Raw genomic sequence first — 71,395 nt, forward strand, 5'->3', positions numbered from 1 at the left:
AAGGCAGAGCTACAGAGTTAGAAAGGTCTTCCATCAGCTTGTTTGCTCTTCAAATGGTTGCAGCAACTAGGGCTGGGCCAGGCCAAAACCAGGAGCCTAGAACTCCTTCTTGTCTCCTACTTGGGTGGCAGGGGCCCAAGGGATTGAGCCATCTTCCACTGCTTTCCCAGGTGCAATAGCACGGAGCTGTATCATAAGTGGGACAGCCAGGACTCCGACCTGCTTTCATATGGGATGCCAGTGTTGCAAGTGACAGCTTAATGCCAATTTGCAGGTGTTTTTATTCTTCTTAATTTCTACCAATCTGAAAGGTATAAAGTGGTATTATATTATTATTTTAATTTTTCTTTGCTTGATCAATTGTAGTATTGAGCATTTTTTAAATATGTTTATTGGACATCTGGATTTTTCTCTTATATGAAGTTATGAATTTCATATTCATTCATATCATCTATGCATTTCCACTAGGTTTGTGTTTTCTAACCTATTTCTGAGAGTTGTTTGTATATTATGGACATTAATCATCAACTAATATAACACAATTAATGTGCTAGCATTCTATTTAAAAACTTTATTGGCTCTGCTCTGCCAACATAATAAAGTCTAAGTTCTTTCATAAAGAAGGTAGGTGGTCTGGGCGGGAGGTGGTGTTCAGATGCCATGGTAAGAACAGTTAGGAACTCCCTTCTCCCTGCGTGTCTGTTTACACCCACTGATTTACACAGAGCTTGAACAGCACGCTCTATGAGAAGTAAAGTCTCAGCCTTGTTGCTGGTTAGGTTTCAACCCCTGATGGGCTGGAATGGCCCTGAGAGAGGCATGATTATACGTAGGGGGTGTCCTGAGAAGTAAGTCGTCTTTTTTTTTTAAAGGGTGTAGACCTAGTATTTTTTTAAAAAATATTTATTTTATTTATTTGAAAGAGAAGAGTTACAGAAAGGGAGAGAGAGAGGGAGTAGGAGACAGAGAGAGAGGTCTTCCATTCCACTGGTTCACTCCCCAAATGACTGCAATGGCCGGAGCTGCGTGGATACAAAGCCAGGAGCCAGAAACTTCTTGCAGGTCTCCCATGCAAGTTCAGGGGCCCAGGCCATAGCAGAGAGCTGGATCAGAAGTGGAGCAGCCAGGGCTTCAACCTGTGCCCATATGGGATGCCGGCACTGCAGGCTGGGGCTTTAACCCACTGTACCACAGCGCTGGCCCCAAGAACTAAGTCTTCTTAGACAAGAAGGACTCTGTTCCCACAGATCAAAGCTGAGGGAGTGGTGTCCTGGTTCACAGTAGACGCCAACATCAGAACCCAACTGTAGCTCCTGCAAGACAAGAGGTGTCAGTCTAGTCAGGCTGCGGCTCCAGCAAAATACGCAGACTGCCTAATTTATAAACAATAGGAGCTGATCTCTTTTATCTTTTGTAAAGATGTATTTATTAATTTGAAAGGCAGAACTACAGAAAGGCAGAGGCAGAGAGAGAGAGCGCTTCCATTTGCTGGCTTACTTCCCAAATGGCTGCAGTGGCCAGGGCTGGGCTGATCTGAAGTTGGAAGCCAGGAGTTTCTTCTGGGTCTCCCACATGGGTCCAAGGGCCCCAAGAACTTAGGCCATTCTCTGCTGCTTTCCCAAGCACATTAGCAGGGAGCTGGATCAGAAGTAGAGCAACCGGGACTTGAACTGGCACCCATATGGGATGCTGGCACTGCAGGTACCTGCTGTGCCACAGTGCCGGCCCCTTAGAAATTTATTTCTTACAGTCCTAGAGCCTAGGAAATCCAAGATCAAGGTGCTAGCAGATATGGTGCCTTTTTTAAAATTAATTTATTTTCAAAGAGTTAGGGAAAGGAAGAAACAGATCTTCTATCTACTGATTCACTCCAAGATGGCTGTGTTAGCCAGCCCTAGGCCAGGCCAAAGCCAGGAGCTTCATCCAGGTCTCCCATGTGGGTGGCAGGGCCCAAACACTTGGCTGTCCTCTGTTGCTTTTCCCATGCCATTAGCAGGGAGCTGGATCAGAAGTGGAGCAACCGGGATTCGAACCGGCACCCATATGGGATGCTGGCATCGCAGGCAGCAGCTTTACCTGCTATGCCACAGCAGCGGCCTCATTGATGTCTTGCTCTCTGCTTCTAAGAGGGCACATTCGTGCTGCACCCTTGAGGTGGGAGGCACCAGGCTGTGTCACGTGATAGAAGGGCCAGGCAGCTCTCGCGGCTTCTTTCATAAGGGCGTATTCCCGTTCACAACGGTGAACCTCACGACTCAATAGCTTCCAATAGGCTGTACCTCCTAATCCTATCACACTAGGGATTAAGTTTCAACATGAATTTTGGCGAGACACAAACATTCAGACCGTAGCAGGGGGCCTGTGTGGCGGGTCAAGGAGCTATTACTTTGGAGCCAAACAGCCTCCCTAGGGAGCCCCTCACCGACCCGTGTCGGACAGATCACAGCTGGCTGGGCCTGTGGCAGTGACGTTGTGCTGCTTTGCGGCAAGGCTGCGCCCGTCTCAGCGTTAGGATCCTGGATGTCTCCGTGTTGGCGCCAATGACAGGAAAAGTGTTGCCGCCCGGTGTTTGTTCCCTGTTGATGCGTGGATACCTGTGATCACATACTTGCGGCCCGGCCAGACACGGTAACAAGTAAACATATTTCCCCGAGTCCCCTAAGGAATTGGTGGAAAAGATCTTGAAAATAACTTGCATTTGCTCCAAGAATCTTGGCTTCCTTTGATCAAGCCAGCGGACTCAGAGCATTTGAGAGCTGGGTGTTGATGCTCGTGGGATTACCTCCACACACCTGTGAAGAAGCCCTAAACCAGTGGCTCCCATTCTCACTGGACACCAGAAAGACTGGTGGTGCCTACCTTTCCGTCTCATCTCCTACAATTTTCCTCTGCCCTTCTCTACTTGTGGGATGTGTGAAGCCAATAATAATTCCCTCCATACTTTAGAACAATTTTGCAGGTGCTAATTCTGTTTTCCTGAAACACTCAATCCTGCAGCTGCGTTCTTTATTGACTAACTCCTGTCAGTCACTGCTTCATTTTTTTAATTAAAAAAAGATTATTAAGATTTATTTTAAAAGATTTATTTATTTATTTGAAAGTCAGAGTTACACAGAGAAGGAGAGGCAGAGACAGAGAGAAAGAGAAGTCTCACATCTGCTGGTTCACTCCTCAATTGGCCACAATGACTGGATCTGTCTGCACCAAAGCCAGGAGCTTTTTCTGGGTCTCCCATGCAGGTGCAGGGGCCCAAGGACTTGAGCCATCTTCTTTTGCTTTCCCAGGCCATAGCAGAGAGCTGGATCGGAAGTGGAGCAGCTGGGACTTGAACCGGTGCCCATATGGGATGCTGGCACTGCAGGGGGCGGCTTTACCTGCTATGCCACAGTGCCAGCCCACAGTCATTGCTTCTTTTAGGAAGCCCTCCTTGATTATGCTAGCTGGGGCTTGAGGTCCCCCCTAATTCTCTCATGACTTCCTGTGTGGCCCCACACACTCCACTCCTTCTACCAGACTGCGCGCTAGTCCCCTCAGCATGGAGTACAGGGTCAGACACAGAGCAGACAATAATGCTTGTTAAATGAATGGATGGATGGAGGGAAAAGTAAGTTTCTACATGTGCCCCATGCGTGCTCATTTTTGCTGAAAGAAATGAGATAGTCCCTGTCCTCAAGTAATTGATAACCCAGCTGTTGCTGGTTTTTGTTTGTTTTTCCCATCCAAAAAAAAAACCTGCTAAATGATTATACACACATAAAATTAATGTTACACTGCATAATATATATCCTGTAAGAGGAGAGAGGGCTGGGAGAAGTGGGTATAATAGAATTGTACATTAACAAGAGAGAGAATATCCTATTTTGTTAGTGGACATCTCTACAAGGATGCGTCAAAGAGTCCATGGACAAGAATGGAATTGAAGGATAAGTTGTGGAAGACACTTGCCTGGTGGCTAACATACCGGTTAGGGTGCCCACATCCCCTGACGGGGCCCCTGGCTTTGGTGCCCACCTGTGACTCCTGATCCCAGCTTCCTGCTAATGCAGACGATGGGACACAGTGGGTGATGGCTCAAGTGACTGGGTCCCTGCCACCCACTTGGGAGACCTGGACTGAGTTCCTGGCTCCTGGCTTTGGCCTACTTCAGTCCTGGTTGTAGGTATTTGAGAGTGAATCAGTGGATAGGAGCGGGCTCCCTCTCTCCCTCTCTCTGTCTTTCAAATAAATAAACAAAAATTTTCCAAAAAAGATAAATTTATTTTAGTGCAAAAAAATTTGAAATTCATGTATGTGAAGAATTTTCAAAAAGTTTGTGGGAATGTGTAATTGTGAAAAAACTATGCATAGATTTCTATTTTTATATTAAACTTCTTTCCATTTTCCATGAACTTTGTGAAGTATCCTCATATAATGTACCCTCAAAAATAACCTGCAGATATGTACTGATTATCGACTGTGAGAAACTCACTGTGCCAGTCCCAGAAGTGGAAAAGCAAGAAGACTGGCTTAAGCCCTTAATGGGCTTCTGATCCAGGTAGAACCACTTCAGACTCTGGAAGTAGATTCAATTAACAGAAAGGTGGGGCTGGCGCTGTGGCATAGCACATAGCCACTTCCTGCTAATGCACCTGGGAGAGCAGTAGAAGATGGCCCAAGCGTCTGGGCCCCTGTTCCCACGTGGGAGACCCAGAAGAGGCTCCTGGCTTTGGCCTGGCCCAGCCCTGACCATTGCAGCCATCTGGGAAGTGAACCAGCAGATGGAGAATTCTCTCTCTCTCTCCCTCTCCCTCCCTCCTTCCCTCCCTCCCTCCCTTCCCCCACCTTTCAAATAAATAAAATCTTTAAGAACAAGCAAACAAATAGGTAATGAACAAGTACCATAGCTTGTTCAATAGGACAGGACACATAAAAATATAGCAAACAGAGTTCACGTATTAAAACAGCAGGGGTTGATAGACTGATATAGAGATGGCGTGCAGCCCCGGGGGAGCTGTGTGAAGTGAGTTCTAGTACGCACTGTTAGTGGGAAGCTGAATCGTACCTATTTCCTTGAAGGCAGTCTGGCAACCTTGTCAAGACTTTCAGAAATGTTCCAACTCTTGGACTCAGTAACTCTGTTAGTAATCTATGTTAAGGTAATAAACAGATGCTTATATACAAGGATATTAATAACAGTGTTATTGTTAATAGAAAAATAGCCAACTAAAATATGAAACAAGGGAGAATCAGTTAAATAATTTATGGTTCATTTGTATGATGAACAATATGCCACCATTAAAATCCATGGTTTTGGGGCCAGTGCTGTAGCGTACTAGGTTAGGCCTCCGCTTGTGGTGGTGGCATCCCGTATTGGCACAGGTTCGTGTGCTGGCTGCCCCTCTCCTGATCCAGCTCTCTGCTATGGCCTGGGAAAGCAGCAGAAGATGGCCCAAGTCTTTGGCCCTTCACCCACATGGAAGACCTGGAGGAAGCTCCTGGCTCCTGACTGTGGATCAGCTCAGCTCTGGCTGTTACAGCCATCTGGAGAGTGAACCAGTAGTTGGAAGACCTCTCTGTCTCTCCCACTCTCTGTCTGTAACTCTGCCTCTCAAATAAATTAAAAAATCTTTTAAAAATAAAATCCATCTTGTCTGAACAATGTAGCATTGTGGAAAATTGTTCATGTCATAACATTAAGTGAAAAAATATACAAAGCTACAGACACAGAATCTACATTTTGTGACTGCAAAAAAATCTTAGATGATAGCAGTGGTGGGATGTCTGGTGGTTTTTTTGGTCGTTTTCTTAATTTTCTAAATTACCCACAAGCACGATGAACAGATAAGCGGTGCCAATCATTTCACAGCCGGGTATGGCTTTGTTCTCTGCAGTGTTTGAGAGGGGCATGCATGGGAGGAAAGCAGAGAGCGTACCTGACACACTGCCATTTCTCTTTGCTGCATTTAGGTGTTTTACACCAAGTTTGTGGGTGGGACAACTTGAAGGTGACAATAGGCAGTCTTCCAATCCCTGTCCCAGGGGTCTTTTTTTCTTTTTTTTTTCTTTTCTTTTTTTGCTACTCTAAAATAATACTTGATGAGGAAAGAGTGGAGGAGTGCTTGACAGGGTTTGCAAGATAAGCAAAGATTCCTCTGGTTGCAATCATTCTCCCCTCCTAAGAGTCCTTAATGAGCGTTCAGGACCCTCTGACCTGCCCCAGGCACAAGGAGGTCACCAGTGTCTCAGTCCTTTGACTGGCCGAGGGGTGAGGTGGGGGTTGAAGGATTAGAGAAGATGCAGGCTCGGATATCAGTCAAGAAGATATCAATTAGACAGCCTAGGAGTCAACCCACCTAATACGCAGGCTTCAGGCAGACTTGGACATTTCACAGGCAAAAATCAGCTTCCATTTCTATCATTTCCCCTTCCCTGCCCCTACAGCCGGCCAGTTCATCAAGGATTTTACATTCATGATTTCATTTGCTCCTAACCACAACCCTTTGAGAGAGGTCCTGGTCTCCCCACTTAACAGATGAGATCATCGAGGTTCAGTAGATCAAAGGATTTGCCCAAGGTCTCTCACTTAATAACAGCCAGAGTGGGAACTCGGAATTCTGATTCCTCTCAAGAACATTCACAGACAACGCTGAAAAGGGAGAAGAAAATTGAAACTGCTTATCTACTGGAAGTTTTCTTCACGTGTTTTTTTTTTAAAAAAAAAAGGTTATTTGAGAGGTAGAGTTACCTCTCTACAGTGAGAGGGAAAGACAGAGAGAGAGGTCTTCCATCTGCTGGTTCACTCCCCAAATGGCCACACAATGCCTGGAGCTGTGCTGATCCAAAGCCAGGAGCCAGGAGCTTCTTCCAGCTTCCACACAGGTACAGGGGCCCAAGCACTTGGGCCATCTTCTACTGCTATCCCAGGCCATGGCAGAGAGCTGGATCGGAAATGGAGCAGCCGGGACCAGAACTGGCACCCATATGTAATGCCAGAGCTGCAGGCAGAAAATTAACCTACTGTGCCACAGCACCAGCGATTCATGTGATTTTTTTTTGAAGATTTATTTGTTTATTTGAAAGGCAGAGTTACACAAAGAGAGAAGGAGAGGTAGAGACAGAGAGAGAAAGAGATCTTCCTTCCATTGGTTCACTCCCCAGATGGCCGCAACAGTCAGAGTTGTACCAATCCAAAGCCAGGAAACAGGAGTCTCTTCCAGGTCTCCCACGCAGGTGCAGGGGCCCAAGGACTTGGGCCATCTTCTACTGCTTTCCCAGGCCATAGCAGAGAGCTGGATGGGAAATGAAGCAGCCAAGACTTGAAACAGCGCCCATATGGGATGCCGGCACTGCAGGCAGCAGCTTTACCCACTACGCCACAGTGCCAGCGATTCACGTGTTTTTTAACTACTGTTTCTCTCTATGAAATCATTTTTCACTTCTCAGCCCATATCATGGATGCCAAGGTGCCACCTCTGAGCCTTAGCAAGGTTTAATTCTCAATTCAACCCTGTGAAGGGAGTGACTGTTTCCAGTTTATAACTAAGGACCCTGTGGGATCAGAGAGCCTGAACGAGTGACTCAGAAGTGGCCCAGGCAGGACCTGTACCCAACTCTTCTTGGCAACAGAACTTAAGATACTTTCCAAGGCACTCCCCAGCCTCCCCAGGCAGCGGGCACTCAGTGTAAACCCCCGGGGGCCCACTCTGATTGGTCAAGGTACGTCTGAGGAACTTGAATGCTTAAGAGTTGATGGTCACAGCCAGTCAAGTTAGGGCACGGGGCCATGCATTAGTGGTTCATGCGTCAGAGGACAGCTCCCTTCCTCGGCTGAGCACATTTGACATCCCCTCTTCTAGAACATCTCCCCAGCCTTGCCCGAACCTGCTTAGCTTGAGAGCACCCTACCTACCTCTCCCCTTTCCTAGCTTACTTTCCAAATGATTTTCCCTTGAGATGGTCACTGAACCATCACAGAAATCTCTGCAACCCATCCTCAAGGCAACTGCCTGCCTGCACGTCAGCAGGGGAGGAGACAGGTTCTGGGGGCAGAAGGCAGGGTCCTGGGTCTGCTACTAACTCTTTCCAGGCGGGAGACCAAACTGTCTTCTCAACTTTCAGGAGGTTCTCATTTGGAGCATACATCGTGGCACTAGATTAAGCTGCCTGGGGTTAAGTCCCACCTCCGCTTCTGATCTGGCTTCCTGCTAATGCAGGAATGAGCAGCTAATGAGCAGCTGATGGGTTCTGGTCATCCACAAGGGAGACCTGGATAAAATCCTTGGCCTCTGGCTTCAGCGTGGCCCAGCCTTTGTTGTTGTGGCCATTTCGGAAGTGAACTAGCCAATGAGAGATCTTTTTCTCCCCTTCTCTGTCTCTCTTTCTGTCCCTCTGCCCTTCAAATAAATTAATAAAATTTAAAAAAAAAAAAAAAAAAGAAAGTTCAATGGCCAGCGCCGTGGCTCAATAGGCTAATCCTCCGCCTGCAGCACTGGCACACCGGGTTCTAGTCCCAGTCGGGGCACTGGATTCTGTCCCAGTTGCCCTTCTTCCAGGCCAGCTCTCTGCTGTGGCCCGGGAGTGCAGTAGAGGATGGCCCAGGTCCTTGGGCCCTGCACCCACATGGGAGACCAGGAAGAAGCACCTGGCTCCTGGCTTCGGATCAGCGTGGTGCGCCGGCCGCAGCACGCCAGCCACAGCGGCCATTGGAGGGTGAACCAACGGTAAAAGGAAGACCTTTCTCTCTGTCTCTCTCTCTCTCTCACTGTCTACTCTGCCTGTCAAAAAAAAAAAAAAAAAAAAAAAAGTTCAAATCATTTCCCTTACCCAAGAAAAGAGATTTTCATCCTCTGCTTAAAAAAAACTCATTGGAGGCTTTAACCTATTGCACCACAGCGCCAGCATCCCATATGGGCATCAGTTCTAGTCTTGGCTGCTCCACTTGCAATCCAGCTCCTTGCTAATGTGCCTGGGAAAGCAGAGGAAGGTGGCCCAAGTTCCTGGGCCCTACATCCACATGGGATCTTTGGAAGAAGCTCCTGGCTCCTGGCTTTGGCCTGGCCCAGCCCTAGTCATTGCAGTCATCTGGGGAATTAACCAGCCAATGAAAGATCTCTCTCTCTCTCTCTCTCTCTCTCTCTCTCTCTCTCTCTCCTTCTCTCTCTCTCTAACTCTGCCTTTCAAATAAATGAATCTTTTATAAAAATCATTCTAGCGTTTCCCCATTCCAATGTCTTTTATCACCAGCTCACTGAGCTTGCAGCTGGGCGCCCTGTCTCTCCTTACACCACGCCCTTGGTCCCCCACACCCAGTCCTTGCCACCTTCCGATCTTCAGCCCTGCTCCCACAGTCTGGGGTCTGGGGGCCAATCACAACCAATAGAGGTCGTGCTCCAGGCCTGACCCCATCACTGCATTTCTTGTCACTTAGCACGTGTAATGCTCATGACGTGTTTGTCCAGGCTCCTCGATTAAACACGAATTGCAGACTGTTAGGAACGGGAGGAACCCGGAGCACCTCCACAGCCTGTTCCCCGACACCCCAACGTCCTTGGCATTTGGCCTGGAATTCCCCCTACATTCCAGCCACAGTTCCCAAGGGGACTGCTGCTTCTGTTTCCTTGTGTGCTTGCCTCTAAAGTAGAGACAGGGCCCTCCAAGTCAGTGTTCAGTGTTGCTGGGGGTGGGGACAGGGTCTTCTAGCTCCAGTCACCTGCAGAGGACCTCATGGTTTTGCCAGGAGACCTGCAGGTGCCGGCATGGCTGCTCCATCCCGCTTCCATGGTGCCAGGGCTGGGATCAAGCCACCTACACTGCCTCTAGTCCCAGCCCCCTTGCCACAGCCCAGCCTGGTGCCCTTCCCTCTCTGGTCTAAGCTGCCTCCATTCCTGGGAGGGGAGGGATGAGTGCCGCCTCCAGACTCTTCTGCACCCAGTTCTGCACAAGTCTTGCCCCAACCCGTCCCGGCCCGGGAGTCTCAGCCGGGCATTTGTGCTCCCAGTGGCTTGGGTTGGCCACGGTAACCACGCCCCATGAGGATTAATGAGCTTCTCAGGCCTGTTGGGTGAATCTACCCTGGGAAACTGCCTAACCCGGAGCTGGCTCTATCCCCACAGCACAGCAGCATGCCTTGGATGAATCAGAGCTTGCAAATGTTGAAACGACTGCCCCTGTGTCCCTAGGGCTCACACATTCTTCCAAATGCTATCGCCATGGGTTTTCTTTCATGCTAGGCTTTCTACCTGGTCTACAACTTGGCTTAGGTTTGAGTGAGTGAGTTCCTTTTTGTGTCAGTTCTCAATTGTTCCTGCTAGGAGAAGCAGCAGTGGCTTGGATAATCCAAAGGGACAGATTACCTAAAAATAATGTAAGCTTATCTCTGGAATGTGTTAGGTGATTTATTTGTTTTAGGCAGAGCATTTACCTGCCTCATGATACTTAATGCAGGGTAATGAGAGATGAGTTAGATGGGTAGCCCTAGCGGGGAGGCAGGAGACAGGAATCAGCGGGCAGGGCTAGCAAACAACAGGACCAGCTTTCACCGTGCAGATTCCCACCCTCCATCTCCATGTGCCTGGGGTGGACACGGGCTCGGTGCTTTCGTCCTAGGAAGGAAAGGTCCACACATCTTGCCGTCTTCCTGTTGGTGTGGGTATGGGGAGACTTGCCATATTGGATAATGGAGGAGCAAGTCAGGCAGATGAGAGTGCTTATTGAGTCCAGGAAATTGAGACCAGAATGAAAAGGGTGAGATGCAATGTTTGTCTTCCAGCAAGTATGGGAAGGAAGGTCCCCTTGGGAGCTGATGGATAGCTCACCTCCTACTGCATTTTCTAGGATCTTAGAACACCTAATCCTTAGTATCAGAATACAAGAAGGCTCCAGTGAGCAGTGGACAGAGTATGAGCTGTATAGGATTTAGGCTCAGAAGACAAGGATTGCCTCGCGTTGGCTGTGGAATCTTGGGAAAGTGATTTGATTGTTCAGCCTCTCAGTGTACTCATCGGGGAAAGCCAAAGCAAGAGCAACAATAAGAGTAGTACCTTACAGATGAGCACCTGCTATAGTCTGAATGTTTGTGCGCCAATTCCAATGTTGAAATCTTAATCCCCAAAGTGATGGTATTAGAAGGCAGGGGCTTCAGGGTGGTGGTTAGGTTGTAAGGGTGGAGCACTCATGAAGGGCATCAGCGCCCTCATAACAGAGGCCCGGGGAGACTGTTCACACCTTCCACCACGTGAGGACCCAGCCGAAAGGCACCACCTGCGAACCAGGAAGCCCTCACTAGGCACCAAATCTGTAAGTGGCTTTATCTTGCACTTCTCCATCTCGAGACTGAGAAATCAATTTCAATTATTTATAAGCTACTTAGACTCCAGTGTGTAGTGATAGCAGACCAAACAGAGCCAATGTCAGCTAGAAAAATTATTATTATTATTATTATTATTATTTTGGAAGCTGTACTATCTTGTGCCATTGTTACTTACTACCATAACCATAACTCACTAAGACCCAACCACAATCCTGGAAAAGGGACAAAAAGGACATGCCCTCCCTGTATTGAGCCACCCTGGAGTTTGAAGGACTCGGTTCTCAGCACCTAGGGGTCTATTCCGGTGTGGAGCACCGGAACTCAGGCAGACCAACTGTCTTCTGGCACGAGGTCTTTTCCCATGGCCCTGACATTTGGTTGAATTTGTTACTGATCCTGGGTCTCAGCATCCCAAATGGACACTGGTTCGAGTCTTGGCTGTTACACTTCTGATCCAGCTCTCTGCTATGGCTAGGGAAAGCAGCAGAAGATGGTCAAGTCCTTGGGCCCCTGCACTGTATGAGAGACACAGAAGAAGCTCCAGGCTCCTGGCTCCAGATCGGCCCAGTTCCAGCCATTGCAGCCGTTTGGGGAGTGAACCACCAGATGGAAGACTTCTCTCTCTCTCTCTCTCTCTCTCTCTCTCTCTCTCTCTGCCTCTCTGTAACTCTGCCTTGCAAATAAATAATCTTTAAAAAAAAGTTAGCCCTAGCCTGTTGCTGTGGACCCACACTGATGAAGTTTAAAAGTAAGCCTCAAAGAGGCTGGTGCAAGGGCACAGCTGGTGAAACCTCTGTGTTGCTGGCATCCTTTATCAGTGCCAATTCGAGTCCTGGCAGCTCCACTTTCAATCCAGCTCCCTGCTAATGTGCTTGGGAAAGGAAAGCAGCTCAAGATGGCCCAAGTACTTGGGCTCTTGCCACCCATGTAAGCGATCTGGCTCCTGGCTTTGGCCTATCTCAGACCCAGCTGTTGTGGCCATTTGGGGAGTGGACAAGTAGATGGAAGATCTTTCTCTTTCTCTCTGTTTCTCCTTCTCTGTAACTCTGCTTTTCAAAAAATAAATAAATCGTGGCCGGTGCTATGGCTTAGCGAGTAAAGCTGCCGCCTGCAGTGCCAGCATTCTGTACGGGCACCGTTTCGAATCCCGGCTGCTCCACTTCCTACTCAGCTCTCTGATATGGCCTGCAAAAGCAGTAGAAAATGGGCCAAGTCCTTGGGCCCTGGCACCAGCATGGGAGATCCAGAGGAAGCTCCTGGCTCCTGGCTTCATATTGGCTCAGCTCCTGCCATTGTGGCCATCTGGGGAGTGAACCAGTGGATGGAAGACTCTTTCTCTCTCTCTCTCTTTTTCTGCCTCTCTGCCTCTCTGTAACTCTGCCTTTCAAATAAATAAATAAATCTTTAAAATAAATAAATAAATAAATCTGAGGCTGGCATTGTGACATAGTAGGTTAAGCCTCCACCTGTGGAACTGGCATCCCATATGGGCACCAGTTTGAGTCTTGGTTGCTCCACTTCTGATCCAGCTCCCTGCTAATGGCCTGGAAAAGCAATGCTTGGGTCCCTGCACCCACACAGGAGACCTGGAAGAAGTTCTTGGTTTCTGGCTTCAGATCAACCCAGCTCCAGCCATTGCAGCTATTTGGGAATGAAGCAGCAGATGGAAGACCTCTCTCTCTGTCTCTCCATCTCTCTGTCTGTAACTCTACCTCTCAAATAAATAAATAAATCTTTAAAAAACTAAATCTTAAAAGCCTTGAAGCCTCAGCTAACTCAAAGGAAGTGAACTGCAGGCTGGAACAAAGTAGAGCACTATGTAAAGGATTACAACAAGATCCAACACCTGCCAAACTACAATCCACAACATTCAGCCATCAGTCAAAGCAAGCCAGGCATGCATCAAAATAGGAAAATATCCATAACCAGGAGAAAAATCAGTCAATAGAAACAGACCCAGAAGTGATGGAATTAGAAAAGAACATTAAGATAGCTAACATAAGCGTGCTCCACATGCTGAGGAAGATAGAGGAAAACACAAGCACAATGAAGGGAGAAATGCAAGACGCAAAAAAAATCCAAATGAAACTTGCAGAGATGGAAAACTTAGTATTTGAAATAAAAACATACTGAATGAGATTAAGAGCAAATTCAATGCACAGGATCACTGAACTCAAGACATAGCAATAGAAAGTGTTCAAAGCTAAAATGCTGAGAGAGAGAGTGGGGCCCTTCCATTACCTGTGAGACAGTACCAAGCAATGGAACACTTGGCAGTTTGGGTCCTAGAAGAGAAAGGGGAAGACACAAAAAATTTTTAAAAGTAATGTGTAAACTTTCCCCAAAATTTGTGAGAACTAAACTCACAAGTATAAGAAGATCAGAGAGCTCTAAACAGAATAAATATAAACACATCATGGCACACAGAAATAAAGCTTCTGAAAACCAAGGATAAAAATAAAAATCTTAAGAGTGATACCGCTGTGATATAACAGGTAAAGCCGCCCCCTGCAGTGCTGGCATTCCACATGGGCGCCGGTTCAAGTCCCGGCTACTCCACTTCTGATCCGGCTCTCTGCTATGGCCTGGGAGAACAGCAGAAGATGGCCCAAGTCCTTGATCCCCTGCACTGGCATGGGAGATCCAGAGGAAGCTCCTGGCTCCTGGTTTCAGATCGACGCAGCTCCAGCAGTTGCTGCCAATTGGGGAGTGAACCAGCAGATGGAAGATCTCTCTTTCTCTCTCTCTCTCTGCCTCTCCTTCTCTCTTTGTGTAACTCTGACTTTCAAAATAAATAAATAAATCTTTTTTAAAAAAGTGATCAGAGGAAAGCCATTATTCACAGAGTAAAAAAGGCAAGGATAAACAGACTCTTCATTCTGGAAACCTGGCAAGCCAGAAGAGGGTGGAGCAATGTTTTCACTTCATTGAAAAACAAAACTGTCCACCTTGGAATACTGTGCCCTGAAAAAAATCTTTCGGAAAGAAAGGCAAAATACTTTTTTTCCTGATGAAGAAAAATGGAGAGAATATGATGCCAGTGGTTCTGCACTAGAGAAGATGTGGAAGCTGAAGTGCTTTGGGCAGAAGGAAAACAACATCAGAAGAAATGTAAAGCCACACGGAGGAATACAGAGCGCCAGGAAGTGCTAAGTAAAAGGCAAACGGCAAAGAAATTTTTCATGCTCTTAAATTGCTTCAAAAGAGCATTGATTAATGTAATCATAATTGCAATGTCTCCTACATGTAATATATGTGGAAATAAAAGACATGACAACAGTAGAGCAAAGGAAGGAGGGGGGGAATGGAAGTGTGTTGCAGCCAGGTTCTTTCACTCTAAGTGAAGTAATATGAAGCTGTTGGAAGGTGGACTGGGATAAGTTGAAGCCATATATTGTAACGTATAGAGAACAACCACCATAGACGGATTTTTAAAGAGGGCCAGCTACTAAGCCAATTCTGGTGATATAATGGAATCCCATGCCCAAAAATGGCTTACCCAGTCGAAATGAATGCAGGAAAAGGAAAGAAATGAAAAGCACTTGGGGCACGCAGAAAACAAAGGACTTACATCTTCAGCCAGCGCAGATGAATAAACAGCCCCCCCACACACCCCCGCGCCCCGATCGGGGTGGGGGGGGAATCGGGGCCATGCTTTATGTTCCCTTCTTCACCTGGCCCTCCCCTGGACATTACCTGAGAGGACGCTAGGGAAACGGCCCTTGGGCCTTCATTTATCACCCAGATGGCAACAAGGGGCTCCACTTGGTTTAAGGGAAGAGCCAGTGTTCCAGGAGGTACCTGGGTGGAAAACTCCCCCGAGCTGAGCTCGCCTCCAGGGCCAGCATCTTCTACCCTCACAGGCAGAGAGGGCTGGGGCCTTCCCTGCCCACTTGAGAACGCTCTTTAAACAGAGGACGGCCAATCCCATTAGCATGCTAGCACGCATTTGTGCATTCGATTAGCAGGACTCAGATCCACCAGCCCTAGAGGACGAGCGAGCACCTGGACAGTGAGTTCGTGCCGAGATGAAAAGCTGGCAATGGTGGGCAAGGAGTCAGCAGGAAGCAGCTGTGGATCAGCTGTCCTGTCGCAGCTCTGCCCTTGGGCTGCTCCCGCTAAATCCTGTAGGGCAGTAGTGCGGTGGATCTTAATTTTTAAAATATATTTATTTTTTTGAAATGCAGAGAGAGAAATCTCCCATCTTTTGTGCCCTCCGGCTCTTTCTCGTACTATTTCTTCTAGAAGCAGCAGCATGCTGACATACTCTGAATCTTTGATTGTAGGGGGAAAAAAAGATTTTTATGTACTCATGAATACTTGGCAGCACCCTGTGAAAGAATCCACAGGGGCAGAGACTGGTTCCTGCTCCAGGAATTCCACTCCACTCTGGCCACGTCCGAGGCCTCGAGCCTGAGTGGGTCACACTGCGTGGACTTCTGTCCCCAGCAGAGGCCCTTCAGCTTTGAGTCCTGCCACTGGGCTGGGGCAGGACCAGCTAAACCTGAGGGCACCAAATGTATGTCAGAGGTATGTTTTCTCTCTTTCCCATTTGAGAAGATGTTCTTGGCCAGGAGGGTGGCCACTTCCTGCCCAAATTATGAGGTTTCCAAAAGGCATAAATAGTTTTGCTTGCCACACGGGCTTGGCTGAAGACGCCCTCCCATGGTATAAGGCAGGCCTCAGGAGGGCATCCAGGACCAGCACAGGGGAGACCGGGGCCAACACCAGCTGGGGCCAGCAGGCTTGAGGGCTGAGGGCCAAGGGCGAAAGGACCTGAAGAGGTATGCTGGAGAAACTTCCAGAAGAAATGTGCTGAGATGTGGTGAAGCATATCAAAGGACAGTTTAGTAAGTGATGAGTCAGAAAATCCATGTGGGGCTGGTGTCATAGCACAGCAGGTTAAGCCACTGCCTGCGACTCTGACATCCTATATCAGAGTGCTAGTTCATGTCCTGGCTGCTGTATTTCTGATTCAGCTCCTAGCTAATGCACCCGGGAAGGCAGTAGATGATGGCCTGAGTACTTGAGCACCTGCTCACATGGGAGACCAGGACAGAGTTCCTGACTCTTGGCTTTGGCCTAGCCCAGATCTGGCAGTTGTAGCCATTTGGGGAGCAATGGGAGTGACCCAGCAAATGGAAGATATTCTCCCCCTCCCTGCCCCCCCCTTTCTCCATCACTCTAACTTCCAAATAAATAAATCTTTAAAAAACATTCATGTGTCAGCTGAAGCACACTTAGATTGTTTCTAGATCTTGGCCATTGTGAATAGCACTGCAATAAACTCTTTGAGGTCCTGGTTTCATTTTCTTTGGATTGCATTCCAGACCCGGAATGGCTGCATCATATGATAGTTGTGTGTTTCACTATTTGAGAGCACTCCATGCTGTTTCCCGCAGTGGCTGTACCAACTTCCATTCCCAACGATGTTCAGGGTTTTCTTTCCTTGCCTGCACTCGCTCTTTTCTGCCTTTTGTATAATACCTCTATATTATATTATAAGGGACTAGGTGATATTTCATTGTGATTTTGACTTACATTGGTAAGCCATTAGTATGTCTTATTTTTTTTTGAAAAATGTCTCTTCAGGCCCTTTGCCCATCTTAATGGAATTATTTGTTCGGGTTTTTGTTGGTGGTGGTGGGTTTTTTTGTTTGTTTGCTTGTTTTGTTCTGTTGCTAGCTCTCTGTACCTTTTGCTCAATGTTGCTGTGAACCTAAAACTGCTCCAAAGAGTAACATCGGGGCAGGCATTTGGCACAGTGACAACCACTTCATATATCAGAGGGCCTGGGTTCAATTCCAGCTCAATTTCCAAATCCATCTTCCTACAAATGTGCACTCTGGGAGGCAGCAGGCGAAGATGGCTCAAGTACTTGGGTCCCTGGCATCCATGGAGGAGACCCAAACTGAGCTCTCGGCTCCCAGCTTCAGTCTGGTCCAGCCCTGGCTATGGTGGGCATTTGGGGAGTGAACCAGTACAAAGAAGAGATCTCTCTGTCTGATTCTGTTTATCTTCCTTTCAAAGAAATAAAAAATGGGAAACAGAAGGTCACTGAAAATCTATTAAAGAAGACCTTCCTCAAATATTTTCTGAATAAAATATCCACAAGTCTCCCATGTAGATGAATTCTAAATAATTCATGTAGATGCTCTACTCTCAATGAAGCGAAGCACAAATCCCCCCTCCTTAAGATTAGGCTGTGCATGGTGATGTCTGTCTAAAGAATCTAGCATGGAAAGGGGCAAAGGGAGGACTTTTATGGTGGAGACAACGGACAGATACTGCCACAGTCAAATGATCAAAGCATCAACAGTGATGGATCCTGTCCATAGTATATACTCTTTTTTTTTTTTTTTTGACAGGCAGAGTTAGACAGTGAGAGAGAGAGAGAGAGAGAGAGAGAGAGAGAGAGAGAGAGAGAAAGGTCTTCCTTTTTCCGTTGGTTCACCCCCTAAGTGGCCGCTATGGCTGGCACGTTGCAGCCGGTGCGCTGCGCCGATTCGAAGCCAGGAACCAGGTGCTTCCTCCTGGTCTCCCATGTGGGTGCAGGGCCCAAGGACCTGGGCCATTCTCCATTGCACTCCCAGGCAACAGCAGAGAGCTGGACTGGAAGAGGAGCAACCAGGACAGAATCCGGTGCCCCAACCAGGACTAGAACCCAGGATGCCGGCACAGCAGGTGGAGGATTAGCCTAGTGAGCCCCAGCACCGGCGATAGTATATACTCTTTTTTTTTTTTTATATGATGTGATGAAAATGTGACCTTTCTCCTAGATAATCCTGAGAAAAAGATTAGATTAATAATGAGTAAAATAGCAGGTAAATCCCAATGGAGAGACTTTCTACAAAATACCAGTCCAGTACTCCTCAAAATTGTCAAGATCATCAAAAGCAAGGAAAGTCTGGAAAACTCCAGTCAAGAGGAGCCTAAGCAGATGCAAAGCTAAATGTATTGTGGGGTTTGGATGAGGTCCTAGGACAGTTAAAAGGACACTAGGAAAAGCTAAGGATATCTGGATTGAATGTGGATGCTAGTTAAGAACAATGTTGGTCTGTTAATTATAGCAAATGCCCCACACTAATGTGACATGCTAATGCTAGGGATAGTGTGGTTTGGATATTAGTTTAAGTTTCCCCAAAGGCTAGGGTGATAAAGGCTTGGTCCCCAGAGTGGCGTGACTGGGAGTTGCTGGAACCCTTAAGAGGCAAGGCCAGTGGGAGGTCCTTGGGTCGTTGGGACCCTTCCCCTGGAGGTGGTTCTCATCTGACCTCTTGTGTTTTCAGCAGTGGGTTATTATAAAAGCCTGAGTTGGTTGGCCGGCGCCGTGGCTCAATAGGCTAATCCTCCACCTTGCGGCGCCGGCACACCAGGTTCTAGTCCCGGTCGGGGCACCGATCCTGTCCCGGTTGCCCCTCTTCCAGGCCAGCTCTCTGCTGTGGCCAGGGAGTGCAGTGGAGGATGGCCCAAGTGTTTGGGCTCTGCACCCCATGGGAGACCAGGAGAAGCACCTGGCTCCTGCTATCAGAACAGCGCGGTGCGCCGGCCACAGTGCGCTACCGCAGCGGCCATTGGAGGGTGAACCAACGGCAAAGGAAGACCTTTCTCTCTGTCTCTCTCTCTCTCTCACTGTCCACGCTGCCTGTTAAAAAAAAAAAAAAAAAAAAAAAAAAAGCCTGAGTTGGGCCCAACACCACCCACCCTTTCTCTCTGCATCCTGACTTGCCATGTGAATCTTCCTCCACCACAACCATCTGGCACCCTCTTCAGAGTCCAAAACAATGGGGCTGCCCAACCTTGGACTTGAACTTCCAAAACTGTGAGCCAAAAAGATAGTTTTTCCTTATAAAGTTAGTTGCCTCAGATATTTCACTGTAATAGCCCAAATCTAACTAATATGAGGGAAGACTGAGTGTGGGGATGTGGGAACTCTCTGTCCTATCTTTTGCCATTTTTCTGTAAATTTAAAACTATTCTAAAAAATAAAGAGGTTGACCACATTTATGTGTGTTCCAGGGTATAAGGCCTTTAGAAGTGGTGTGTACCTCATGCTTGTTTTCGGGGAGGGGGGTGCCTTAAGCCAGGGGGTGCACTTACCAGTCAATGGCCATCTCTCATCAGGCACCATGGTGTGTGATTTTAACACATGCTGTTATGCTAGTCAGTACCAAGTATAGCCTAAACACTCATACACCCATCCCCTGAAATCCTATGGTGGGCAGAAAGAACGTGCAGCGTAATGGTGGTTTCAGCCCACTTGGGTTGCCACAGCTGAATACCACAGGCTGAATGGGCTTAACAAACAAATTAATTCCTTGCAGTTCCAGAGACTGGGACCTGTCACATCAAGGTGTGGACAAGGTCAGCGGCACTGTGAGTCCTCTCCTCTTGGCTTGTGGGAAGCCTGCCCTCCTGCTGTGTGCTCACACAACCTCTTCTTTGAGCATGCGCGCAGGGGTTGGGGAGCTGTCTGAGGTGTGTCTTCTCAGAGGGGCACAAAGCTCATCATGAGGCCCTCACCCCCATGACCTCATCTGACCCCAGTACCTTCCAAAGTACCCATCTCTACAGACTGTCTCACTGGGGCTTAGCCCTTCCTTGTGTGGATGTTGGAAGGACACAAACATTCAGCGGTAACCTTGGTGAGAGTTCCTGGGCTTGATCAAATCCCGACTGTGTTCCTTGCTAGCTCGGTGACCTTGAACAATTTCCTCTGTGCCTGGCTATGCTTCTGTTTCCTCATCTGTAAAGTGGGGAATACTAACCATGCCTGCCTTGCAGGTTGCTCTGAGGAGTCAATGTGGCAATGTAGCTAACATTCTTAGAACAGTGTGGGTGTGTGTCAGAGTGCACCTGCTTCTGTCATCATTGACGTCATTCGTGAGCTTCTACTGATATCAGTGTGTGCACATACACGGTTGGCCCTCTGTATCATGGGTTCTGCATCCATAAATTCAACCAACCAAGGATGGAAAATTTTTTAAAAAATAAAGTGTGTCTGTATCGAACAGGTACAGACTTTTTTCTTGTCGTTCCTGAAGCAATACAGTGCAACAACTGTTACATAATCTAGAGTTGATTTGAAGTATATGGGAGGCAGGCATGTGGCACATCAGTTAGGATGCACCTGGGATACCTGTATCCCATAATAGAGTGCCTGGGTTTGAGCCCCTTTTCCACTCCCAGTTCCAGCTTCCTGCTAATGTGCATCTGGGGAGGTAGCTCAAGTGGTTGGGTCCCTGGCGTCCATGTGGAAGACCTGGATAGATTTCCTGGCTTCCTGGCGTTTTGGAAGTGAGTTAGCAGATGGAAGGTCTCTTTCTGTCTCTCAAATGATAAATAAGTATACAAGACAATGTGTATAGATTATGTGCAAAAACCATACCACTTTTCTATGATATATGAGCATCTGCAGATTTGGGTATCTGCAGGCTGTCAAGATATCAAGCCCATGGATCCCAAGGTCCAGTTATATGTAAAAAGTGTTCTAAATTCCAAAATGTTTGCGTAACACTGCAACCAACAGTGGTGACATTTTTGAAAAAGGGCTTGAACAGGGCGGATCTGCCGCCAGTGTTTTATTTTCTCTGCAGATGTGCCCATGGGCGACACCCAGCCAACGCTGGCCATTTCCTTCCTTTGTTCCCTGCCTCATTTGTCTGGCTGGAATTTTATGTGCTGGCATGTATTGACTTTTCTCTTAGGGAAAAAGGATGAGATTACATATTCAACTATATGATATTATTATAGTTCTTCATCCTACCTCATATTCTTTTTAGAGGCAAAGAATATATAAATAAAAGCAGACATCTAATAAGCACAACATTAGTTGCACATTCAATTCCATTTGAATTCCAAGTACAATGTTAATTTCTTAACAAATGCCTGCCTTCATTCCATGATTAGTTTTAGTGGTGAATTTACTCCCTCTGTGACTTGTAGCATATCACAGTCTTTGGCCCCCCTCTTTCAATTCGGCTAAAACAGCTTAGCCCATTCCCTTGTTCAACTTGCTACCCTATTTCAATGCTTGCTCCCACACACAAATTTCTTTCTCTCTTTCTTTTTAAAGATTTGTTTATTTGAAAGTCAGAGTTACAGAGAGAGAGAGAGAGGTCTTCCATCTGATGGTTCACTCCCCAATTGGCTGTAACAGCCAGAGCTGTGCCGATCCGAAGCCAGGAGCCAGGAGCTTCTTCCTGATCTCCCATGTGAGTCCAGGGGCCCAAGGACTTGGGCCATCCTCTACTGCTTTCCCAGGCCATAGCAGAGAGCTGGATTGGAAGTGAAAGCAGCCAGGACTCAAACCGTTGCCCATATGGGATGCTGGCACTTCAGGCCAGGGTGTTAACCTGCTGTACCACAGCACCGGCCCCACGAATTTATTTCTTAAAATTTTCACTTGTGATGAAATACATACCCTGTCCCAGTTACCCTCCTAATCATCTGTAAGCATCCCATTCAGTAGGCACTGTGTTTTTATTGTGAATGCTTGTTTTGTAGACTTACCTGCACTTAACTTGTGGGTGATGGGAGCATAATATATGCAGACTTATTTTTAAAAAGAAAAAGTCCTTAGATGCCTGGTAAGTACACCCAGAGGGCGCCTATGGAAAGTTTTTCTTTGCTATTTTTTAAATTTTCCTTTTAAGTAGCTTGGCTCTGTTCAACAGGAGAAGGTTCCATTTTCTAAGAAAATCCCGATAATCTAGGTAAGGGTAATTGCTGTCATGAACTTCCCCAGACAACTGATAACACATTCTGCTTATCTTTGGGATAAAAAACATCTCTCAGCCCTTGGCAAAGGCAGGAGCCACACAAATACTATTGTTGCCAGAGGGAGCCAGGCAGGAGGTGGGGGTGGGGGGTGGGGGCCGGGGGCTGGGAGGCCCAGGGCATGCTGGGAGGAGGAAGAAGCTGAGAGGTGCAGGGCCCTGGATGCTGCAGAGCCTGCTTCTCTAGGCTCTGGTTGGAAGCAGTGTTGTCTTAGCTGTCGCTACGGAACACCTGGATAAGTATGTTAGACAGCAGTTCCGGGGCAGATTTAAGGGCATCACAAACAAATGATACAAATCAAAGAGGAAATCTGGTGAACCAGAAGCTTAGAGAAGACTTCCTGGGAGAAGCAGCGTTCCGGGTGCACCTGCAGAAGCAGCTAGATCACCGGAGACACAGAGGGCGACACCAGACCCTGTTGCTAGAACCTTCGTGAGCCAAGAAGGAATGAACCCTTCCTGCAGGGAAAATCTGTATCGCTCAAACTGTGTCACTCTTCATTCTTATCATCTTCTAAACTCTCAATGGGGAGATGGGTTTCTGTCACGTTGCTGCCTCCAGCAAGCTCGAACATTTACCTTTCTGGTGCTTCTGTGCGTGAGGGCAGAGCAGTCTTTTCTTCTCTGGGGCATTGGCTTTCCGAGGGTGGAGGTCCCGGCTGTGATGGGTAGTGCGGCTGGGAGCCACACAAGGAGTTACTCCTTGTAGCCAAGGTTAGCATGGGAACAGTGTTTGGCTGTGATCAGATCTTTGGATAGTTCTGGGGTGCCTGTGACCAGCTAACTTTGCGGGAGGGAGACCTCCCCTATCCCTGACCTTGAGTTTCCCCAGAAAGAGAGCACTAGTGCAGCTTCTTGGCTAGGTGGATTCAGCATTGACATTGGCCTCTGCCTGGACCCTGGAGGCACAGCTCAACTCGGCTCCCTCTCAGCCTCTGGGGTCTCTGGTTCCTCTGGTTCCTCACCTTATCTTGGCTGTGTGGTTTCCCCAAGAAGAAAGGGCTCCTGGGCAGACAGCCATTAGGAAGATTGTCCCCCAGGAAACAACACACCCCTTATTTATGGTCTTTTCCTTTGCCCCATCAAATCAGATTTTGCTCTCTCCCATTACTGAGGTGAAGGAGACAAAGCCGTGTGCTTAATATGCAGAAGCCGTAGCTCACACCCCAGTTGCTATTATCCCTGCAAAAAAGACTCCTTTCAGTGCTACAAAATCCTTGAGCTATTTACTTTCACTGAGTGGGCTACATTTACCTATTTTTTGTTGCAAGTTTTATGTAGCATAATCACAAGGAAACTACTGTTTCTTTCGCTAACTAGTCACCCCATTGAAATTTTGTTAAAAAAAAATACTGCCTGGATGGGGGGAAAAAAGTCATGTAAAGGAATTTCAAGTAAGCACTGGATATGAATAAAGAATAATTATATTTTAGCTTATTTTTAATCTAAGATGAATAAAATCACTGACATATACAGGTATAAAAGCAATGTATGCTCTCAATTTGTTTTGGGTTTCCTCATCTGTAAAATGAAATAGATTATTTTTAAGGCACCTTCTAGTTTAATATTCTGTGGTTCTACAGGAGGCCATGTGCTCTTTTTGTTGGAAATTCAAGATGTAACATGATATAAAAAGAGGATTAGAAGGAGAAACAAAAATTTGGGGCTGGAGATTAGAGACTACCCACCCCCTTTTTTTTTCTCGGTCCTTGCCAGCTCTAAGGATGGTCAGTATTAGCGTGAATAGAAGTAACCAGTCAGTGCTCTCTGTATGCCCGAAGTTTAAAATCTGCAGCTAGGGGTGGGTGCTTAGTCCAGCTGTTAGGACTTCCCAGACCTGAGTGCCTAAGTTGGATTCCCAGCTCCGGCTCCTGACTCCGCTTCCTGCTAACACAGACCGTGGGAAGCAGCGATGATGGTTCAAGTAGTTGGATCTGTGCCATGCCACCCACATGGGAGACCTGGATTGAGTTTCCAGCCCCCATCTTCTACCCAGCTCAGTGCTGGCCATCGTGGGCATTTGGGGAGTGAATTGGTAGATGGGGTGTCTCTCTCTCTCTCTCTCTCTCTCTCTCTCTCTCTCCCCTCCCTCCTTCTCTCCCCCCTTCTTCCTCTCAAATTAAAAGAAAACTGTTTTAAATAAAAAAATTTAAATGCTTAATTTGGACACATACTCTTCAGTCTTAAGAAAATAATAAAATTTACGGCTGAAGTTTGCAAACTCAAATACCTCCAAGATTTTGGTCATGTAAGTGTGTGAAGTGCTGGGAGCGACAGTCAATAGGAGGGTGCCTGTCTCCTTCCCAGAAGTACGGAATTAAATACATAGTAAAACACAAATCTATGGCTATGTTTGGCCCACAGGCTACTAATTTCCCACTCTTGGATTCTAGCCCAACAAATCTCTGTTTTCTAAGTGAAGACTCAGATGTCCAGAGAGGGGCAGTGATTTGCCCACAGTCATACAGCTACTTCATGGTGTAGCAAGGCTGGCAAGTCCAGTTTCTTGCTTCCTGAGTGAGTGTTCTTCCACCTGATCATCTTCCAGTTCAGATCTGCTGCAGCCAAGCAAACCTACCGAATGCCCAGACGCTGGTCTTAATTGCAACTTGTTTATAACCATCCCTACTTCAAAGAGGTAAAAGTAGATTACTGTGGTTTGAATGCAGCCCCCAGAAAGTTAGGGGTTGGGAGCTTAAGCCCCAAATCCAACAGTGTTGGGAGATGGGGTCTAACGGGAGGCATTTAATGCCTTTATTGTAGAGCACTCTCAGAAGTGGGCTCAGTCCCCTCACCCCTCCTCCATCTCTTGCCCTCCCCCTCCCTGCCTTGTGAGAACCCAGCAGCAGAGCCTTTGACCTTGCGAGTGCCTTGCTCCTGAACATCCAGTCTCCAGGACCAGAATATAAATTTTCATTCTTTGTAAGTTACTCAGTCTCAGATATTATTTTTTTAAGATTTATTTTATTTATTTGAAAGAGTTACAGATAGAGGTAGAGACAGAGAGGTCTTCCATCTGCTGGTTCACTCCCCAATGGCTGGAGCTGAGCCAACCCAAAGCCAGGAGCCAGAAGCTTCTTCCAGGTCTCCCAGGTGGGCGCAGGAGCCCAAGGACTTGGGCTATCTTCTACTGCTTTCCCAGGCCACAGCAGAGAGCTGGATCAGAAGAGGAGCAGCGGGGACTCAAACCAGCACCCATATGGGATGCTGGCACTGCAGGCGGTGGCTTTACCTGCTATACCGCAGCACCAGCCCCTAAGTATTTTTTTATAGCAGCACAAAATGGACTGAGATAGACCTACATTAAAGTCACTTCCAAGAAGTGTTGGTGAGTTATTAAGTTATTAAATTATGAAAGTTCTAGAACACTACCATCCACAATCACAGAGGTAATTTTAAATGGCCTAGTAGCCACATTTTAAAAAGTGAAACCAATAAATCAAAAATATTATTTCAACTTATAATAAATAAAAAATTATTGAGGCAGCATTGTGGCTCAGCCAGTTAAGCTGCTGTCTGCAGTGCTGCCATCCCATGTGGGCAATGGTTCGAGTCCCGGCTGCTCCACTGCTGATCCAGCTCCCTAGCAATGTGCCTGAGAAAGCAGCCGAGGGTGGCCCAAGTGCTTGGGTCCTCTGCACCTACATGGTACATAAAGCACCTCTTTCTTCAGGTTGCACAGTTCAAGTTCTCAGTGGCCACGTGTGCCCAGTGGCTCCCACCCTGGACAGTGTAGTTCTAGAGGATTTCTCATTCCATTCTCACCCTGCTCCCAACCAACCAAGGAAGGGAGAAGTCCCCAGAGGCTTGTCTCTTTCAAGCCTCAGACTGCCAGTTAATTAAATCCCTAAGCAACGGCTGAGTCACTTGCAACTCCGGAAAACAATTTAAGAAACCTGTCTCAAAGCCAAGAACACAGCCAAGAACGAGGCAGGAGGGGAGGCAAGTCCTCTGGGATGGATGCCTGGCAGGGGGAAGAGTCTGCAGGGAATCAGGTGTCCTTGTGTGGGAGGGAAGGAGATAAGTCATTGCCAGGGGGATGGCAGAACGGAGACAGACATGGGTCTCTCTAGGGGGTTACCGCTTCCCTCCAGAGCTGCTGTGAAGGGTTCAGCCTTCCCCTTCTTGGTCCTTAGAGCCCTTCATGAGGCAAGGACTACACTATTCTCATTTCTAGAGGAGACAGTGGAGGTACCGGGAGGTCACGTACTGGTCTCGGGTCATGTCACTGGGAATCAGTAGATCAGGTGCAGCCCACCCAGGTCTGCTGGACTTCGGTACCTGATTCCTAACCACTGGGCTGGGGAGGGCGTCTTGGCGCCTTCTCCAAATAGCGCAGAGGGCACCTAGACTTTTGCATACAATGTGCATGAGGGCTTGGTGTCACTTTCTTCGTGACTCCATGGTCTGCTTTCTTGGTGACTCCATGGTCTGTTTTCAGGCAAATGGCGACCTCAAGGAGTATCACTGCTTCCCAAGGCAGTGGTTGCCTCTTAATCTTTTTCGTTGCCGTTCCTTCTTACCCACTCACGATTTCTGGTGCATTCGTGGGAACAAGTCTGGGATGGGGCGATGGGAGACGCGAATGCCAGGGTGAGCGGGGCTGGCTGGCTGCAGGGGAACTGGTGTCTGTGCAGCCGGATTCGGAGTGGAACAGCAGGGAAGTGTCAGCGATTGTGTCGCTCGCAAAATTCGCTGCCCCCCGCCCCCTGTCCTGTGGTTGGTGATTTATTCCCACCAGGTAATTCATTTCAGCAGAGGGAAGGTGCTTTCTCCAGAAAACCTTGGAAACATGAAGCAAGGCTAATCTGGGGGCCAGGTGGAGTAGCGGCCATGGCTGCCATCTTTGGCACTGAATCACCTGTGTTTGATGGCCTGGCCAGCTGCTTGTCAGCTAGGGCACCTGTGCAGTTTACAGAACCTTCTCTGCCTCAGAGTCTTCATTAAAAACTGAACACAGGGGTAGGCATTTGACTCAGGGTTTAAGATGCCAGCATCTCCTATCAGAGAGCCTGGTTTGAGTCCTGGCTCTGCTGCAAACCCCAGCTCCCTGCAGATGCGCACCCTGGGAGGCAGCAGGTGATGGCTCAGGTGCTGGGGTCCCTGCCACTCACGGGGGAGACTCAGACTGAGTTCGGGCCTCCTGACTTTGGCCTGGCCCCTGGCTGTTGTGGGTATTTGGGAAGTGAGCTAACGGATAAGAGATCTGTCTCTCTCTGCCCTTCAAATAAAAATAAATGAACACATATATTTTTAAACCTAGACATAAAAATAGTTTTACCCAATAGGGGTTTTTTTTTTGTTGTTTTGTTTTTTTTTGGAGGATTGAATAAGATGAGGGCTATGAGGGCCTGGAGAGTTAGCACCCGGGAATCCACACACATTCTGATACAAAACTAATGATTCCGAGCTGAGCTGGGCGAGGTTTTGTGGCCAGCCTACAGAGATGACAAGCACAGAGATTCTGCCCATCCTGCTCCCCATCCTCAATCCCCAAACACCCAGCCTTGCACCAGGATCTCATGGCAGAATCACTGGAAGAGTTCGTTAAAATACAAGGACCCAGGCATTGCATGGAATGGGCAGCCCTGGGGACCAAGCAGATTTGTTTTCCCAAGAGGGTACGGGGTCACAAACAAGTCACCATTGTCCTCTGCCTTGGCTGGCATTGGTGCACTGGAATATTAAGCCCTCATCCTTGTGGTGCCAAAAATACCACCTGGGCAAGCGGGGTAGTGAGGAAGTCACACACAGGTCTGTGATGAAGCTTAGGCCCAGTCACCTGCTGGCTCTGCACCTTGGAGCAGGTGCTTCCTCCCTGCAAGCCTCTGTGTGACAGGGATCATGATCTGTTTCTTTTCTTTCTTTTTTAAATATTTTCCTTTTGGCCAGCGCTGTGGCTCAATAGGCTAATCCCCCGCCTGCGGCGCCGGCACACCGGGTTCTAGTCCTGGTCGGGGCACCGGATTCTGTCCCGGTTGCCCCTCTTCCAGGCCAGCTCTCTGCTGTGGCCCTGGAGTGCAGTAGAGGATGGCCCAAGTGCTTGGGCCCTGCACCCGCATGGGAGACCAGGAGGAAGCACCTGGCTCCTGGCTTCGGATCAGCGCGGTGTGCCGGCCGCAGTGGCCATTGGGGGGTGAACCAATGGCAAAGGAAGACCTTTCTCTCTGTCTCTCTCTCTCACTGTCCACTCTGCCTGTCCAAAAAAAAATTTTTTTTTCCTTTTACATGTGCTCATTCAATTTATATATATGTATATATGATTTATTTTATTTATTTGAAAGGCAGAGATAGAGAAAGGAAGAAACAGAGATAGATCTTTGATCCATTGGTTCACTCCCCAAATGGCCACAATGGCCAGGGCTGGACCAGACGAAAGCCAGGAGCCAGGAGCTTCTTCTGAGTCTCCCACGTGGGTGCAGGGGCCCAAGCAGTTGGGCTGTCTTCTGTTTTCCCAGGCATGTTAGCAGAGAGCTGGACCGGAAGTGGAGCAGCCAGGACTCAAACTGGTACCCATATGGCACACCAGCATGGCAGGAGGCGGCTTAACCCACCGCACCACAGCGCCGGCTGCCCTTCTTTAAGCTTTCGGAAAGGATTAGTGTAGGCCCAGCAGTACCTGGAGGTCAGCCAGCGTGGTCAGGAGGGAGCCCTCAGAGGACCTGGGACGTGGAGATTCTGGGAGCACCCGTGGCAGCGTTGAGCTGTCCAGCCACGCAGCTGGCAGTCAGCGGAACTGAATTCTGTGCAGGAAGAACAGCTGCCAGGTCGCTGGTGGGTCCCCGGGGATTGACCCTGGCTCAGAGATGTCAGTCATGTGGAGCTGATGAGCGGCAGAGAGGCAGTGGGGATAGCTCCGTTTGTTTCTTCCTTACTAGAAAACCAACCCCTGTCCGTGTCTGGGAGTTAGGAGCCTTTGTGTTAGCCTCAGGGGTGTTCCCTCCCTGCCAGGGGAACACGAGCATCCCACCTAGGCTGAGCTCATTGGACAGGAGAGCTCCAGGACTGGTGCCAAGGGGCTGATGGGGAAGTCTCCCTGGGATTCTTTCTGTTCATTCCCTGATTTATGCTCTTGGGATGGAGTGAGCCGATTCTTGCACTAAGTGCACAACAGACTCCCACACATTCTGAGACATAACTAATGATCCCAAGCCGAGCTGGGAGAGGTTTTGCGGCCCAGCCTACAGAGATGACAAGCACAGAGATTCTGCCCATCCTGCTCCCCTTACTCAACCCCCAAACACCCAGCTGTAGCCTCCAGACTGTCCAGGAATCCCTCGAAGGGAGAATCTTCCTGCTGCTCTGGAGGTCATTTAGCTTAAGGTGTGGCCAGATTGCACCAAGAACTTCCCAGAACAGGGGCGGAGGTGAGAGGCTTGGAAGTCAAATCCAGCTGTCTTCACAGCTATGTTTTTTTTATTCTTACTGTAACCCTCCTCATTTTTGAGATCTTCCTGCCTTCTTGCCTCTATGCTGGCCATGGCCACCCTTGCCCAGTTTCCAAGAGCACACAGGCCACCCCCTCTCTGCTGTACCCTGATGTAGGTCCTCAGCTGTCTTCATTCTCTTTCCACCCCTAGCACTCAGCACAGAACCTGGCACCCAGCTGCTTAGAAGTGGGCATTTGATACAGCAGTTAAGACAACCCCGTTCTACCCAGTTCCAGCTTCCTCCTGGCGAAGTGCACCTGGGAGGCAGCAGGTGGTGGCTTAAGTAGTTGGGTCCCTACCACCCCTGAGGGAGACCTGGGTCCCACTCTCCCTCCCTCTCCTTCTCCTCCTCTCCCTCTCCCCCTCTCCCTCTCCCACTCTCCCCTCCCTCTCCCTCTCCCCCTCCCCCTCTCATTATGAATTAATTTAACTAATTAAATAATTAACATTATGAATTAATGTTTACAAGAACTCACCAAGTAGGTTACGTTGCTCACTTCACAGACGAGGAACTGAGACACAGGTTTAGGTAATTTGCCACAAGCTTCTCAGATCCGAGTGATGAAGCCACGTTTTCAACTCCCGTGGTCTTGTGCCAGAGAAAACTGGGTGTTGCTGCCACCCTCTAGAGCAGTTTCTTGAACTGCCCTTGAACTCTGCCCAGTGGGAGGGCAGTAGTGCCCAGCAATAGCATGACCTCTGAATGACCTCTCATTGATCACCACCTGTTCCCCAGCTGGCCTGCAAGTATACGAGGTCACCAGCAGTTACCCAAGAGTTCAAAAGAAAAACCTCCTTCCTCTTGATTCTATTTCTCTTCTTTTCTTTTTTTTTTTTAGTGGGAGGTAAAATAGCAAGGTTTATTAGGGAAGGGACATCCATAAGGCGGATGGGCACCTCTCCAGACAGAGCCTGAGACTGGGGGCGGGGGCAGGGCAAGGAGGGAGATTACATGTTTGAGTGGAGAGATTACACCTGACCAGGCCAGGCGGGCGACTCAGCAGCGAGGCAGAGGGCTGAGCGCACAGTCCAGTTGAGGCTGGGGGTTTTTAAGGAGATGGGTCTGGCTTCCCCACCTCTGCTCCTCTTGGAACAAAGGGCTTTTTGGATGTAAATAGAAAAACTTCTCTCTTGAAGGTCTGACACAAAGGACTTTATGGATGCAAATGTTATCAGACAGGAGGAAGGGAGCAGGGTGTTTGAGATGCAGATACTGGGCTGTACCTGGGAGATTGTGGAAGATTGTCAGGCAGAAGGGGTGGGGACCGCCACCTGGCAGGTTATCAGGTAGAAGGGGGCAGGGCAGGATGCGAGGGCCAGCCTGCCCCTGAAACATTATCGGGATGACTTTGAGATACAGATGCATATGCTGGACATAGATGTCTTCTCTTTAGGCCTGTTACACACACTTAAGCTCATAACTGACTTCCTACCTAACATTCCCCCCTCAAGAGGTAATACCCAAAATTCTTCTTTGGGATTATGGATGGAATTCCGTTTTCTGTAACTTCTTCGAAGCTGGCATGTGGGCGTCGAGGAGGATTTGGGTATTTCCTCTTGCTATCTGTCTTATGGTGTGTGACAGTGGCCTTGGAAAGACTGTCCTGCTCGGTCCAGAGGGCTGCTCAGGTCATCTAATGGAATGGGCTGGAAGCCTTGTCTGACGACCATTTGGAGTTTGACAACTTTTAGTCTGTTAGAGACAAAACAAACAAGAGCATTAAAAACACACAGTCCAAAGAGAAGCAGCAAGATTACAGATGTTATTGGGCCAAGGAGAGGAAATAGTCAGGATTTCCATGACCAGATGTCAGGCCAGAAATCCCAGCCTTGCTTGGCCTGGTCCTGGAGCTGTTTGTAATTGTCCAGGAAAAGTACAAATTTGGGTTTGTACCTGTCCAGTCTGACCCAGAGACAACATTCTTCCTGGAGCATGGTACAGATACTGAAATCAGACAAGACCCCCTAAAATTCACACTGAAATATGGCCCCTTAAAGTTCCATAGAAATGCTAGCCGGGGTGTCACATGTACTACCAGAATTTGGGGTGCCTTACGAATTCACCACAGGCTTATTACTAAATCCCCAATATTAATAAGCCCAAGAAGGTTCTTGCCTAATATTTAGAGAAGAATTCTAAATACTGGCACAGATAAACGAGGCAGCATGGTACATTTTAAGCTTTTATTTAGTGCAAGACGTATCTAGGAAAGTGAAAGCTTTAGTTCAGGTAGGAGGGAAGGGAAAGTCTAGGAGCTGGGGTAGTGTCCATACCACTCAGAGAGCAGGCCAAAGCCATGTGCAGCAAGCACCTCAAGCTGCTGTCCATCACTTGTCACCGGCAGCACCGCAGAGGTCGAGAGAGCTTTTGCAACACTCCCTGCCTTTTTATATATTTTCCACAGGGGAGTGGCTTGTGGCCAGGTGGGCACTCAGGTATGGTCAGATAGAGCCTGATGTCACATGGGGGCGTGGTGGGGTATCAGGTAGAGTGTAAGGTCACACAGAGGCATGGCGAAGGTATTAGGTAGGGCGTGAAATCACATAGGGACGTGGCGAAGGTGTGGTCTTCCAGCTCACAAATCTGATCAATTTTAACCTGTATGCCTGCCTACTTCATTCCCCCCTCAGAGACTCCGGACCTTAATCTTAAGGGGATATTGATGGGTGTCGAGTCACCATCTTCTGTAGCTACTTCCTGCTGATTAGGGGCACAGACCCTGCCTGTTCTCGGTCCGGAAGTCTCTGCCTATCTCATCTAATGAGTTTGCTTCACGAGTTGGGGCTCTTTCGGTCACCGCTATCCTCCGTGTCCCCTGCATGGTCATCATTATTTTCAGAAGCTGTTGGGTTCTTTTTGCCTTTTGAAGAGGTATTTTAGATCTTCAATTGGCTCACAGGAATAAGCCAAAGTATCTGTTGGATCCACCTGTGAAGACTCAAGAGGTAGAGGTTTAATCCTTGACAAATGTACCCAGCTTGGGACTCCCTGTAACTTTACTGATGTAGGAGTGCTCAGTAATACCCGGTAGGGCCCCTTCCACTGGGGTTGTAACTGGTCTGAGGGAGACCCTTCCTTCCAGGTCTTTAATAAGACCAAGTCCCCTGGGGAGACAGGCTGCTCATGAGCCTCAGGGTCTGGTGCCGGAATGACCTTGTTGCCATACTGTACTAGAGCCTTTTGTATATGGCCTAAGATGATAATGTACTTTATTTGACCTTGCACCTCTGAGTCAAAGAGAATATCAGAGGTGAGAAAAGGCCTTCCATAGAGCATCTCATAGGGACTAAGCTTTATGGCAGTTTTGGGCGCTATTCTCATCCTGAGAAGAGCAATTGGCAATAGTTTAAGCCACGTTTCTGAGGTCTCCTGGCAAAGTTTGGCCAGAATCCTTTTAAGGCTATGATTAGCTTTTTCAACTTTACCTGATGACTGAGGCCTCCAAGAAGTATGGAGATGGTAAGAAATCCCTAGAGCAGTGACTACCTGCTGGGTTATTTTAGATATAAATGAAGGTCCATTTTCACTATGGAGTGACCGTGGAAGTCCAAAGTGTGGCACAATGTCTTTCAACAAGGCTTTAGACACCTCGTGTGCCTTTTCTGTTCGGGTCGGAAAGGCCTCTATCCATCCTGTAAAGGTATCAATAAAGACTAGAAGGTACCTATAGTTGCTTGTTGGGGGCATATTGGTAAAATCAACCTGCCAATCTTCACCTGGGTATGGTCCCCTCCTCTGCACAGGAGTCAACAGGGGAGGTGGCCTTACGTGGCCAGGGTTATTTTGTAAACATAGTGGGCAAGAGCGAGTCACTTCCTTTATGACCGTATTTAGTCCTTTTCCCCCAAAAGCTCAGGAGACCAATTGTGTTAAGGCATCTCTTCCCAAGTGGGTAGAGTTGTGTATTTCCTTAATAATTTTCCATTGAGTGGCCATTGGTAGCATAATTTTATGATTTAGCATCCACCATCCATTTGTACTTTTAGTATAGCCTATCTGTTGGGCCCATTCATTCTCAGGCTCTGTATAGTGAGGTTCCTTAGCCACTTCCACAGACTGAGGTATAAGGGCCATTTCCAACTTCTCCTGTGTAGCTGCTCTTTTCACAGCTCTATCTGCTAACGCATTTCTCTGGTTAAGATAGTTATCTCCCTTCTGATGTCCCTTGCAGTGGATGACAGCCACTTCTAAAGGCTCCAGTACTGCCTGAAGTAGAGCCAGTATCTCTTTTCTATATTTAACAGGGGTCAGTAAGCCCCTCTCTTTCCAGATTGCTGCGTGTGCATGTAACACAAGGAAAGCATATCTGGAATCCATCTATCTATCTATCTATCGATCGATTGATCTATCTATCTATATTAACTCGCTGACCTTTTCCCAGTTGTAAAGCCCTAGTCAATGCAATAAGCTCCGCCTTTTGGGCTAAAGTATTGTGTGGTAGTGCTTGGGCTTCTATTGTCTGCCTTCCTAGCTTCTTCCTCCATATAGCTGCTGCCATCAGTAAACCACTCGGCATCTGGATTTTCCAGGGTCCCATCTTGTAGGTCCGGCCTACTAGAGTGCACCTGCCTACTTCAATACCTCTCGGAGCAGCAGTTAGCATGTCCAATATTTCTTTCTTTTATAACCTTTTGTGACTTCCACACACCCTCTTCAACTTACTTTAAACATGTCACCATTTCCATTCCAGTCTAGAGTAAACTAGCCATCAGGATAAAGTCATTCTTACAAACCATGTCCTTTCCTTATTTAAAAAGCTCTTTCCTTTTTAACCCTTCTTACCCACAACACTCTTTCCTTCTAAACCTTTCTTACCAAGCACACATTTCTATACTTGATGTTTTCCATAGAGCCTGGTTGGCTCTTCTTACCTTACCAGAAGACTGAGGTCTCCATGCAGAGTGAAGATGCCTTACAAATCCCTTGTGTGATCTAGAGCTCTGGTTAAGGCAATCAGTTCTGCTAGCTGAGCAAAAGTTCCTGGGGGCAGAGCACGCTTCAGTAACGTGCCATGCTGTAACTGTTGCATACCCTGAGAAGCGGGCCCTGTCTGACAAAGCTGCTTCCATCTATGAACCAAACTTTATTTGCATTAGTCAGGGGGCTGTCTTTTAGTCCCTTCTGCTGGTATAGATCAAGTCTATTGATTCTATTTCATTATGCTGCTTATTAAAGGACAACTTTTTAAACAAAAAGTAAACTCACTTTCCTACAGATACAAGGGGTCTTCAAAAAGTTCATAGGAAATGCATATTATGAAAAACTATGCTTGGATTTCAATTTTTTTTTTTTGCACCACGATGAACTGGTATTTACTAGTTATAATATGTCTGAACAGCAACTAGTTTGAGGCACTAGGAAGAATAAAATATCAGTTTGAAAAGAGCTCCCCTGGGACCAGCATTGTGGTATAGCTGGTAAAGGCGCCTCCTGCAACACCATACTAAATGGGTGGAGATTTAAGTCCCGGCTGCACCACTTCCAACCCAGCTCCCTGCTAATGCACCTGGGAAAGCAGTGGAAGATGGCGCAAGTTCTTGGGCCCCTGTACCCACGTAGGGGACCTGGAAGAAGCTACTGGCTTGGACTTGGCCCAGGCCTGGCTGTTGTCATTTAGGGAGTGAACCAGTGGATGAAAGACTCACTGTCTCTCCTTTTTTCTCTCTATAACTCTGCCTTTCAAATAAACAAAATAATTTTTTTTAAAAAAAAGATGTGTGGAATGATAGTCTATAGGTTCGGGAAGCCATTGAAGGCTTTAAAAACAGGAAAGTAATCTGATTAGATTTATTTAAAAAGAAAGAAAAAGAGCTGCCTTATTAGAGCAACATGAATTCTGTGAAAATTGAAGCAAGAACAAACATCAGGTTTATGGCAATGCTCTTGATGGAAGGATGGTAAAATCCTTGATGCTTTACAGAAATCAGCAGTTTGCAAATGGATAACTTGTTTTATAAAGGGGTGAGGCCGGCGCCACGGCTCTCTAGGCTAATCCTCCGCCTGCGGCGCCGGCACCCCGGGTTCTAGTGCCAGTTGGGGCACTGGATTCTGTCCCGGTTGCTCCTCTTCCTGTCCAGCTCTCTGCGGTGGCCCGGGAGTGCAGTGGAGGATGGCCCAAGTCCTTGGGCCCTGCACCCCATGGGAGACCAGGAGAAGCACCTGGCTCCTGGCTTTGGATCAGCATGGTGCGCCGGCGCAGCGGCCATTGGAGGGTGAACCAACGGTAAAGGATGACCTTTCTCTCTGTCTCTCTCACTGTCCACTCTGCCTGTCAAAAAAATAAATAAATAAAATAAATAAATAAAAAATAAAAAAGGGGTGAGACAATGTTATGAATGAAGCCCACCCCAGTGGATCATCCGTCTCAATTTTCCTGGAAACAGTTGATCTAGCTCATGGCCCGATTGAAAAGGACCAATGATTAACTGCAAAAGCAACAGCCAACACTGAAGATGTCTCCATTGGTTCAGCTTGCATAATTGTGATTGAAAATTAAATTTGAGCGAACTTTTGTCTTGAAGAGTGCCAAAATGCTTGCATCTGGCTCAGCTGAAGACAAGAGAGGCGCTTTCAATGGAAATCTTAAACAAGGGGGATTAAAATCCTGAGTATTTCTTGGAAAAACAGTAATGGATAAAACATGGCTTTCCCAGTATGATCTTGAGGACAAAGCACAATCAAAGCAGTTACTACCAAGTGGTGGAAGTGGTTCAAAGAAAACATGTAGCCGCTCCAGAGCGAAGATTAAGGCAACAGTTTATGGGGGTGCTTAAGGCATTTCACTTGTTGACTTCCTGGAAGACCAAAGAACAGTAACATCTGTTTATTAAGAGAATGTCTGGGGGGCTGGCACTGTCACTGTGGTGTAGTGGGTAAAGCCACCACCTGCAGTGCCAGCATCCCATCTGGGCGCTGGTTCCAGCCTTGGCTGCTTCTCTTCTGAATCCAGCTCTCTGCTATGGCCTGGGAGGGCAGTAGAAGATGGCCCAAGTCCTTGGGCCCCTGCACCTGCATGGGAGACCCAGAGGAAACTCCTGGCTCCTGGCTTTGGGTCAGCTCAGCTCTGGCTGTTGCGGTCATTTGGGGAGTGAACCAGCAGAATGGAAGATCTCTCTCTCTCTCTCTCTCTCTCTCTCTGGCTATACCTCTCTCCGTAACTCTGTCTTTCAAATAAATAAAATAATTCTTTAAAAAAAAAAAAAAAAGAATGGAAAAAAGTAGCCAAAGCAGCTGGGAAAGTCTCCCCTACCCTGACAATGCTCCCACTCATCCCTCTCACCAGAGGCCAATCGTGTGAGTTTCATGGGAAATCACTACACGTCCACCTGCCTGTCCCTCAGATGTCTCCTGCTGACTTTTAGTTTTATAATCTTAAAAAGTCTTTAAAGGGTACCAATTTTTCTTCGGTTAATAATGTCAGAGCTGCACCAACATGGTTAAACTCCCAGGACCCTCAGCCATTTAGGGAGGTAGCTTTGCTCACAGATTTGTCTGGAATGTGATGGAGCTTAGATTGAGAAGTTTCTATTGTTTATTTCATCTAGTGAGAGTGTGTGATTGTTTGGGTGTCCCCCAAAGGCACATGGGTGGGGGGCTTGATCCCCAGAGTCTATGTCAATGCCCTAAGGATGGAACTTAGTCTAACTGTGCTATCTGAAGATGAGGCCGTGGGAAGTAATAGACTGGGTTGGGTTGTGAGCATGGAGCCTTCCATGCTGAGTGTAAGCAGAGGTCCCAGGCCTACCTGTGCTACCTGTCCCTGTCTCTGTGCTGGCTTGCCATGTGTTGTGTCTCTGCACACACTCACCACTGCCACCCCAAGCCCTCACTCGACCCAAGACTGAAGGTACTGATCTCGGACTGTCAACCTCCAAAACTATGAGCCCTAAATCAACCTGCCTTCTTCCCACGTCGCTCCACCCAGGTGTCTGTCGTACTGATGAGACACTCCCTAAGGCAGAGTGTGTACATAGTGAGGTACAATGTGCGACTCCTGGGTTGATATGAAGCTCATGTTCAGTTGAAGACATTTGAGAGTCAACAGATGCAGGGAAAAAGCTTTCTTGGAGTTTCCTTTATTGTACTAACAGCAGCAACTTCTGGAAATACGGCTGCTATAAATTCTTCAGGACAGAGCTCCTCCAAGAAGGGCGAATGTGATTAAAACCTACCCCAAATCCCTTCTCCAGGGGAGTTTGATGGCCCTGAAAGGAAAAGAAAGCCCACTCATGTTATTATCATAACTTCTTTATCTCCTGTTTGCTCTTCTAAAAACCCATTTATAATTCCAAATAGCCATTGTTTCTGTAAGTGCCTTTCTCCCCCTCCCCATCACCCGCTAAGATAGTATTTGAAGGATTTCCAAAATTCATGGAGGAACCAGCATTTAACCTAGAGGTTAAGACACCCATGTCCCATATCGCAGTTCTGGGTTCAGTCCCTGGCTCTGGCACCTGAATCCAGCTTCCTGCTAATGCAGACTCTGGGAGGCAGTAGTGATGGCTCAAATAATTGGGTTCCTGCCACCTGCGTGGAATACCTACACCGTGTTCCTGGCTCCCAGCTTTGGCTGCACCCAGCCTCAGCTGTTGTGAGAATTTGGGGAGGGAACCAGTACCTAGGTGGTCAGTTGATGGATCTCTCTCTCTTTCTCTTCCCCCCTCAAATAAATATTTTCTTTAAAAGGAAAATGTATATTGTGAAAAAACTAAGCATGGGTGTCAGGCCCAGCCCTGGCCATTGCAGCCATTGGGGGAGTGAACCAGTGGATGGAAGACCTCCCTCTCTGTCTCTACCTCTCTCTCTGTGACTCTGTCTTTCAAATAAATAAAACACATCTTTAAAAAAAGAAAGAAAGAAAGAAAACTGGAAGACAGTATCTAAAAAAATTTTCTGCACCAAAATAAACATCTTTTAATTTCATTTTCCATGAACTTTCTGAAATACCTCATATAAGCCCCAAATTCTAGCCTTTCCTTCTGAGTTGAGTTTTCCCATGTGGGTATGTCTTACACACATGAATTAACTCTGCCATTTATCTGTCTTTAGTCCATTTCATCACAGGCCCAGCCACTGAACTGAAGAGGATGGAAGAACCATTTTCCTCTCCTGCAGTCTTCACTGGGTTTTCACTGTTGGGATTTTTGAGGCCTGGCTGAGGGTGGTGTGTTCATCCAGACAGGACTTACATTTGCTTCCTTTAGGCACCAGAATAGCATATGGCCAAGACCAATTTCAGTGAAATTCTTGATGTTTTTCAGAACATGCACATAGAATGAATTTGGACTCCAAACTCAAGTTAAGGGTTGGCTTTTGCTTCTACCTATCTTAAAGAGTCTTTTTTTTTTTTTTTTTTTTTTTTACAGGCAGAGTTAGACAGTGAGAGAGAGACAAAGAGAAAGGTCTTCCTTTTTCCGTTGGTTCACCCCTCAAATGGCCGCTACGGTGGAGGATTAGCCTAGTGAGCCGCGGCGCCGGCCTAAAGAGTCTTTTTGATTGTTTTTCCCTCTCTCTTAAAGCTGAGAGCCCAGGCAAGCCAATCCCTCTCTTAAGTCCCTCTGTGAGGTTCCCCACTCCCGTGGCAGCTCGGCCCTTCAGCGGTTCCAGCCTTCGGCTGGGGTCTCAGATCAGACCCTTCCTCTTCCGTGGGCCACGTGGTCACTGGAGCGGGGCAGAGGCCCTCTCCAGGATACCTCTGGCTTCAGCGTTGACTTGCTTCTTTAGACATGGGCTATTGCGTGACTTTTTCAACCTTTTAGGGGAAGCTCAGCAATACACTTTTCAAATTTTTTTTTTTATAAATTTTTTTTTTATTTTTTTATTTTTGACATGTTTTTTCAAGTATTTCTAGGTATTTGGAAGATCACAATATCTGATCTTCATATTTCTAGAAATATGAGTAAACTGTAATCTCTGAAGTAGTTACATGGAATAAAGAATAAGCCTGGGATTTAAGCTAATTCCTTTTATTTTTTTAAAAATTTTAAAAAGATTTATTTATTTAGGGGCTGGCGCTGTGGCGTAGCAAGTGAGGCTGAGGTCTGCAGTGCTTGGCATCCCATGTGGGCGCTGGTTCAAGACTTAGCTGCTCTACTTCCTATCCAGCTTTCTGCTATGGCCTGGGAAAGCAGTAGAAGATGGCCCGAGTCTTTGGGCTCCTGTACCTGTGTGGGAGACCCAGAAGAAGCCCCTGGCTCCTGGCTTTGGATGGGTGCAGTCTGGCCGTTGCAGCCAATTGGAGAGTGAACTCGTGGATAGAAGACCCCTCTCCCCCGCCTCTCCTTCTCTCTGTGTGTAGCTCTGACTTTCAAATAAATAAATAAATCTTTTTTAAAAATAAAAATAAATAAAGATTTATTTATTTGAAAGGCAGAGGGAGAGAAAGAGGTCTTTCATCTGCTGGTTCACTCCCCAAATGGCTGCAATGGCCAGAGCTGGGCTGACCCGAAGCCAGGAGCCAGGAGCTCCTTCTGGGTCTCCTATGTGGGTACAAGGGCCCAAGCACCTGGGCCATCTTCTACTGCTTTCCCAGGCCACAGCAGAGAGCTGGATTGGAAGTAGAGCAGCCAGGACTTGAAATGGCAGCCATATGGAATGCCGGCACCACAGGCAGAGGCTTCACCCACTATGCCGCAGCACCAGGCCCCACTCATTCCTTTTAAACAGCTACTATGTGTTGGGCACCACATGAGACCATGCTGAGCAAAGTTCTGCTCTTGCCTCGAGGGAAAGGACCTGATTCCATCTCCTGGAAGACAGAACTGGATTGAATTTGGATTGTATTATGTTAAATGTACTTTAATGCATATTTTATTTATTTGAAATGCAGAATAACAGAGAGAGAGGAAGAGAGATGCAGAGAGAGGTCTACCATCTGCTGATTCTTTCCCCAAATGGCCCCAACAGCCAGGGCTGGGCTGGGCCAAAGCCAGCAGCCAGGAACTTCTTCCAGGTCTCCCGTGTGGGTGCAGGGGCCCAAGCACTTGGGCCATCTTCTACTGCTTTCCCAAGCTCATTAGCAGGGAACTGGGTTGAAAGTGCAGCAGCCAGGACTCAAACTGGTGCCCATATGGAACACTGGTGCTGCAGGTGGAGACTTAACCTCCTACGCCAGAGTGCCAGTTCCAAAAGTATTTCTTAACCTGTATAAAGGATACAGACACTACACAGACAGTGGTTAACATTAAATGAGACAACCTATGGATACTCAGGTGATTTCAGATGCAAGTAACAGGACTCCCAATGTAATATGCTCCGAGCAATAAGAAAGAATCCCATCACATACTAGCAAGTCCATAGGTATTCCCAGTTCCAGGGAAGATTCTCAGGACTCTGGGTCCTGCCCTGTTCTGGGCAGACATTCATCCTTGGGCTGATGACAGGATGACCGCAGGAATCTCTGGTGGACACCATGCCCAGGAAGAATGCTGTCTTCCTGTGTCTCTTTCCCAGAGCTGCCTCCAAGCCCTCAAGACTCCTTCATGCTTCATCGGCCAGAGATGTTATGTGACCTTTCCTAAACCAATCCTTGGCAAAAGGAGTGGAAATACTCAGATTGGCTTAGGCTAAGCGATACTTAGCTTTGGAATGAGGGTGAGAGTCACCTTTCTCTGACCTTCGAAAGGAAAGAACAGAGAAATAATATTGGGGTTCTGTTACCCAGGAAGAAGGGAGATATAGAAGTTGAGAAAGCTACCGATTGTTTCCACTACAGTGGGCAAGTGCCCTGTGCAAAGATCACCACCTAACAGGTGCATGTACAAGACAGATTGGTCATCAGATCTCAGAGTTACACCCAAGCTAAATCTGCACAAACTGGTTCAAGAGCAACATCTCATTACAACTCTTCACTTAGAAATCAGTCACTTAGCAGGCGCGAATGAGCTGGCTTCAGATTGGTGGTCTCCAGAAGTGGATGCTGGCTCTTTACAGCACCTGCCCGTCACATCCCATCAGACATTGCCACGCGGGTATTTTGCGTGGAGATGGGTCGGCTGGTTTAGTCCTTGTGCATTGAGACCCTAAGGATCTGACATTCCTTGCTTGCGTGTTGGTGAATTCCCAGTACTGCTTTCAGCTCAGCCTTCAGCCCACAACTGACCGATCTCCTCTGAGACCGAGCCCACACGCACCCCACGCCGGGGGAGGGATGACGCCCAGCCCCATCCTTTCACTGCAGATCAAATGTAATAAATACGGAAGTGAAACAAGAGGCAGACAGGAACAGACTCAGAAAGCAAGGCAGCAAGGGGCGCATCCCTGGGTCTCCTGGAACTCTGCAGAGCTATTTTGCAAACGGAAAGATCCGTTCCTTTATGGTCCCTGTCCTCACGGTGCCCTTTCCCACAGTCCTTTCTCCTGTGAGGTGGGAGGATGCATAACAGGATCCTCCTCCTCAAGAAACACCCCTCCTTCCTCACCTCCGCACCCCTGCCCTCGGAATCCGGACTCCAGGAAATGTTTTCAGATGAAGCAATTCCAGTTACTGGAAAACCTCACGGCTTTCCCCTGTGGGTTTACCACAGGGCAGCCTCTGACCTACCCACGCAAGCGCTTCTCTGGGTGGCAGTAACTGCTTTTGTGTCATCTCGTCGTGGCGGCGAGTCCCTCCGGCTGGCTCTGTTCGGATTCCTCTTTCATGCAGTGAGGGAGCTGGGCTGGGTCAGCGGCTGTCAGGGTTCATGGGTGTGGGTGCCCATTTACTTACACAGCAGCTCATCACTTCGAAGGATGGTGCGCTACGTGCAGCCCACAGCCCTGCACACAATGCAGGGAACAGCGGAGGTAAAGGAAGGAAGGAGGGGAGAGGGAAGAGGTAGAGAAGGAGGAAGCTGTAGCTCCCAGGTCTCTCACACACATGTTGCGATGGGATCGCTGTTGTTAGCAGCTCTAAGAGGTGAGCAGTAGATCAGGAGACCTCTGCCCGCCCTGGGACAGATCCCTGCCACCCGCGCGGGGGGTCGGTTGGTTATCTCAAGACTGGGTTTGTTCCAAGTTCAGCTGCCTCTGGCTGTGTCTCTCCATGCTGTGCCTGCTCACTTGCCCTGCTACCAGGTTCTGATTCTGCAGGATGCTGCCACCCCACACAGCTCCCCAATGGTGGATTTCCCGCGAGCTGAATAAACTTGAACAGCTGACAAGTTTCACGCCGTGGGTATTCTGCTATAGCAGTAAAGCCTAAGACAGCAGAGTGTTTAAAGCTCCCGCTGTTGGCCCTAGCAGCCTCTGCTGTCCCACGCAGCCCACGGCTTCCAGGGCACCTTGACAACCATTGGCCCAGCTGTTGTCTGTGGTCCTTTCAAATCTAAAAACGTAACACCTGCTCTTACTTTCCCAAAGTTTTCATCTCTTCTGGATCACACAGCAGCGGGACACCCCTTCCAGAGACTGGCAGCAGGGGGACAAGCATTCTCTTTCTAACCCCTTTTCTCTTTTCCTGTAATTTTGGTAAAAAAAAAAAAATTTAAATAGAGAGCAGCCCAGGGAATAATACAGCTAACACCTACCATCCACAGTCAGAAAATTACAACTTGACATGTTTATGTGTGATAATTTTTTTTTTAAAAGTCACGAAATAAACCCTGGCAGATAAAGATGAAGTTCTCTTAGTTCACCTCCCCATCCCATCCCCCTCCTCCTCTCCCTGGGGGAACGCTGCCGTGGCTAAATGATAATGCAGGAGAGATGTTAGAGTCTGAGCCCCTGGAACTTGTGTGTGTGCTGCCTTACCTGGCTCGGCGGAGTTTGCAGATGAGATGCAGGACTTAGATGGAGAGATTATCCCGGGTTATCCCAGTGATCGTGGGAGTCTTTCGGGGGGGAGGGGGGAGGGCGGGAGGGTGTGATGATGTGGCATGAGGCCGGTGATGAGGAAGCAGAGGCTGGGGCGATGCGGCTGCCTTGGCCTCGCTGCTGCTGCTGCTGCTGCAACAGAACCCCTGGGACTTGGGCAGTGTATGAAGAACAGAATTTATTTGTTGGCATTCTGGAAGCTGAAAAGCCCAGGGTTGAGGAGCGTGCGTCTGCTGAGGGCCTTCTTGTGAGTCACCCCACAGTGGAGGGCATCGCCCCGTGAGAGAACAGACAGGCGCAGAAGAGAGAGAGAAGGGGGTCGAGCTGATCCCTTTCTGAGGCACCCATTCTGGCAGTCACAACGCAGCCTGCAGTAACAGCAGGGACCCGTGACCTCATCTCCTACAGCTCCCGCCTCTCAACACCTGACCTTGCCGACACATGGCTTTGGGGGACGCACTCAAATCATAGCAGTGGCCAAGAGCAGCTTCTAGAAGGTGGGAAAGGCAGTGATTCTTCCCCCAGAGCCTCCAGAAGGAACTCAACGGACCTAGAGATTGCCACACAACACCTGTGTTGTTTCCAGCAACCACATGTGTGTGACGGCAGCAGTAGCCAACCAGTTCCATGACGGGTGAATTCCCATCTAGTCCATGTTTTTAATGCCCGGACTAGACAGATACATAGAAGCAGACAAAATAGTTTTACATGTTTCCTATACTCACCTGGTGTTTTTGAAAATACATAAATATGTAATTCATCCAGCTGAATGGTTGGTTATTTACTATTTTGTCACATGATTACACCACCATTATTCATGTAGGTCTCTAAAATGACCATTAGGCTATTTCTAATTTCTCAGGGCAAAGAAAATGCTTGTACATACGGATTTCCTTATACGCATACCTCTGTGTGTATATATATATGTGTGTGTGTGGATGTGCGTGCATGGGAAAGGTCCGGTAGAATATGGATCTAGAATGTGCATATCCTGGGTTTGCTCTGGCCTCCAGATAACATGTGTGGCCAGGCAATGGACATGGCTACCCCCCAGGAAAGAGGTCAGCAGAGGCCAGGGGAGGGCAACCTCCATGCCCACCTGCATTCTCTGGGGTTTGGTTCTTTTTATAGGCATATATCAGCGTGTTTAAAAATGTTTTATCCAGGCATTTAGAACCCCAGGATAGGGACTGAAAGCCAGCAGTCCTTAGGCTAAATACAGACATGTTTTTTTTGGCCCACATAGGATTTTAAAAATACTGAAATATTCAATTATATTAACTAACTAGGAGATTTCATATAATAACCCAGATTCTAGTTTCTCTTGAAAAATTAGAAGAGGTGGAAAAAGCCAATCCACATGTTCCCATGGTGAGAACTGACCGGAGCAAAGTCGGGCTGCTCCTTTAGGTGGAACAGTGTTGTCCTGGTCTGCCCTGGTCCCCACCTCTCTCGCACGCCTTACACCCTGCCCCCATGACTCATTTATTTTATCTCTTGACCTCCTGTAGGCATTGGAGTTTGCTGCTCTAACTAGAGTTGCCAGATAAAAAACAGGACTTACGAGTACAGTTCAATGTGAATTTCATACAAGCAACAAACTTTTTTTCGTCTAAATGTGTTCCAGTTTTTGCTAAATATTCTGTATTTTTCTTTGCTAAAATTGGTAATTCTTTTTGTTTCTTTTTTTTTTTTTTTTTTTTTTTTGAATCACAACGAGACAGCCTTGCTTTAGGTCACAGAAAATTCTTTTGAACAACCTGCTTCCCAACAGTGTCGTCTTCTCCTTATGTGGCCAGGGATCTCGTGAGGACGCTCTATCTCTGTGTCCAAAGATCCTCCAGGTTCTGGTCCCCAGAATGTGGAAGGAAGCATCTGAATGCCCTGTGCTTCTCCTTTGAAATTCATGAACCTTAAAAGTTTCTGCTGTGCCGCTGAGCATAGGAAGTTATCCAAGGAGCTCAGACTCCAAGGTACAGGATTTTCTTCCTGAAGCGAAGCCTGGTGGGTCTAACCCTAGGGCCCCGGCTCCCAATGGCCTTGGCCTCCCCCTAATCCACCTCCATTTCTCCTTGCACAGATTAAATCAATGCCATTCTAGACCTGGTAGGCCTTCTAGCTCCTGGGGGAGTGCTCTCTGACCTGGGGATGCTGTCTTCCCCTTAGTTACCCTAGCACTGTTGGTAGAACTAAGTTCATCTTATCATTGTGAGCTGCAATGTTACTAATCTCTTTACAGATAAGGTATTTCCCCAGCTAGATTGTAAGCTTTGAATTCTTCCTTATCATTGTATCCCTACTGCCTAATCAATGCTTTGCACTTAGGTCATGGGTAAGGCTATGCTGATGTGTGCTTTTCAAAACAAACCACCCCAAAATTATTGGCTTAAAATCACTTCTCGGGGCTGGTGTTGTGGCACAGCAGGTTAAGCTGCAACTTGTGAGGCCAGCACCCCACATCACAGTTTGAGCCCTGGCTGGTGTTCTTCCATTCCAACTTCCTGCTAATGAGATGGGAAGGCAATAGCAGATAGCCCAAGTACTTGGGCCCCTACCACTTACGTGGGAGACCAGGATAGAGTTCCCGGCTCCTGACTGTTGCAGCCGTTTGGAAAGTGAACCAGAGGTTGGAAGCGTCACTCTCTCTCTCCCTCCCTCCCTTTCATCCCTCCCCTCCCTCCCTCTCTCTCTCTCTCCATTTCACATAAACAAGTAAATCTGTAAAGACTTAGCTCAGGCTGCTTTAACAGAATAGCATCTACTGGGGGCCATGGCTCACTTGGTTAATCCTCCGCCTGTGGTGCCAGCATCCCATATGGGCGCCGGGTTCTAGTCCCAGTTAGTCCTGTTCCAGTCCAGCTCTCTGCTGTGGCCCAGGAGGGCAGTGGAGGATGGCCCAAGTGCTTGGGCCCTGCACCCATATGGGAACCAGGAGAAGGCCCCTGGCTCCTGGCTTCGGATCAGCGCAGCACCAGTTGTGGCGGCCATTTAGGGGGTGAACCAATGGAAGGAAGACTTTTCTCTCTCTCTCTTACTGTCTATATCTCTACCTGTCAAATAAAAACAAAACAAAACAAACAAACAAACAAAAACAAAATAGCATCTACTGAGTAGCCTAAACAACAGACACTGATTTCTCCCAGGTGTGGAGGCTGAGAGGTCCCAGGTCAAGATGCTGGTGGACTTGGTGTGACGTAAGGGTATTCTGCCTCACGGATGCTGCCCTCTGGCTGAGTGCTCATGTGGTGAAAGGGACCAACAGGCTCCCTGGGACCTGTTTTGTAAGGGCACCAATGCCATCTGTGAGGACACCGCCCTCACCACCTCATCCATTCCTAAGTAACTCCCAAAGGCCCCGCCTCCTAATACCACCCCACCAAGAAGCAGAGTTTCAACACAGTCACTGGGCAGGGCAGGAAGACAGAGCGCTTGATCCGTAACAATAACACTGATGTTATCATCCATGAGTCTTCGTGCTGCTGGGGCTGCTCTTCTGGTCTGAACTGGTTTGGTTGGTTGTGGCTGGATGGTCTAGGATAGCCTCACTCACATGTCTGGGGCCCCACGTGGAATTCTGGGGAGGTGCGGATGGCTGGAGCGGCACTGCTCTCAGCCTCCAGAAGACAGGACCAGGCTTGCTCATGCGGTGGCAGGAGGATTCCCGGCAGCAGGAGCCTCTGCCTGTGTCCCATTTGCTGCTATCCCACCGACCCAAGACGGTCATCTAGCCAAGCCCAGATTCACTGAATACAGAAACAGACCTACTCCCTGTTAGGAATCCGGACGAAATCACGTTATGGAGGGGCGTGCACGCAGAGACGAGAGCAAATGGAGGGTTGTTAGCGCAGCAGTCTCACACAGACGATAAGGAGAACCCAGCTTCCAACAGGCTTACAAGTTTCAAAATTCATCTTCAATTTAGAAATATGCTTATTTGCAGCCCCACTCTCTGCCTCCAGTTATACTGCCCTTCTGCTCCCTTGCTGAGGTTGGGGGGGCTCTCCCCTGCTGTTTGCTCTGCTTGGAATGCCCCTCCCCTCTCCTTGCCAGGCTAATGATTGCATTTCCTTTCGCCCCTTCCTGAAGTCACTTCCTTAGGGAAGGCTTTCCTGCCTCTTGGGGCCAGGCCAGGGCTTCTGTTGAGCACAGAGAGCACTGGATGCTGCACCTACGACACCCATGGCCCAGTCACAAGTTACTCTGTTATGCAGCTACTTGTTTCGTATGGGTCTCTCTCTCTCTCTCCCTCCCCACTCCCCGCCCCAGGTGAAAGAGCTCCAGGGTGGAGACTGGGTCTACCTTTTTCATTGCTGAATTCCCAGCATCCAGCACAAGGCCCAGCATGGAGTAGGTGCTCAGTGTTGGAGGGAGAAATGAATGAACCTAGGAATGAATGGTTTACAATGCGCTCAGCCTGCTCAGAAACCTGTCGGAGTAGAAGGCGTGGGGAACAGCAATTTGTTGGAAAGGGAAGACTGGGTTACCCAGAATGATTCCAGAATAGCTCAAGACCACACAGAGACTGACATCCCAGTTGCTGGACTGTGAGCACCATAGGAGATGAGGAAGGAGGGATCGGGCTGGGCCACGGAGTCAGCAGAGGCTTCAAAAGGCGGTCATGTGTGAGCCATGTCCAGAGAGGGACAGGAGCTGGATGCCAGGGGACTTGGGGACGGAGGCTGATGCGTCAAGGTCAGGGGCTGATCCTCTGTAGCTCCTGCCGGGCTCCTGTCCGGCAAGAGAGCAGGCAGCAGGCTGAGCGGCGATGGCCCCACAGAGCCGTCCCGACCCTCCCGGAAACAGCTCGGGAAGACCCTGCCTTGGAAGAGACGGTGAGGCCAGGTGAAAACCAGCTCACTCAGAGGCCTGCATCCGCGCCTACTCTTCTGTGAACACTGTGGTCTGGATGCTCGCTCGCGCTGCTCTCCTTCTCTCTGTTTAACTATTACGAGAACGTCCAAGCACACACAGAGAAAAAGGTCGAGCAGCCCATCGCTTTCTTTAGCAAGCACGCTTATTTAATCTCGCTCCCTCCCCTATCCTGCCTCTCTCTCTTTTTTTTTTTTTTTGCTAAAGCATTTTACAGTAAATCCCAGATATCATGTCATAACACTCTTAAATATTTCCATCTGCATCTCCGAAGGACATAAGTAATAGCTTTTTCACACTCACAAGATAAGCATACTTCCTTAATATTATCTAATGCCCAATCCGCATTCAACATTTGTGCTTGTCTTAAAAAAAATTTGCCTTTTTACAGTTGGTTTATTTGAATTAGGATCTAAACAAAGTCCGCCCATGAATTAACTTGACGTGGCTCTTAAATCCCTTTTAATCTAGACTGGGGATGTTGTCTTTGAGCTGGGGCTTCTCAGCCCTCCCAGTTCTTATCTCAACCTTCGATTGGCAGCGAGCTGAGAGATTAGGAGTGAAGTGAACACAGGGAGAGGGTGGCAGGGATGGAGTGGGTATCAGAGTCCTCAGATCTTGTAGAAAGGAATTCCTAATGGGTGGCAGGGGAAGCAGAGTAGAATAAGAGGCTCTTAAGAACTGGAGTTGACCTGCACGTTCTCCTAACACCTAAGAATGACAAGAATTTACTGGGGTTCTAAGAGGCTGATTCCTGTAACAAGAGCAGGAGGGCCAGAGAAAGGCAGGCAGGATGCCTCCAGTGGACGACACACAAGCCAAGGCAGGACCAGCTATCTAACTTGCAGGGCCCGATGCAAAATAAGAATCCCAGAGCCTGGTTCAGAAATTTTAGGAATTTCAACATGGCAACCACAGAGCAGTAACCAAGCCTGGGCAGAGACCTGTGTGACTGCACAAGTGACATGCCCAGCCACGGAGCTGACCCTGTGCCACAGTGGCTCAATCCAGTGGCCCCAGGGAGTTATCCTGATAACTTTACTGATGTGTGTCTCCTTTGCATCTCAGAGCCATGCAAAGGCACTGGGAATTTCTTCCACCTCTGGTAGCCACCAGCAGCATCTCAGATTTTTCAGGGTGCCTGGGGGTGGTTGGTGGCTTGTGCAGAGCCATAGTTCTCAGCCACAGATAGTAGTGGGCCTGGACCTTCTCGCCTTCGCGCTAGCCTATGTGAGCACAGGTTCCAGAGCCAGAAAGGTCAGCTTCAAATCCAGGCTCTCTCATTTACTGTGTGACCTTGGTCATTCACTTGACCCCTCTGCGCTTATTTTCTCATGTAGTAAATGGGATGGATAAATGTACCTGTCTCAAGTGACTGAGGGTCAGTAGATGTTTGTGGCACATGGCAAGCACCACATGGGTCTGTCAAAGCAAAGTAAATCCAGAGGCTAGAGCTGTAAGGGTCCAGACAGATAACGGGGCGGGGGGGGGAACCTGCAGAACAGAGACAGACTCTGCTCCTTCAGTGGCAGAGGCTGTCCTTGACACCTGATCCTGCTGCCCACTTACACCGTGGCCAGTCACTCTGCAGTGAGTGCTGTATGCTGGGTACCTGCAGAAGGGGAGAGTAAGCTTGGCACGGTTCTTGAGCTTCTTGGCACTGAACACCTAGTGCAAGGGGGGCTCCACCTGCAAATATGGCCCTGCCTGGGTCTCGACCAAGCCTGGATCCAGGCAGGAAGAAGGGCATCTTGGGCCTGTGGCCCACCAGCAAGGCAGCGCTGCATCCAGTGAGCATGCTTTCATGTCACTGTGCTGACTTCCTGTCATCAGTGTGCCTTGTGATATTCTGTTATGATTAAGTCCCCGCCTTTCAATAATTCAATGTTCCCCCTTGTAATCCGACAGTTTTATTAGCTAGGCTTTCAGGATCTTGGGCTGGGTTTGGGCCACACACACCCCCCCCCCCAACCCTTGCTCAACAGCAGCGGCATCTCATTGACCTTCCCAGGGTGGCCTGGGCCCATGAGTGTCCACCGCTCCAGGAACTCATCCCTCACCTCCCCGCACGTCTGTAACACCTGGCCAGCACTTGACATTATGCAGCCGAATGGATTTAAATTCCTGTCTCAGCCACATAGCAGCCTGGGAGCTGAAGGAAACAGGCGGGGGAGGCTGTGGGAACCTCCACGCATGTGTCTGACATTGAAACCAGACTGTTTCCCTTCTACTAAAAAAAAAAAAAAAAAACCTGTCTTGGCCATCTGCGAAGGCCTTTGCTTATGGCAGGATGGCCCCGTGAGGATGAGGCAGCGTCACAGAGGTACAGGGAGGGTGATGGCTATGGACGCCAGCTGCTGTCCCCTTGGCTGGCTCCAACCCAGAGGCCATTTTGACTGCGGCCCTGTAGCTGAACATAGCCTACACACCACCTCCCCGGAAGACCTTAGGGCAGCTGGACTATTCAGGTACCTCGTGACCAAGCGAAGTAGCAGGTGGAAGCCAAGTTGTTTTGTTTATTTTTTTCTTCTTTTTACTCATCCTTCTTCCTTGCCAGAGCTGCACTTGCGAGCTTCTGAAATGGTGACAGTGGGGGAGGCAATTTCCCCAAGCTCACTTTTAAACAAGCAATCTTAGGCCGGCGCCGTGGCTCAACAGGCTAATCCTCCGCCTTGCGGCGCCGGCACACCGGGTTCTAGTCCCGGTCGGGGCACCGATCCTGTCCCGGTTGCCCCTCTTCCAGGCCAGCTCTCTGCTGTGGCCAGGGAGTGCAGTGGAGGATGGCCCAAGTGTTTGGGCTCTGCACCCCATGGGAGACCAGGAGAAGCACCTGGCTCCTGCCATCGGAACAGCGCGGTGCGCCGGCCGCAGGGCGCTACCGCGGCGGCCATTAGAGGGTGAACCAACGGCAAAGGAAGACCTTTCTCTCTCTCTCTCTCTCTCTCTCTCTCACTGTCCACTCTGCCTGTCAAAAAAAAAAAATAAATAAACAAGCAATCTTATTCATCCCCCCACCCCGTTATGGGCGCCAAATCATGGTGAGTTAGGGGGCAGCAGGTGCCCCGATGAAGTGTTATCAGAACAGCCAAGCACCAGACCCCACAAGGGGGACACCATGCTTGTCGGAGAAGACTCCACATGTAAATCTGGGGTTGCCTCTGAATCCTTTGGCCCTGGGAACAGAGACCAGAGCCCAGCTGGGCACAGGCCCAGGGAGGACGGACAAAGAGGACGGTGGCCAGAGCTCCAGGCCAGGACTCTTTATCCTATTATCACATCCCTGTGACTTCCTGAGTGGGGGACAAATGAGTCAGTCTTTAGGCTAAGGTTATTTACTCTAAACTAAGAGGTTTTGAAACAATTGATGTTGATCTTAAAGGAACAGTCAATAAATGAACGAATCGACACCATCTCCTAAGCAATAACCAAAGGCCTTGGAGGGCAGGGAGAGGGTGAAAGTATGACTTCCTGAAAGTGTATTGTAGTTTACAATAGGGACAATTTTTAAAGCCCTACAACATTAAGAAAAAATAATCCAGGAGGAGAGAGTACTAATGTACAGGCCGTGTAGGACACACTGCTCTGTGTTAGAAGAATTTTTTCCCATGGAGCATCAGGGAAGACTTGCAAAATCTAGCGTTTGAGCCTGGGCTTGCTGGTTGGGGGAATTCAGATTATGAAACACCTCCCAGGTGCCAGGCTCTGTGCTAGGGACTGGGGACCAAAGTGAGAACCCCACAGGCTCCCCGCTTACGGCAGTGCCCACGGTCCAGCGGGAACAGAGGGCAGAGCAGCGTCCTGAAAAAATATGTGATCTTCTGTGGTTGTGTGTGTGTGTGTGTCTGTGTGTGGTGCATGGTATGTAGTGGTTGTGTCATGTGTATGTATGGTCTTTATTGTGTGGTGTGTGCATGTGTGCTTGTCTGTGATGTTGTGGTATGTGGTATGTATATGTGTGTTTGTGTGAGTGTGTATGTGGTGTTTGTGATGTGTGTGCCATATTGTATATGTATGGTATGGGTATGGTATTTATGTGGTGTGTTTGGTTGTGATTGCGTATGCTTGTGATGTGGGTGAGGTATATGTGTGCTGTGTTGTGTAGGTGTGTTGTGGGTAAGGTATGTGGGTGGTTTGGTTATGATTGTATGTGTGTGTGGGGTGCACTTGTCTGTGATGTGTGTGGTATGTAGCATGTGTGTAGCATGTGTTTGCATATGGTATGTGGTATATGTGTGGTTGATGTGAATGGTGCATGTGATGTTTCTGGTGTGTTTGTGTGGTGTGGTGTGGTGTGATGTGGTATGTGTGTATATGCTGTGTGCTGTACTGTATGTGTATGGTGTGTGTGTTGTACTTGTGTATTGTGCAATTGGTGTGACTGTGATATATGTGTGGTGTGCTTGGTTGTGTCATGTGTATGTTGTGGGTCTGCTACACGTGTGCTGTGCTGTGTGTGATGTGTGTTATGTTTGGAGGTGGTGTGTTTGCTTGTGACTGTGTGTTTGGCATAGGTAAGTAGGTGTGAGTTGCATGGTATGTGTGGAGTGAGAAAGTTCTGGATGGGCTCTGCTGAGGATTGGCATTTGGGCCGAGTCTTGCAGCTTCCTCTACAGACCTGGAGGAGGGTGTTCTAGCCCGGGTAACGCAGGTGAAAAGGCGTGGACAGATACCACACAGTCAAGCGCGGTGAGAATTTGGACAAAAGGTGCTTGCAAGGGGCAGGAGCTGGGGCCTCAAGGCAGGACAAGGGTCGTGAGGGCCTTGTGTGCCAAATTAGAAGTGTGTACTTTTCTTTCTGTAGGGGTTGGAGAGCCAACCCCAGCCTTCAAGCAGGAGAATCCTTGCTGGGAGCAGGGGGTCTCACCTGTTAAGCCTTAGGAAGGGAGACCAGTTGTGGGGTAGGGTGGGGGCACTGAGGCTGGCGCCCCAAGCTGCGCGGTGCACAAGGTAGATTAGGGTAGATTTCCATTTGGGGCTAGGAGCCCTTTAGGGGACTCTGCTTGTGGAAGCTGTTATATTTTAGCAACTACTTTCCCATGGCTCCACGTCCCCCCCTCGCCACCCTGAAACACCTTTCACTGGGGGATCATTGACACGGCTGTCCTGTCGCTTTCTGACGCTTGGGGAACAATTCCCTTTTCCTTTTGGTAAAAACGGATCTGCTTGGCAGGAGTCATCAGCATTGACTTCCACTTTCCGGTGAGCTGCGAGCGGCTTCGGAGCCAGCTGCCTCTAGCCCATGGCCAGAGCAAGTGTCTCTGATGGTCACAGTGCCTGGAGTCTTCCAGAAATATGTGCTGAGGTCAGCAGGCACAATTGTGGCTGTTTAAAGAGCAAAACAATCTCACCTCCCCGGGGGCAGCCCCCACGTTGGGCACAAGGGGACAGACCCTCTGCCCCACTGCGGCTTGGTGGGGCCTCACTTCCTCCCCACAGCCTGGTGCGCGGAGGCGTGGGAGGTAGCGCTGTCCTCAAAGGGGAATCTGGACCTTCCAGAAAGGGCACTGACAGAAGTGCCTTTTGTTCTAATGCCAGGTCCCTGGGGACTGCTGCTTGGAGCGTTTGTACCCTCCCCAGCGCTGACATGATTGCTTCAACTCTAACATTTCATACAACAAGAGCAAAATACAACTTGACCCTGGCTGTGCCATGTTCATAGGCTGGTTGGTCAGGATACTGGAGCAGAAGACAGATAAGGTTGAGGTCAAGGTTGAGATTCCGATGGCGGCTGATTGACGGGGCATGCCCTGTCCTTTGCTCTCAGTGGCCAGGGTCATAAAGGGGTCGGGGCCAGAGGCTAGGGATGGCTCAGTGCAACCCAGCCCACTGTCTTCAATTCCACTGTGTGTCCTAAATGATGGGTTGGTCATACGAGCTTCAGATACAAAGCAACCTTGGTTAAGCAACCCTCTGGGAGGAAAATGCCATTATACTTTTCCACTGTGATTTTTTTCCAGTCTTCCTGAGTGGGACAGCTTTGATTGTAGTAACTTTTCTTCTAAGCAGAAAACATTCGTCGGCTACTTCCATCCAAAACACCTGCCTTAGTTTCCATTTGCTCTCAGACGAGTGTAGGTCCCTGGGGCAAAGCCATGTTTCCCTCCCCTGCATCCTCCTGCACTGTTCTCACCAATGGCCTCTTCTCCCATGGCGGCTCCTGCCGGCTTTTCTTCTCACTGTCAAAGCAGGAAAGCTCTTCTAATCGTGGCTTGTATTTGCAGCTGGGCAGATTGCCCTTCAAAGCAATGGTTTATTTCTGTCACATGACTTCAACCAGACCTTGCATTTCCAGGTTCTTCCTGGGAGGCTGAAAACAGAGGCTGGCAGGTAAGAGCAGGTAGTCTAGAACCAGATCAAAGCCAGGCCGAGAGTGACGAGCCGTGTGACTCAGGCTAAGTACTTCACCCTGCTAAGCCTGCATTTTCCTCTCTGTAAAGTGAACAAGGCAGGGAGACTGTGAGGACTGAAGGAGAAAATGCGTGTTAGCTCTTGATGTGGCCTGGCGCATGGTAAATGTTGGCGATCATTCTTTCTTTCTTTGAGAAGATTTATGTATTTGAAAGACAGAGTGAGAGAGAGAGAGAGAGAGAGAGCGTGCGAGCTTCCATCCACTGGTTCACTCCCCGAATGGCCACAACAGCCAAGGCTGGGCCAGGCAAAAACAAGGAGCCTGGAACTCTATCAGGGTCTCCCACATGGGTGGCAGGGTCCCAGGCATTTGGGCCATCCTCCGTCGCTTTCCTGGGTGCATCAGCAGGAAGCTGGATCAGCAGTGGGACAACTGGTACTCAAACTGTGCCCTTAAGTAATGCTGATGTTGCAGGTGGCAACTTAGCCAGCAATGCTACAACACCGGCCCCTATAGTTATTGATTAGTTAATTGGCATGCAAAAGGCCTTATTCTGCTAAAGACCTTAGTACAATAGGTGACAGACAAGTAAAGAGATTTTCTGGGGGCGGGCACTGTGGCGTAGCTGATAAAGCCACCACCTACTGTATTGGCATCCCATATGGGCGCTGGTTTGAGTCCCGGCTGCTCCTCTTCCAATCCAGCTGTCTGCTATGGCCTGGGAAACTAGTAGAAGATGGTCCAAGCTGCACCCATGTGGGAGACCTGGAAGAAGCTTCTGGCTCCTAGCTTTGGATCAGCGTAGCTCTGGCTGTTGTAGCCATTTGGGGAGTGAACCAGCAGATGGAAGACCTCTCTCTCTCTCTCTCTGCCTCTGCCTTTCTACAACTCTGCCTTTCAAATAAATAAATAGATCTTTAAAAAGAGAGAGAGATTTTATGCCAATTATTTTACTATAAAAAATTTCTAAAAGAGTTGAATGTATAGTTGACACTCAAATCTCTGCCCTACGGTTTGAATATCGTTCTACTACGTATAGTAACTGTTTACATTTACACACACACAAATGCACACGTGCATGTGTGTTTTTTTCTTAATGATTTCACCGTAAGATGTAAGCATCACCCCTGTACATTTCAACACACATATCTTCAAAATAAGACATCATCCTACATATTCACAACAACCTTTACTACACTTAAGATAAATCAATGGGGGCTGGCATTGTGGTACGGCAGGTTAAGCTGCCACCTGTAACACTGGTATCCTATATGAGCAGCAGTTTGAGTACCAGCTGCTCCACTTCTGATCCAGTTCCCTACTAATGGTGGCCTAAGTACTTAGGTGTGGATGGAGTTCTAGTCTCCTAGCTTCAACTGACAAAGCTCTGGCCATTGTGATCATCTGGAGAGTGACCCAGCAGATGGAAGATTTCTTGATCTGCCTGTCTCTCCCCTCTCCCTGTCACTCTGCTTTCAAATAAATGTCTTTTTTTAAAAAGCGAATCAATGATAATAAATATCATCTAATTCTCAATCCATATAAAATTTTATAAAATAATTCCCTAATATGTCTGCTAACAGATATTTTCCCCAAAAAAGACTCAATCAAAATTCTTACATTGCCTTTGGTAGTCATGTCTCTTGGCTCTCTAAGCAGCAGATGTGGAGATGTTTGAGGGTCTTATTGCTCCTGCAATCAGCTGCTCCCACCATGAGATGCCAAGCAAAAGCGTCATGGCCATTACTGAGGTCCACGTGGTGTGGCCACGTTCATTACACAGGTCCTGTGGTATGGTTGCATAGTGTGGCTTGTTGAACTGGTTGGTTGCTAGCTTTCCTACTTAATGATTTGAATTCAAGGACTTTTCTACCATCTTTATATTCCTACCACCTGCACAGGTAGATGAAAGTCAATGGAAGGAAAGGAGGCAGGGAGGGAAAGAGGAAGAGAGAGAAAGGGTGGGGAGGAGGTTGGCGGGAGCCAGCAACTACTTCCAGGCCTGGTGGGTGCCAGGAATGGGGCACCCTGCCCTCCTCAGAAGCACCCACCATCCTTTGATGCAGGGAGAACGTCTCATACTACAGCGTGCGTCTTGCTAAAATATGCCTTCTTCCTTCACAGGCTCCTTTTCCCATTTCCCACCTTGCTCGCTTGGGCACCGCGTGGGCTCCCACAGCCCCTCTGCTAACTTCAGTCTTCTGTCTCTTGCCCCAGAGACAAGACTGACATGTGACATGATTTTAAAAGGAATCTTCTCCTGCAACCATACTCCTTTTTCCAGTGATTCCCACCTTCTGTACTGAAATTCCTGACCACAGAGTGGATCACAGAGAAAATGTACTCTTTGTGAAGAGAGGTGGCATGGTACCTGTAAGGGGGCACACCCGGCTGAAGGCAGAGGACACTTTCAGGTTAGCGTTCAAAGCCAAGGGGAACTGCCTTCCAAACACAGCTAACAAAGTTTGGTTCAGGCATCAAGGTCAAACTACAGATTCCATTTGGTAGAGAGAACAATGGCTGAATTGGCTAGAATAGATTGAAGTTTGTGTAGTGAATTTTCTCCATACGTCATCTCTCAAAGTTTAAGTTTGATGACGTTTTAAGTTAAATATTTTTGAAAGATATAAGGAATGAATGCAAGAAATTCTAGATTGTCTGCATGGTGGGCTGGCTGCGTTTCATTCCAGGCTGGCCTTGTTGCTATGCCTCGGTGTCACCTCTCCTTGCTGAGCAGTTGGCTTCCATTCAAAGTGCACAAGGCCATTTAATTATTAATCTGAGCAAAACATTATTAGGGAAGTTACAATGTGGAGCGTGTGTGTGTGTCCACACATGGGAACTTTCTTGCTTACCCGGCTGTTTTGTTTTGTTCTTCACCTTTCTGGGCCAGTGCCCCTCTCCGTTTTTGGAGATACCAATGCAGTCAGTGATAAATCACCAGTGAATTCCTAAGAGCATTTTGGTCACTCTCCCCTCCTCCTTGGATCTGTGTGGAAATGTTTGCCAGATGTGGAGGGCTCATGTACACAAGAAGTGACTGCCCTTGGCCATTAAGTGGTGCACGGATCCGTGACCAGGAAAAAGTTCGGTGTTTGTGTTTGATGATGGTTTTATACCCTGCTGTCAGCAGGGAAAACTTCATCGGCCTTGCTGACGACCCAGGGCCCCAACAAGCATCATGGTTATTTAGCCAATGATTTTAAAGAGTCATTATAAACATTCTATTTTTATGTTATCACAGGGAGGAGTCAATTGGAAGATTAGATCTACAGGAGAATGGGTTTCAGCTTCACTGCCCAGGGTCCCTGGGAACCTGTCTGCAGGATTAGATTCAGCCTACCCCACTCTTTCCTTTCTTCTAGGGCTGTCGTTCTTTGCTTATTCTTCCTTCCTTTTTTTTTTTCTCCCTTCTTTTCTTGCTTTCTACTCCTTCCTTTCTCCTCCCTGTTCTTTCTTTCAACATGTAATGCACACTTCCTGTGAATGGGAGGTCTTTAAAAAGTCCATGGGAAAATACATACGATGAAAAAATTATGCATGGATTTGAATTTTCTTGCATCCAAATAAACTCTTAATTGCATTTTCCATGAACTCTTTGAAATGCCTTTGTATTGGGCACAGTGCTAAGTCCTAGGGATACAGAGATGAATTACCCAGGGACTCAGCTCTGCAACTCACTTCAGCGTGGGAGGCAGGAGACAGATTGCTCCAATACAATGGGTAAGGATAGAGATAAACACAGGTGCTGTTACAGGAGCTCATTGGAGGCGCCCCTAATCCAGCTTGGCTTGAGAGAGAAGGGAGGAAACTTCCTAGAAGAGATAATTGGGTGATTGATTGAGGGTGGAGCTGGGAGTGCAGCCGGGCCAAGGCCTTTACCTGGCCAAACTACTCATGCAGTATGAGAGGACTGAATAAAAAGGAAGGGACTTTGGGGACGTGGCTCTCACACAGTTGGATGACAAGAGATCTCCATGTCACTAGGTATGATTAGGATGACAGGAGCAGGATGGGAATGAGGCTCCTTCTACTCTGGGAAAGTACAGGTGACCCACCCTTAAAATACCAGGAATATTCTAAGGTGTCTGCTTAGCTGGAGAATCCTAACAGAAATGAAAGCTCAAGTGAAGGAGAGACATCACCCTTGAAGGCCAATGTGTACCCAGGGGTGAGAGGGGGACGGGCAGGGGTGACCCTGGGCTGTAAAGATTAGTGCTCGCCAGGGCTGAGCAGTGAGGGCTGGGGAGATGGAGGAGGACTCCTGGCCTCTAACAGCAAGGCCTAACTTGTGCTTCAAGTTTTTCTGGGAGCTCGGGGCTCCAGAGGCATTCTTTGACCACAGGCTACTGCCTGGGATACTTCAAGGAGGAGACATATTATGATCTCAGGAAGGTGAGACCATCACTTATGGGAAGTTTAATCTCTGCTCCTTGGAGGCGCCAGCCTCCTAGTAGAAATTGCACATAGGAAGTGAAGACATAAGTAGCAAGTCTGATAATATCAACTGCAACAATAGTAATAGCCACAGTGCATTTAGTGTCTCCTCTGTAGCTTCCTATGCTTTATTCAAATGAACCCTCACAATGACTACATTCATATGAGGGGTCTTCAGGAAAATTTGCATAATGAAAAAAAACTGTACATGGATTTCAAACATTTTTTTGAACCAAAAGAAACTTATCTTTTTATTGCATTTTCCCAGGCTCTTTGTGAAGTATCCTTGTACCATGATATATAATCAGAGAAGGCACTGTAATTCTCCCCTTTTATAGATGGGGAAATCAAACTTTGAAAAGATCACAGGTGGCAAGCTGTGGAGTCCTTCTCACTTTAGATCCCCTGATCTCAACTGCCATCCTTAGGGTGCATAAATATTCAGGGTGCTCCCCTTGGACCCACTGACCACAAAATGGAGAGACTTTATGGAAATATAAACTGGATTCTATAGCACTACTGCTTGTTATGAGGTTGCATAATTAAAAGCTTTTCCTATTAACATTAGCCAAGAACAAACAATTTCAGGAGAAAAATATGGACCAGAAAACAGGCTCTCTGAAGTTGATTACCCCAATAGATTTTTTGGATTGGATACTTATGTTCTTTTAAAATACATATGTTCAAGTCCTAATCTCCAACGTGATAGTGTTTGGAGTAGGGATGTTGGGAAGTAATTAGGTTGGGAGGAGACCTTGAGGGTGCAGACCTCGTGATGGAATTAGTGTCCTGCTGAGCAGGGCACAGGGACCAGAGCTCGCTTTCTCTCTCCATGGGCATGCACTGAAGAAAGGCCATATGAAGAGGCAGCGAGCAGACATCCATCCGCAAGCCAGGAGGGGAGCCCTCACCAAGCAGGGAATTTGCCGGCACCTTGATCTCAGATTTCCAGCCTCCAGAGCTATGAGAAGAGAAATACATAGTTTTTTTTTGTTGTTGTTGCTGTTGTTGTTTTATTGATTTGAAAGGCAGAGTGACACAGAGAGAGAGAGAGAGATAGGCAGATAACAGATTTTCTGGCTACTGATTCACTCCCCTAAATGAACCCAACAGCCAGGGCTAGACCAGGCCCAAGCCAGGAGCTGAAAACTCCATCTGGGTCTCCCGTGTGGGTGGCAGGGACACAAGTAGTTGAACCATCATCTGCTGGCTCCCTGGGTGTACGTTAGCAGGAAGCAGGATCGGAAGCATGGTGTAGGCAAAACTTGGACCAGGAACTTCAATATGCGAAGCGAGCATCCGGATTGGTGGCTTAACTCACGGTGCCACAAGGCCCGCCCCTAAACATCTGTTGTTTCAGCCATGGAGTCCATGGCGTCTTGTTACAGCAGCCCAAACTGGCCAAGACGGTAGCAACAGCAGCAGCTGGGTGAACTTGCCCTCTACCCGTCTATGTGCTTGGGGACTAATCTCCCCTCAGAGGGTTGCTAAGCAGCTCTTCAGAGGTCTCAGTCTGTGTTAGATTTAGGTGTTATTTTTCTCATCAGTATTTATAAATCCATGCAACAATGATTTTTTAAAAACCTCTAGCAAAAACATCTGCTTCTTCAGCAGCTGAGAAGTTGGGGGGCTCCCTGCCGTCGCTGGCCCCTGGATGCTTGAGCAGGAAGGTTTGCAGGTGGTTCTCACGACGGAGAAGGGAGCTGGGAATTTCGCAGAGCCCGCCCTGGACCGCCCACCCCTCCCTGCTCTGGGAGCCAACCAGGGGTCTGAGGTAGACTCCCGCCATGTCTAACATGCTGTGTGCCCCCAGGATCTTGCCATAGGGAGCCTGGTGTGCACTCAGAGGAACTGCAGCTGCAGCAAGCTCGGGGGTGGGGAGAAGGGTGTCCTATAACCCGAGATGTGTGGAAGGCTGCAGCCTGCGAGGAGAGACCAGCGTGCCTGAGACTTCCTGGGCAGCCAGGTCTCAGCCGGGGGTGGCTCGTGGGGCCCTCAAGTAAGAGGAATCCCAGAGGTCACTTCACCCAGTCCTTTCCCTAGGGACCATGTTAAAGAGGAGATTCTGATTCAGCTGGTGGCGGTGGAGCCCCAGGCTCTGTGCTTTTAACAAGCTCCCAGCTGTGGCCCCAACCCCTGGTCTGGGGGCCACATGTTGAATGGGGATGCCTTCCCTTCCCCGTCTCCATCAGAACTGGCGAAGGCTCAGAGACCATCGCAGTCCAACAGAGCCCTCCTGCTGCACGGGGCACGCCCTGCGGCTCAGCAGATGTCTGCCCTTTAAGAAGTTCTGATTTAGCAAGCCCAAGGCCCTTAGGCCCTTTTGTCAAGTGCTGCTCTCAGAGGAGAGGAGACAAACAGCGCCCTGCCTTGTCGTAATCCTAGGTTACTTAAAGACGACCAAGTCAGCTCTGTTGTTAAAAGCGCGGTTTCTCCCTCTGTTCCTATGCCTGCGTTGTCCAGCTCAGTCAAGAGGAATGAAGCTATTGGGACATTTAGGGCTGAAGAATCGGTGTTGGGGATGTTCAACCAACTGCAACCTCCTCCCATGGCCACGTGCGACCGCTCTCAGCTCTATCATAAAAGGGACGGCAGAATTACGAAAGGTGCACGTGGAGAGAGAGGTGGAAAATCTCCAGGGAGTCTTTAGCATCATCACTCGCCTTTCCAGAGTGGGATCAGAGCGTCGCTCACAGGGAACAGCACCTGGTATGGGCTCTTCTCTCCCTCGCTCTTCTAAGTCCCCAGGTCAGGAGACTTAGAAGCAGGATTCCACCACGGAGTGTGGCCAAGCAAAGCAGACCAACAACCCACACGGTGAATGAGAGCCTGAGGTTGTATTGTAAGTGCCCCATAGTCTGTAACAGGAGCCAAGTCCCTTCCACCGCTCTGTTAGTCCCTCTGCAGGCTCTGCTTTCTTCCTGCTCCAGCAGGTTTTGCTATCAGATCTTTGTACCTCTGTGTGACTTTAAATCATCGTGCTTCCTCTTTCAAGGGCACTTGTATTCTTAAACCTTTCTTTCTGGGTATAGAATGAGATTTGTTCTTTTTCCAAGAGGCTAATGGACACCTAGGGACAGGTTCTTTTATGTGCTCTCTAGAAAGTCACAGTGGGGTTCAGTGGCTGGTGCCTACCATTAAAAAGGTGCTGCTACTGCTAGACTCTCAGTGATATTCCGACGAGGGACTTAGAGCCGTCCAGGAGAAAGCAAAGCACCCCAGAGGAGACTACTGGGCTAGCCTGTGTCGTTTTCAACTTCCAGAAATCCAAGAGTATCCAGAGGTGCTGTTTCCCTAAGCCCACACTTCCTCCAGCACTTTAAATGGTAAAATAAAACAGCCAGAGCCGGCAATGAGATGGTGACTTCGGGCTTCTCCTGACACCAGGGTGTAAGGTGCTCTGTGTGGGAGGGTGACTCACCAGTCTTGGTCATGACTCTGGTCCCAGGATTAACAAGGAATCCAAGATTAGGAAGCAGCCAGGTACTCCCACAGGCCAGCTAGACACTTCTTGGAAACACACAATGGGAGAAATCCAAGGGGATGGGAAGGTTCGAAGAGCTGTAGATGGTTAGCTCTTCTAGTTTTCCTGGGTGTGCGTTTCCCTCTGCCTCCCATTTGTATTTCTTTTTCTGGAGACTCTATTCCTTTTTGCTTGGCCATTTAGTACCTGTTCATTCATCCATTCAAGAAGATTTTGTTGAATACCTTCCTGTGTCCAGTCCTGTTCCAGGTCCAAGGGAGGCCTCAATAATAATACAGTTCGGGGCTGGTGCTGTGACCTAGTGGGTAAAGCTGCCACCTGCAGTGCCGGTGCCAGTTTGAGACCCAGCTGCTCCACTTCCGATCCAGCTCTCTGCTATGGCCAGGGAAACAGTAGAGGATGGCCCAAGTCCTTGGGCCCCTGTACCCGTGTGGGAGACCCGGAAGAAGCTCCTGGCTCCTGGCTTTGGATCAGCACAGCTCCGGACATTGCAGCCAATTGGGGAGTGAACCAGCTGATAGAAGACGTCTCTCTCTATCTCTCTTTCTCTCTCTCTCTCTCTGCCTCTCCTTCTCTCTCTGTGTAACTCTGCCTTTCAAATAAATAAATAAATCTTTAAAATAATAATAAGACAGTCCCTACTCCCACGGAGTTCACAGTTCCACAGGGGGAACTTGCTGCCTGATTTAATCTCTTATCGAGCCATTTCCTCATTTTAAAGGTACAGAAAACAGTGCACCTGATTCATTGGCTAATGTACAGCCAGCACTCATCAGGGTGTCTAGCACCTAGTAGATAGTTAATGTTAGCTGTTGGATTCTGTGGAAAACAATTGGTGTGGTACTAAAATCATTGGTGCGACTGTCGAATCTTCACCCTGAGAGCCTAGGGTCTCCACAACACCACAGCTGGATGCTTAGCTACAGCAGGGATGGCCTGGAGCTGCTGGGCTCTGCCTGGGCCTCCACTCCACTGGTGAAATCCCGCTCGCCCGATCTACGAGGCGCTGTGTAATCAATTACTGCTTCAGGGTGGTGGTGATGACGATAAAGATCTGTCTAAAGCACAATTCAATTTCACAGGCAACATTCATTTCCTCTTTCGCATGGGAACCTCCCCATTAGACAATTGTACAATGAAAATAAATTGGGAATGCCAAGGGGTGTCATTAGTTGTAGTCCCATGACTAGCAGGGGGAGGGGAAGGTTGCAAACCCTCTGATGCCCTGTCCTGTTTCCCTTCCCAAGGTCTCCTCCTCCATGGGGTTTCTGGATCCCTACAGGCTCGTGTAAAATGCCTTACCAGTGTCTGTTGACCTATCTCCTGGTATTATCTGCATGTGTGTTCCTGAACGAAGACTTCATTTTGTATTCCTGGTGACCCTTCCAAGAGCCCGTTCAGGTTTGGAAAAGGCAAAATCTAGGGGCCCATACTGTGGTGCTGTGGGTTAAAGCCCTGGCCTGAAGCACCAGCATCCCACATGGGCACTGGTTTGAGTCCCAGTTGCTCCACTTCTGATACAGCTCTTTGCTATACAAGCCTTGGAAAGCAGTAGAAGATGGCCCAAGTCCTTGGGAGACCCATAGGAGGTTCCTGGCTCCTGGCTTCTGGCTTTGGATTGGCCCAGCTCCAGCTGTTGTAGCCATTTGGGGAGTGAACCAGCAGATGGAAGCGCTCTCTCTCTCTCTCTCTCTCTCTGACTCTGCCTCTCTGTAACTCTGCCTTTCAAATAAATAAATAAATCTTAAAAAAAAAAAAGACAGAATCTAGACCCTGTGGCAGTGCCTAATGATGACCTGAGTGGTGGTGATAACAGGAGTGTGTTGGCAGACAAATCTATATCTACATCTCCATCTTTCTTATTTAAGGGGTTTCTCTTTTTTAAGGATTTATTTGCTTATTTGAAAGGCAGAGTTACACAGAGAGAGGGAGAGACAGAGAGAAAGATCTTGCATCTGATGGCTCACTCCCCAGATGGCCTCAGCTGCTGGGACTGGGCTGGCCTGAAGCCAGGAGCTAGGAGCTTCTTCTGGGTCTCTCACATGAGTGACAGGGGCCCAAGCACTTGCACCATCCTCCACTCCACTGCTTTCCCAGGCACATCAGCAGGGAGCTGGTTTGGAAGTTGAACACCCAAGACTCAAACCGGCACCCATATGTGATGCTGGCATTGCAGGTGGTTTAAACTGCTATGCCACAGCACTGGCCCCCTAAATCTATCTTTTTAAAATGATTGTTATTTGAAAGATGGAGAAACAGATCTTCTATCCACTGTTCACTCCTTCAAGCACCTACAATAATCCGGGCTTGGCCCAGCCGAAGCCAGGAGCCTGGAACTCAACCTAGGTCTCCCATGTAGGTGGCAGGGACCCAAGAACCTGAGCCATCTCCTCCTGCCTCCCAGGGTGCACATTAGCGGGAAGTTGGAATTGGAAGTGGAGCCAGGATTCGAACCCAGGCATTCCAATATGGGATACAGGCATTCCAAGCCGTGTCTTAACCACAGTGCCAGACACCCACCTCCAAATCCATCTTTAAGGAGGCATCATCAGCTTCCGTTGTGTGATTCCAGGCCGTGTCTAAAATAGCTCAGCCACTATCTGATCACGTGGTCCTACTAGCAAGGGAAAGCTTCCTTTAGTCAAGGAGCAAAAGTTTAAATATTCAAAGAGAAGTAACTTAAAAGCAGACAGAGGGGCACTGGATCGTCTCAGAGATCCCTTCCAGATCTGTAATTCTAAGATCTTAACTGTCCTGAGCTGAAGATTGTTTGAAGCTGGCCTGAAAATCCCCTGGGCAAGGGCGCCAGAGGAGAGGAGGAAAGAACAAACAAAACTTGGGAAGCTGAGCAGAGAGGGAGAGAGCTGCCTTGCGAGTTTTCTGTTTGAGGTTTGGCTGCATTTAGAGCCATGGAAGAGCATTGCAGGGCTCACCTTTCTAAAAGGCATATTGAAACTTTCCACACAGATTTCAATCAGTTCACCAGCCTGGCTAATGGGTGTGATCTGAGAGCAGCAATGGGGCAGGTAAGCAGAGGTTTGACTCCTGAACCTCTGCCCCCTGCAGTGCCCAGGTGCTACCTCTGGCAAACCTGATTTGCCCATTCCCCAGTTGTGTGGCCTTCCAAGGGCCTCCTTTTCTCAGTCCACTAAGCGTTTCCCATCCCTTTGCAAGGGCTTCTCTCTGTGTCAGGGTGTGGTGGAACAGAGGGCCTGGCACAAAACCTACCACTTGCCAGTTATGCAACTTGAACATAAGAGAACTTAATGTCTTTGAGTTTCGGTGCCCTCATCCATAAAATGGGACCACATTAACCTAGCTTGTACTTACTGTGAGAATTAAAGATGTTCCTGCACACATGATTGTATTTAAACTTCAACTGAGGGGTAGATGTTGTGGCTCAGCAGGTTAAGACACTGCTTGGGACAGCCATATCCCATATCGGAGTGCTACTCTGCTGCTGATCCAGTGTCCTGCTGAAACAGTAGATGATGGCCCAAGTACCTAGATTCCTGCCTCCCATGTTAGAGACCAAGGTGGAGTACCTGGCTCACGGCTTTGACCTGGGCTAGCCAGAGCTGTTGTGGACATTTGGAGAGTGAACCAGCAAATAGAAGATCTGTCTTTCTCTCTCTCTCTCTCTCTCTCTCTCTCTCTCTCTCCCTTTCTCTCTCTCACTTCCTTTCAAATAAATAAATATTTAAAAAATAAACTCTCAATTGAAAAGCTTTTGAGCAGAGGTTATGTGAATGTTGAGGCGTGCCAATACAAGAACTTCAGTAGAGTTCCCATGCCTCAGTTGCCCCATTTGTAAGGTGGAGATAACAGTAGTACCTACTTCAATGGTTTTGATAATAATTAACCCAAGTTATGATGTGTACAATGCTTGGCGTGGCATTGTTGGCATGTGCTGTATCTCAACTACTACCATTACTAGTGTGTAACACACCATCTATGTTGCCTGGTACACAACCCTGCTAAAAAAGAAAACAACAACAGCAAACACACTGCATCCTTGTCCCCTGACCCCTTTAGCTCCAATCTTGCTGCAGGTGCCCTGGATCTCTGCCTGGCCCAGGCTCCTATTTAACTGAGCCTCTCTCTGGCTCACATGAAGCGGAGTCTTGGTCTGCTGAACAGTCAGACATTCAGGGCCCCTAGGTGGTGGCACAGGTGGGTCAGCAAGAGGGTCCAGAGGAGACAGAAGGGGTGAGAGGGGCCAACAGCTTCCACTGCTCTCTGTCCATTGTTTGTCTGAGGTTTTAGCCTTAGCAACAAGTCCAAGAGGGAAGCCAGAGTGTACCACTTGGGGGCATCTCAGGAAATAGGCAGGTGTCTTGCCTTCCAGGAGGGAGGAGTCTCCAAAATAGATTGCACCTCTGCATTCTGTCATTTCTGGTACAACCAAAGGAGGCTCTGGGTTAGCTTCTATGGGAATGTTTTTCTTTTCTTTTTTTTTCAAGATTTATTTTATTTATTTGAAAGGCAGAGTTATGGGGGCAGGGGAGAGATAGAGAGAATATTTTCCACCCCTGGTTCATTCCCCAATGCCAGCCTGAAGTCAGGAGCTTCTTTCAGGTTTCCTATGTAGGTACAAGAGCCCAAGCAGCTGGGCCATCTTCCACTGCTTTCCCAGGTGCAATAGCAGGAAGCTGGATCAGAAGTGGAGCAGTTGAGACTCAAACCAGCCCCACATGGAATGCTGGTGCTGCAGACGGTGGCTTTACCGGCTGCACCACAGAATGCTTTTCTAAGCCTGCAAACCACAGTGGAAGACAACAGGCTCCAGTCCCCAGCATTTGGCTCTGCATAGAACACATGGCTTCCACTTGCCAGGGAGGGCTGCTGGGGCTTTGTCCTCCAGGGAGAACGGCTTCGGGAAGTTCGCTACAGGGGAGGGAGCTAGGCTGCTGGCCCAGCTGTCCATGACATTGGTCCAAACCAGGCCTGAAGGAAAAAGACACCCTCACCAATCAGCAGAATCAGCCACAGACTAATGGCTTCCCCTGTGCAAGGCACAGTGCCCATGGCCTCAAGGAACTCACCTGGGGAGGAAACAGAAACACTTCCAGAAGGAACTAATAATAGCAGGATATCTGAAGTCATCGGTTTGTCCTTGCAGATGTCAGTGACCTGAAGGCTCCAAAGTCCTGAGACTCCAGGTGGCACAAACCTTCATAGCAGGGCCATAAGAATACCTACTGTATACGAGGCATTCTTAAAGGCGCTGATGTTATTTCATTTCGTCTTCATAGCAACCTTATGTACTGGGTGTTGATATCCTCTTTTTCAGGTTAGGAAACTCAGGAACACAGTGGTGAAGGCACCACCCAAAGACTAAACGGGCAAGAAGTGACAGAGGCAGGACTCAAAGCCAGGCTGTCTGGCTCCAGGGGGTTGTGCCTCAACTACCTGGATCCAGGGACAGTGGTGCTGGGAACCACACCAGGAAGGCTTCCTTCCTCTCTCAGGCCTGGGAAACCCACTGGTGGCCTCAGATGATGGGTTTAACCCATGCATCCATCCATGTACCTGTAATTCTGTACCATCCCTTGCCAACTGAAGGCCACGCCTACATCTTGCATCAGCACCCCAAGGGAGGATCCGCTCAGCTCATCCAACCACCACCCAGGACAGCAAGCCGAGTCAGTGTGGAGGGCTCCTGCCAGATACTGCAGAGGGGTTTTGCCCACTTCCAAACAGCTGCCTCTGGGGGAGAAGAGGATGCCAATGCAATCAGTTGTGTGGTAGGGGGTGGTTCTACACCGTGGTTCACGCTGAATTGCTGCTGGTTGCCCACTGAGAAGCCTTACAAGATGTTTGTGGGGCTGGCATTTTGGTGCAAAGTGTTAAGCATCCCATATGTATGCCAGTTCAAGTCCTTGCTGCTCCACTTCTGATTCAGCTCCCTGCTAATGCACCTGAGTAAGCAGCAATAGTTGGCCCAAGTGCTCGGGCCCCTACCACCCATGTTGGAGATCTAGATGGAATTCTAGGTCTCCAGGTCCCAGCCCCAGCCTTTGCAGCCATTTGGGGAGTGAACAAGCAGATTGAAAATCTCTCCCTTTCTATCTTCCTTTCTGTTGCCCTCTGCCACTCTGCCTTTCAAATAAATAAATCTTTTCAAAAAAGATATTTGTGGGGCCAGCACTGTGGTACAGTAGGTTAATCCTCCACTTGTGGCACTAGCATCCCATATGGGCTCTGCTGCTTCTCTTCTGATCCAGCTCCCTGCTATGGCCTGGGGAAGCAGTAGAAGATAACCAAGCTGCACCCATGTGGGAGACCCGGAAGAAGCTCCTAGCTTTGGTTCGGCACAGCTCCAGCTGTTGCATCCATCTGGGGAGTGAACCAGTGGATAGAAGACCTTTCTCTCTGTCTTTCCCTCAGTCTGTAACTCTACCTCTCAAAAACAAAATCTTTTTTTTTTAAATATTTGCACAAAGTACACCTATTATTTTTTAAAGATTTATTTATTTGAAAGGCACAGTTACAGAGATAAAAGGAAAGATAGAGGTGGACCGAGATCTTCCATCTGCTGGTTCACTCTCCAAATGGCCACACAGCCAAGACAGGGCCAGGCCAAAGCCAGGAGCTTCATCCGGGTCTTCCACATGAGTGGCATTGTCCCCTACTTTCCCAGGTACATTAACAGAGAGCTGGATCAGAAATGGAGCATCAGAGACAAGATGGCACCCATTCAGGATGCCAGCATTGTAGGTAGCGGCTTAACCCACTATGCAACACAGGCACCCAACAAAGTACATTTATAAGATTGCTAATAGGGGCCGGCACTGTGGTGCAGCGGGTTGAGGCCCTGGCCTGAGGCGCCGGCATCCTATATGGATGCTGGTTCTAGTCCTGGCTGCTCCTCTTCTGATTCAGCTCTATGCTGTGGCCTGGGAGGGCAGTAGAAGATGGCCCAAGTCCTTGGGCCCCTGCACCACATGGGAGACCTGGAGGAAGCTCTTGGCTTCGGATCGGCACAGCTCCAGCCATTGTGGCCATCTGGGGAGTGAACCAGCAGATGGAAGACCTCTCCCTCTGTCTCTTCCTGACACTGTAACTCTGTCTTTCAAATAAATAAAATAAATCTTTTTTAAAAAAGATTGCTAATAATAGTGAAAAATAAATTTATCCAACAATCCAGCCATATGGGATTGGTTAAATAGATTTAGGGACACCCAAACAACAGATTGCTACATACCATTAAAATCAATGCTTTACAAGCATAATCATTAAGATAAGATAAAAAGCTATTTTTCAATGTATTGCTAAATGCCAAGATCAACTTGAAAAACAGAATGGATAGTCTGATACTATTTGAAGAAAATGTACATGCATATATATAGAATAAAATTTTTAAAAGATTTATTTATTTGAAATGCAGAGTCACAGAGAGGCAGAGACAGAGGCAGAGAAAGAGGTCTTCCATCTGCTGGTTCACTCCCCAAATGGCCATAACAGCTGGAGATGTGTGGATCTGAAGCCAGGAGCCAGGAGCCTCCTCCATGTCTCCTACGTGGGTGCAGGGGCCCAATGATCTGGGCCATTTTCTACTGCTTTTCCAGGCCACAGCAGAGAGCTGGATCAGAAGTAGAGCAGCTGGGACTTGAACCGGCATCCATATGGGATGCCAGCGCTGCAGTCGGCAGCTTTACCCACTACACACACAAAACAGTAATACAACACCTCTAATAAGTATCAATGCTTTCCTTTTTCCTTACTTGTGTCTGCATTTCTCTATAGTAAACACACATTTCTTTTCTTAAATAAATCTGTTATTTTACGGTAATATGGTATGTTGGAAATAACCTTTATTTTAAAAAGAGTCACCTTAAATATGAAAAAAAAAATCCAAATCTTTTTCAGATTTATCTGAAAGAGTTACAGAGAGAGAGAGAGAGAGAGAGAGAGAGAGAGAGAAAGGTCTTCCATCCACTGGTTCACTCCCCAAATGGCCACAACAACTGGGCTTCGTCCAGGCCAAAGCCAGGAGCTTTGTCCAGGTCTCCTACATGGGTGCAGGGGCCCAAAGACCGGGGCCGTCTTCCACTGCCTGCTGGGAGGCTGTACAGCTCATAAAGTCCGCATCCATATTTAGCAGAGCAAACTGGACCCAGAGGCTTAGCTCGTCCTGTAAGTGCTGGGAGGTGAAACGTTGGCTGGAGTCCAGGCACTCAGGCTCCCGTCCAGGGCACTTGGGACACCAGCGTTCCAGGCCGTTACACTTGCCATGACACACAGAGGGCTGGGACATCGTGGAGGTCTGAGCGTGGGGTAGGCTGTGATGCCGAGGATGGCCAGTCGCTGCTCTCCAGCTCTCCTGAGAGGTAGACTCGCACTTCACTCACTGTAGATCCACTGGTGCGCGCTCAGACATTGTGACGGGTGGGGGGGGGGGGGGGCAATTATTGCAGTTGCTTCTGGAAGTTGGCTATGTGGAAAGCATGTGTGTGATTCCCACAAAGGCAGAGGCCAGGCCACAAGCTTCTCTCCAGATCCCTCTTCCCGCTCAGCGACAGGGGTATTTTCACTCTTCCCCAACACTTGTCCCTCTTGAAAGCCGTGAGCCCTTAACCCTTGAGGAACTGATTCTGAGATGTTGCCCTGAGGCTATCGCTTTGTCAACTCCAGGAGAATCCTTGGCAGAAGCACTACAGCATAGTGGAGACGTTTGGGGGTGCACATCAGAAACCCCGCTTGAACTAGTTTGGGCCAAAAGAGGGAATGTATTAGCTCATGGAATCCACGGAAAGCTCTAGTCTCCAACTAAGCAGAGCCCAGGGAAACGTGGAGCCAGGCCCCGGGAGTCACAGGAAACAGGGAGTTTGGGGTGCAGGGCCTTGTCTCTGCCTCCCGTCTCTGGTGCACGCTCACTCCTCATTTGCCTGTGTCTCTTTCACTGCAGCCAGGCAGTGTGCGTGACTGTGGCCGTGTTTCCATGCGACAGGCTCCATCACCAGGGA

At 48.4% G+C, this 71,395-nt stretch overlaps 1 long non-coding RNA gene across 1 annotated transcript; it reads right to left on the reverse strand.

Annotated features, from left to right (window-relative positions):
* Positions 1-957: 957 nt before the first annotated feature.
* On the reverse strand, positions 958-30,084 carry LOC133773729 (uncharacterized). The gene is made up of 4 exons (XR_009867961.1): positions 29,972-30,084; positions 13,529-13,572; positions 2,427-2,576; positions 958-1,313 (listed from the first exon to the last, which is right to left on the reverse strand). It is a non-coding gene; the product is annotated as an uncharacterized LOC133773729 (long non-coding RNA).
* Between the last annotated feature and the right edge of the window lie 41,311 nt (positions 30,085-71,395).

The sequence above is a fragment of the Lepus europaeus genome, chromosome 14, assembly GCF_033115175.1.
Source record: "Lepus europaeus isolate LE1 chromosome 14, mLepTim1.pri, whole genome shotgun sequence".
NCBI classification, from domain to species: Eukaryota; Metazoa; Chordata; class Mammalia; order Lagomorpha; family Leporidae; genus Lepus; species Lepus europaeus.